This window comes from Rhinolophus ferrumequinum, chromosome 11 (assembly GCF_004115265.2).
Source record: "Rhinolophus ferrumequinum isolate MPI-CBG mRhiFer1 chromosome 11, mRhiFer1_v1.p, whole genome shotgun sequence".
Taxonomy (NCBI): Eukaryota; Metazoa; Chordata; class Mammalia; order Chiroptera; family Rhinolophidae; genus Rhinolophus; species Rhinolophus ferrumequinum.
Window position 1 is genome coordinate 28115981 of NC_046294.1, and position 72089 is coordinate 28188069.

Here is a 72089-nt window from a genome sequence, read left to right on the forward strand (position 1 = left end):
CCTCTTCTGGGCTGTCACAGCACAGATGACATACTTCTGCAAAATACACTATGTTAATGACTTATTTACATGTTTCTATCTCTACTAGGTTGTGACCTGCTTTAAATAGCTGTTTTTGATTCATTTTGTAGCCTTAGCACATAGAGTGGGGCCTGACTCAAAGTTGGTACATCGTTTCAAAGGTACTTCATCTGCCTAAGCTGTTTGCCTTGATGTATACTGTTTAAATGGTTTAGTGAACTATAAAGAGAAATTAGTATTTGGCTTCTTTCACTTAGCATAATAATTGTGAGGTTCATTCCCATTGAAGCATGTGTCAGGACTCCATTTCTTTTTATGGCTGAATGATATTCCATGGTATAAATATATTATATTTTGTTTATCCATTTGTCTGTTGATGGACATTCGGGTTGCTTCTACCTTTTTGGCTATTGTGAATAGAGCTGCTATGAATCTTCGAGTACAAGTTTTTGTTTGCACACCTGATTCCATTTATATGGAGTATCCAGAAGAGGCAATTCCATAAAGCAGATTAGTAGTTTCCAGAGCTTAGGGGGAAGGAGGAATGAGAAGTCACTGCTTAATGAGTTAGAGGCATATCTTACTTTATTGCACTTCACTTTACTGCACTTCACAGATGTTGCATTTTTCCAAATTGATGGTAGGATCTTCCAAAGGAAAAAGATTATGACTTGCTGAAGGCTCAGATGATGGTTAGCATTTTTTAGCAATGAAGTGTTTTTTTTTTTTTAATTAAGGTGTGTACATTATTTCTCAGATATAATGCTATTGCACACTTAATATACTACAGCATATTGTAAACATAACTTTTATATGCACTGGGAAACCAAAAAATTTGTGTGACTCACTTTATTGTGATATTGGCTTTACTGCAGTTGCCTGGAACCAAACCCACAATCTCTCTGAGGTTTGCCTATACAGGGTTTCTGTTTGGGATGATGAAAATGTTCTGGAACTAGATAGGGAGGTTGGTTGTATAACACTGTAAATTACTTAATGGCACTGACTGAATATTTTACAATTGTTGAAATGATTAATTTTATGTTATGTGTATTTTACCACAATTAAAATTAAAATTAAATGGAACCAGGATCAGTTACCAGGAGCAAGAGTCTTTTGTTCATGAAAAACATTTCATCTGCACTTCTGCAGTTCCCCTAAGTTTGTATGCAGAATCAGCAATACTATTTTCAATATTGATGAAAACATTCATCTTATTGCTGCTGGTGGTGTCACGCAACAGTGTTTTGTAAAGTAATTTTATAATATTTATCAGGAACCATAACAGTATTTGTGCTATTAAAATTTGGAATACTTTTAAAAATTTATTTTAAGGAAATATTTCACAACAGTAACATAGTTACTTGCATAAAAATGTTTACTACAAATATGCCTGTAATAACTGAATGCTGAGAAGAAATCTTTGTTTAACAATAGAGAATTGTTATTTAACACATGCAACATTAACATAATAAAATTCGTATGAAAACTAAATATGTTAGTTGAAAAGTTGGAATACTAAGTTTTTAAATCACTGTGAATACAATTTATTTAACACACATCCAAGTGATGAATATTATTAGCAAGTTTCACATTAAAATGGAAAGTGTAACAGAACTTAAAACAACATTTTCTTTTTAAACATTCCTTTACTGTTCTTTCAGTATTTCACGCATTCAAAAGATATTTTTTGAGCACCTACAGCACGCTAGACACAATGCTAAGAGTTGTGAGCACCATGATGAACAAAACAGATATCCCACCCTCAGCAATCTTCCATTCTAACAGAGAAGATAGACAGAAGCAAATAATTACTGTTAGTTATTTAATTGTAATTGTGACAAGTGTTATGAAGGAAATGTACAAGGAGTCTAAGAACATGTACTTGTTCTATTTCAGGTCTCAGTTGGATATTCAATGGCAATATCTAGTAAACAGTTTAATGTAAGTGTCTAGAGTTAAGGAGAGGTCAGAACTATCAATATAATTTAATGGGGGTCTCAGCCTTTTGATGATAATTTAAGCCATGGCAACTGCTGTGACTGCCTAGATAGGAAGCATGGAGTGAGAAGCTAAGAAGGCTTTGGAATAAAATCCTGAGAAATGCCAAAAAGAGAAGCAGTCTAGTGTAATTCTCAAGGACATGGCCTCTGGAGTTATATTTCCTAGGGTCAAATCCCCAGCTCTGAGAGTTACTTAAATTCTCTGTGTCTTAATTTTCTTATCTGTAAAGCTAGGATAACTTTTCATAGAGTGTTTTAAGGGTATACTAAAATAATATATGTAGGGTGCTTAGAAGAGTGCCTGGCACATACTAAATGTTATAGAAGTGTTGACTATCTGAAGATCAGATATATGATGAGAATCTCGCAAAGGATCTTAAGAAAGAATAGCCAAAGAAGTGGGAGGGAAAAGATCCAGGAGAATAAGACAAAAAGGCAGCAGATAAGAGGGCCAAATTTTGCTGAAAATTCATATACGATGAGGACTGGAAGATTTACATTTCATTTATATTACAGAGATGTTGGTGGAATAGAGGCTATGGGAGCAAGACTGGTGTGGGATAAGGAGGGAATTCTGATCTGGTTGCCTCCTTTCCTCAAAAACAACTGTAATAATATTGTTATGAGTTTTACAAAGGAGATAAAGGGGAAGCAAAGAAAAATTCATGGAGTTAAAAGTGACTTATACACCATCATTACAGCATTAGAGCAATATGAATTTGACTATATAATGTATTCACTTTTATAGTGAGTTTTACACTTTCTTATGTTTTTATGTTGTAATTAGGCCCTTCCATTTAAGCTTGAAGAACTCCTTTCAACATTTCTTGTAAGGTAGGTCTAGTGATGATGAACTCCCTCAGCTTTTATTTGTCTTGGAAATTCTTTGCATCTTTGTGAAGAACAGCTTTGCTGAGTATAGTATTCTTGATTGGTAGTTTTTATTTTTTCTTTTGGCATTTTCACTATATCATCCCACTCTCTCCTGGCTTCTAAGGTTTCCTCTGAGAAATCCACTTATAGTTTAATGGGTTCCCTTCTATGTAACTAGTTTATTTTCTCCTGCCGCTTACAAAATTCTCTTTGTCTTTGACTTTTCACAATTTAATTATAATATTCCTCAGTGAAGATCTCTTTATGTTCAGTCTATTTGGGATTCTTTGGTTATCATGGCTCTAGATGGTTATTTCCCCCATCCCACACCCACATTTGGGGAACTTTCTGTCTATTTATCTTTCTCTGTTCCCTCTGTGAAAAAGTTTCAGTTTCATAAGATAAATAAGTGTTGGAGACCTACTGTACTGCATAATGCCTAAAGCTAATGATACAATATTGTATACTTAAAAGCTGCTAAGAAAGTAAAGCTTATGTTAAGTATTCAAATAATAATAATAATTATGATGATGATGCAGGAAGAAACTTTGAGAGGTGATGGGTCAGCTTATGGCCTTGACAGTGGCAATGGTTTCATAGGTGTATACTTATTTCCAAACTCATTGAATGGTATACATTAAATATGTACAGCTTTTTACATGTGAATCGTACTTCAATTAAGTAGTTTAAAAAAAAAAACTAAACCTCAGGAACAGGATCTTACACAAAGCACCAATATGGCCTCAAATCCCAAAGGTCTCTCAGGCACATAAGAAACTACTCTTCAGCACAGTAACAGTGATCATAATCTTTCTTGCTTTGCCACCAGGTCTAAATGTAAAGGCTTAAATATTCCCAACATCTCCTTTAAAGGCCAGCACCTTAATTGCTGTCCTGGCTTTTCCCTGAAGCCCCTATCATTCCCTTTGTTAGTGTCCAACTGATTGAGTTACAGCAGAGCTGGCCAGATTTATCATCACAATTCTCTCACTGTAATCACATTTGAACCCAAATCTGACTGGAGTGAAAGTGTGAGTATTGAAACCTTTTTGCTAATAATGAGGAATGCTTTGGGCATTTCTAGTTTGTAAAAGAAATGCTAACTATTGAATGCCAAGAAATAAAAAGGGTTCCATAATATGAAAGTGGTAAATGGGTGGCTGAGATGCTGATAGCCATGGATGACTCTCAGAACAATGGAGAACCAAGCAGGGCTGTCAAGTACCCTCGGGTGGGCAGCCATATAGGGAGAGGCGGGAAGTAGGAGCAGCCAATCCTGGGTGTCTAGGTAGGATGTATGGGTCCACCATCAATGACATTAATGGGACAGGTCCAGGTATTGAATCAAACATTCACAGATCAGACTAATCACATCCACAGCCAAAATGGAGTCCAAAATAGAACCTGAAGCACAAAGCCTGATCCAAATTCTTCAATGTAAAAATGAAATGGCATTGAAAGGAAAAGGAAGGGAAGGAAAAAGAAAAGAAGAAAAGAGAAAGGAGAGGAAGGTAAGTGAAGGGAGGGAAGAGAAGAGAGAAGAAAGTGAAGGGAAAATTTGAAACTAAGAAGGGCTGGACTGGTTGGTAGCTTGAGCAACAAAGAACTACTTGTTTATTACTTAACCTACTTCCCTTTTGTAAAATGGGAGTAATGTTGATAACTGCTTCAGAGGATTGCTGTAGGAAAACTAAATAACATAGGGAAAGTACGGGGCACATAGGAGTTGCTCATCAGGTGTGGGTTGTCTGACTTCCTCAATGACAAATATTGCTCCAGCAGTTGCCTGGAGATTTTATGTTGCTGTTTATATTGAGGCAACCAGGCATACTTGTAAAATCAAAACTTTAATTTTGGAGACCTTAATGTCTCCAAAGGAATAATGCCTGATTCCTCCAGATAAGGAAAGGTAAGGAATTGGCTCTACTGGCTTCAAAGAACCTAATGATCTGCTTGATATCCTGCCCCTGTAGCACTCTGCTTTTCTCAGCTAAAATCACTTACCCCTCCCCTATTGTACCATAGACTGGTGGGGAAGGGGTGTAATTCTATCCTTACTAGAGCCATATTAAAGATCTCTGGATAGATTGCTTGGAAATTCAACTTTAAGTGATCCTGTTAATGATCATGCTTTAATCTTAAATCCAGTGTCCTTCAAATGTGTCCTAGTTCTACTCCTTCTAGCCTTGGCTTTCCAGGGTCTTAGATGAACCACAAATTGTATTAATTTTCTTGATACCCATATTTTTTTTCCCTTAGAGTACTGCTCAGCCTACAGCCTTGAACTACTGATATTCATATCATGTTATCTCACTCCTTATCCATGGTCGATTGGACCAATGGCAAACACCTGCCCAGTACAAGCAAATCATATTTCCTCTTCCATGTATTCAGAATGTGGACACTGAAAAGTTATTACACTTCATAGCAAGCCAAGTAGAAAGGTCATGCAGAGCAAAGACTGCTGCCTGAGGGACATATAAACCAATTGCAATAAATGAGTGAGTAGATAAGATCAATTTGCTGAGAGAGAAGGATAAAAAAATCTGTCTAGAGAGATGAGAGCCTGTGTGCCTACAGAAACAGAGCAAAGACAGAGAGAGTGGATGGGTGATGATTTTGCAGACACCTTAAGGCTTGGCTCTAGTTCCATCATTTTATTTATGGGCAACTTTCTGATGACCGCACAATGTGCTCCCTCATTCTTAAGTTATATGAATATATCTCCTTTTGTTTGTTTGTTTGTTTGTTTTTCAACTAAATGTGCCCAAGGCACAAGGTCAAGAGCCCCATCTTTGAATCCAAATCTTGGGGTAGAGTGTCCCCCGCCAGGCTGCCTTAACTCTACCCACATCAGCCTGCAACAGTTTCCTCCTGCCTCCAGCTGAGATGCTGCCATCTGTGTCTAGATATGCAGAGGAAATACAGACATTAAACACATCATTCAGGTGTGGGGTCCTCCTCATGGGACCATATGCCAGCTACTTATTTACTCTGTGCCTCCGTTTACTCATCTGTAAAATAAGGACATTACTAGTACTTACCTCACAAGATCGTGTGAGTATTAAGGTTTCATTAAAATGTGAAGTGTGGATTATAATGGTACAGACCTCATATTGTTCTTATGAACATAGGTAGGTGCTATGGGAATGAGATGAACCTAGGATGCATCTTAGGTTATTAGCTTGGGTGGGTGGGTGGTAATGTGAATAACTGAGATCGGGAAGGAAATAATACGACCCTTTTGAGATGATGAGTTAGAGGTGTAGCATAGATACATAGGTTCAGCACAGATGTCTGTGTGCCCCTATCAGTATGTGCATACATGTTCACACGTACTCCTACATGCTCACTAGTGTCACACACTGTGACAGATCTTTTGCATATATCACCTTATTTACAGAAGAGGTAGCAATTACTGAAATAGCAATTACCATAAATAATATATTTTGCAGATGAAGTTAAGACTTGTAGCAAGCAATACAGTATCAACCTCATAAAGCTGTTACAATGATTGAATGAGAGTATATATAAAATATTTGCACAGTGGCCCAGCACATAGGAAGAACTAAGGAAGTGTTCATTATTAACAAAGTTAGTGTGGTTGTGTTGTTGCTAATGTGCTTTGCTTAACATTAGACAACGATTGGGTAGCAGGGCTGAAATTCAAATCCACGAGGGCCCCCTCTGAAAAGCAAACGCTCCTAATCACTGTTAGTGTGTAAATCCGTGGCTCCTCCAATGTCAACGGCTTGGAGCTGGGTAGTAGGAAGGATACATACAGATGAACCATACAAAGACTTTCCAGCCTTATATTTGTAGCTGGACAATCTGATGACAAGAAAGAAGAAAGTAGTCAAGGGGAGATGAAGATGGTCTTGACTAGAACAATGAATCCGTAACTAGGTTTTAAAAGTCAGTTGGGTGAGGAGAGTTGGGAGAGTGCCACAGGCAGGAGAATCTGCAGGAGCAGAGCCCTGGAGGTGTGGACAATAGAAGGAAACAGACACACACAGAGGGCTTGCTAGAAAGTGTCGGATCCCTAAACGCAGCAGGTCTGCAAACCCAGTTGGATGCTAACCTAACTACTTCAACTCTCAAATGCCCTATGATTAAGCCTAAGCATTGCCTCTAGGTGTGATTTGGAATGAGACTTTAGTTGTCCAAAGGAAAGCAGCCAGAGCTGTGTTTGCTTGGTGCTGCTTGCAGGAGTTACACTCGTAAGAAATCGTGGGAGGTGCACGTGGAACTCCCCACCCACTGGGGTTGATAATCCAAGCTAATTGTACACATTTCCAAAGCCTCCTGTGTGAGAAGGAAAAAATAAAAATGTTCTCTCAACATTTTTGAAGTTCATAAATGTGGCAAATGTTCAATAACTATATTTATCTCCCGTTGCATATTCCCTGGCTCTTGGAATATATTATAAACCAACAATTTTGTGCACTTGACAGAAAAGGCATGCTTTCCTGCTCCTTTTCCTTTCACCTTTCTAGGTGACCATCCATGTCCACCATTACCTCAAAGGCTAGCTCAAGATTTACCTTTTCCAAAAGTTGTTCCTGGATAAACATGCCTCTCGTTGGACTCTCCCTTCCTTTGTTTAGCATTGTGCTGTTACATGTGAGCAAGGTCCTGGGGCTGCAAGCAAGGGGGATGGAAGAATTGGAGGAAAAGGTGCAGCGTGTTCAGCATCCATAAGGCAGAAACTCAGCGAACAGTCAGAACCTGCTGCTCCTCTATTTGTTCCCCTTGCACGGTATACATTGCTCTAGGTTCTAGCTCCTCGAAGTAGGGTCCTTGGACCAGAATCATCATGAACACTTGGGTGCTAGTAAGAAATGCAGACTAAAGGCACATCCCCAGACCTACTGAATCAAAACCTTTATTTTCACAAGATGCCCCAGTGAGTCTTATGCACGTTAAAATTCTGTGCTAATACAGAATTATCACAGTTCGTTTCAGTTTGTTTGCTTGCCTATCTCTCCCTAGACTCTCCAGGGAGGAACTGCACGGTGTGGACAGACGCCTAGCCCAGCACCTAGTCCAGTGAGCAGTAAGCAAAAATAAAATAGCTACCATGTATCCTGTGCTTCTTACTTGCCAATTGCTGATATATACTTTCAATCATTTAATCTTTACAAGAATTCTATGCGATGGTCCCATTATTTCCCACTTGCAGATGCAGAATTTGGGGCTCAGAGACCCTAAGGTACTCATCTAAAGTCACAGAGTAGAAAACAACAGAATTGGAATTCAGATGGAGTCCTATGAGATGACACAAAACGTGCTCTTAACCACTATTTTATACTACCTTCCCTAGATATTTAACAGGTATTTACGGAATTAAATAGAATTTCCTTTGCACAATAACGGCTGAGTCTTTGCTTCTTTCTGTCATGAAGCGAAAGGGCTGCGGTTTTAATTTGCCATGCAGTTTCCAAAGTGCAGAGCATCATGTCTGCGTTCACGGAAATGGCCTGTAACATTACTAAGAATTCTGCACCCCCTCTCCTCTTGAAAGATCTGCAAGTGTTAGTAAGCCCTGCAGACAAGCCATTCGTCAGGCAGAAGGCAGCCCAGAGCCCTTAAATAAAACATTCTCACAGTCTTCTGCGGAGAGCATGGAGACAAATACCGCGGATGTGAAAGGTGTCGCTGGGATTACCAATGACGTGCTAATGGCTGCTCAGGCAATCTCTGTGCCTCCTGCGCTCTGAGTCACCCGTTCCCTTTGGAGCCTGCGCTCACGTCATTAAGGGACCGAAAGCTATTCACAGATCACTGACTAAAGGCAAGCTTGAGCTGGACCTGTACCCCCCTGCCCCTCTTCAAAGGACTAAGGTCAGGGACAGAAGGCCCTGGAGCTTTCTATCACAATGAAGAGAAGGACAGACAAAGCGTTCTCCCTCCCTCCCATCCATTTCTTTACCTGTACTTTTGCAAATGGGAACTTTCCTCTTGTCCCAGAATATGTTGGAAACTCTTTGTAAGGATCAAGCAGAATCTTGAAGAGGACAATATACTTTTGACAGTGTTTTATTCTAAAAAATCTTCTGATGTTATTTTAATGCCACAGACATTTCAGTACTAATCAACCCTGGAGATTTCAATTTCTAGAATACATTTCTTTTTTTAGATTCTTTGTGACTGCTCGGTTGAATTTATTGTAATTTCATTTGTTTGTTTGTTCTTGCCAAAATGGGAGCATCTAAAAGACTAGGAAATATAACCGTACTATTTCCAGACACCGCATTTTCCACTACCCTGACCAAATCCTTTGAAGTGAAACATCACTTGGTGTTCCCACCGGGCACTTCTCCCTGAAATAAAGTCACAGGTCTGCTTTGGTCATTCTGTCAATATCTGTGGCACTTAAGATATTTCCAAGTCAACTTTCAGGGAGTCAGAGCTTGGTAAATCCAAAACGTGCTATATTTACCTACAATTTGGGAGTGATTTGGGAATGAAGACTGAATCTGAAAAAGCAGGATGAGGTATTTTTAGGTGAGGGAAACAGGTAACAACTACAGAATTATTTTTTTCCTGAATAAACCAGGATATGCTTGATGGCCCCTTTTATCCTTTCTCAAAAATAATCCAGTGACTTATACAAGTTTGAATTCTTCAACGTTAATCACAGGTTTTAACCAAGAAGATAATGTTCCCGATTGTTCAAAGAATAAAGCTATTCTAAAGCAAACTGGTTGATGACACATTTTAGTTCAATTTGCTTTCTGTGCCACTATCAAAACATGTGACATTAAGCGTTTGGTTAGTGAAGAAAATATCACCTGGAATCATTAAGAATAGTTATCAAAATGATAAGAAAAGGGAACAATTTTTCCAGACTTCTTAAGCTCTGATATATCTAGCTTGAGAGTAGAGTTCTCACTATCAATTGCAACTATTCAAAGTATGAGCACGGAGCCCAAAACAAGCAACGTGCTTCCCATTTCTATTAAAATAAGATTCAGGTGTAAGATAGACACAGTTTTCCCTAGATGTGGTCCACAGGATATCATCTCCTTTGGGAGCTGTCATGAGGAGAAAGTAAGACAACTATTTGAACAAATAAAATTTTAATTTATAAAACAGCATTTACAATGGCATAATGTATCAACTCTGCTTATGATCATGGGAACATGACCAGTTTATTTAAGGAATTTGGGAAATCTTGTGTGTTAAAGAGCCATAGGGCATTTCTTATTGATTATATATATCTCATTTTTTGGTTCTTAGGTTCATTGAAAAAACATAAATACATATATACGCAAATTGCAAGTTTTAATTGTTTTAGAGTTATATATGTTATAGAGATTCACCAGAATTTATGTTCCATTTTGTTTTCCCCAGTGATTGATGCGTCCTGAGAATAAAGTCATGTTAATGTATAACTTCAGAATGTTCTGGAGTCAACTTGAGGATGATGTCCAAGTGGTTGGAGTGGGGATGAGAGAGTAATTTTACACATCTCATAGGTTGACAGTGAACTAATTTGAAGAGGCTCTTTGGAAATCCACTAGGATGATGGGAAAATGGAGTATCAACAAAGTTATCTTGACATGTGACACCAAGACACTGCACTAGAAAGCCAGGGTACTTGTTCTCTCTGAAGATCTGAGAAAGAAATCACCACTGGGCACTTAAAATATGCCAAACACTGTTCTACACTCTTATCCCCATGAACTTATTCAATCCTCCCGATAATCCTATGAGGAAGGAATTATTATTCCCACGCTGCTAATGAGTTTAGAAAAGGTAAGCAATTCATAAATCCTAGGTAGTAGGATTTGAGGGGTGTGCATATGCGTATGCGTAAATGGATAAGGGCAGGCTGTTTATAGAACTTTCTGGAAGCCCCTTACAAATGTTTCTCTTGAAAAGAAACCATATTCATTACAGTAGCTTCCTAGAACATTTTTAAATTGCTTTTAAATCTATTAGTTCAGGAAAGGAATTGTCTTGTTTCTTCACTCAAAAAAGTAATAATAAATAAAAAAAGAAATGAAATTTATCTTCAATGTATGTTACCATTTACCATACTTTCTACGTATTTTATACCCATTCTTTTAAATAGGAAGAGGAACACACCTGTTGCTAGCCATAGACCCAATAAGTTTATTGAAGAAGCCAGAACGAATTGAGACTTGGGAATAAGGCAGATCTAGGTTCTATGTAAACACTGCCCTTTATATCTTAGCGCTTCTGCTGTGGGTTATTAACCTCTCTAAGCATCAGTCTCCTCATCTATAAAATGAGAAAAAAACATAACGCTTATTCATGGAGTGATTGTAAGAATTGAGAAAAAGATATATTTTAAAAACCTGGCATCATATGATTTCACTTTTATGTGGAGTCTAAAAAACAAAATAAATGAACAAACAAAACAGGAACAAACTCACAGATACAGAAAACATTTTGATGGTTGCCAGATGGGAGGGGAGTTGGGGAAGTGGTTGAAAAAGGGGAAGGGATTAAGAAGTACAAATTAGTAGTTACAAAAATAGTCATGAGGATGTAAAGTACAGCACACAGAATATAGTCAGTAATACTGTAAAAACTATACATGGTGTCAGATGTGCCCTAGATTTATTGGGGTCATCACTTTGTAAGTTATATAAATGTCTAATCACTGTTATACACCTGAAACTAATATAATCTTGTATGTCACCTGTAATTAAAAAATAAAATATATTTAAAAGAAAAGCTTTGTAGCTGGTGAGTTTGAGAATTCTGGTTTTGCCAGATTTTGGAAAAGTATGATGCATTTACCATGCTCTGTGTACAGCCTTGTGGGGCCTGGCACACACCCTACAAGCAAACACATTGATATTTCTGCAGTAAGACATATGAATATTTACACTGTGATGGATAAATAAAGATTTTCTACCATGTTCCAGGCTTTGTGTTAGCAATTCTAAGAAAAGCACATTCCTGTCCTCAGTGAGCTAACATTCTAGAAAGACTCCATCTAAATCAGGGTTTCCCAAGAAAGGCACTATTGACATTTTGGGCAAGGTGACTCTTTGTTGTAGGGACTGTCCTGTGCACTGTAAAGGCATCCCTAGCCTCTACCACTAGTGACAGTGGCACCTCCCTTCCCAGTTTTGACAACCCAAAGCATCTCTAGACATTGACAAAAGTTCCCAGTGAGGGCATTGGGGATAAAATTGCATCTGGTTGAGGACCTCTGGTCTAGATCGACAAACCAATAATTAATTGCTGTCACTTGAAGCTCCCTGGACTGCTCTTAGTCCACGCAGGTCACACAAATTTTCTGGTTAAAAAAGAAAAAAATGAATTCTAGGCTATTTTTGATTTCCTGGAAAAGTTTATGACATAACATTTCAGTAGAACTCAGATGAGATGAAGTTTCTCACACACACGTATGAAATTCAAACCTTTCTCAAGCAACTTGTTATTTACAGGGAAAAAAAAAGAGTATTGAATTCAATTGCCTGGGAGACTTTGATACCTATCACATCTAATAATGAACACTTGTTAGGAGGCATTGCTGCATACAATATGGCTTCTGCAGGAGGCATCATAGAAGAGCAAGTATCTTGTGACCACTCTATAATGGATACATACGTACAACTCTATACTGATCTATACATATCCTTCACCTGGGTCCCAGAAGTTTCATACAACTCAAACTAGAAACAAACAAACTAACAAAACACAAGAAAACACCTTTGAAAAATTCCTCCATCATTTATGATGATTTAGATATGAGGTATAACAAACAGGTTTTCTCTCAAGTGTCAACTCAGATCAATTGGTAGTGGCTGTCCAGAGTACTGGGTTGGGATCATACCTATCAGTGAAAAGGGTATTTGGTTATTTATTCAGTTTGGACACTGAATAAAAGAGTAAATTGTGTATAATGGGTATATGGCATCCTTGATTCAGATATCATTTTCAGTGATGGTGTCCATTATTTATATACACTGGTTAATTTCATAGATGAAGTGTATGAATGGACTTGCTTATATCCAATTTCATCTAGCTCTTCAGTTTTATAGATGTTGTCTTATTTGTTTCTACTGAACAATCTGTAGGACCGTGTTTTCCCTTCTAACATGTGATATGAGGAGCAAGTAAAACTAAAGCTCATATCTCAAGAAAATGATTGGGAATAATATAGACTTCTCTTAGGATTTATTGATTTTTCTTCAGTTTTTCATTTTAAAGACAGGTATAACCAGGGGCATGGACATATGCTATCAATATAATTTCTAGGTCCTTCTAGGCTAACAGTGTTTTATTAAAGTCTGTATATCTTTCCCTTCATTTAAATACTTACTATTAATTTATTCATTTAGTAATTATTTATTTGAGGCCATCAATGTGCAACTACGATACCCGATGATTGAATCAGACATGAACTCTGCCCACGGGGACCTTAAAATCTAGCAGAAAAGATAAGAAATGCACACATTGCAAGGTTATAAAAGATAAAATGACAAATGCCATTGCACAAATTTTAAAAAGGAAAAAGAAAGAAAAATTGCAGGAAGACCTGAGAGGTACAGATTTCTATCCAGGTGGTAGATCAGAGAAGAGGTGGTCTTTGAGTGAGTCTTGAAGTCCTGGTAAGATTACACTAGCTGAAAGTGAAATAAGTCAGACAGAGAAAGACAAATACCATATGATGTCACTTATACATGGAATCTAAAGAACTGAATAAATGAGCAAACTAAACAGAAATAGTCTGAGATACAGAGGAAAACCTGATGGTTGCTAGTCGGAAAGGGGTTGGGGATGAGGGAGAAGGTGAGGGGAGTAGAAAGCACAAGTTGGTAGTCACAATATAGCCAGGGGATATGAAAGGCAGTTTGGGGGATATAATCAATAATATTGTAAAGATTTTGTAGGGTGTCAGATGGGCACATGTCTTATTAGGGAGACCACTTCATGGATGGTGTAGATGCCTGATCACTGCACTGTACACCTGAAGCTGAAGCTGAATAATACTGAATGTCAACTATAATTTTATATATATATACATATATATATATGGTCGCGGGATATGGAGTACAGCATAGGGAATAGAGTCGATGGAATTGTAAAAGCTATATACGATGCCAGAGGGGTAAGAGCTTGCGGGAGGGGGCTATCACTTTGTGAGGGGTGTAAACGTCTATTCCATTGTTTTGTGCACCTGAAACTAATTTAAAAAGTATTATACTAGCTGAGATAGACAGAGGGCATTACAGGCAGCAAAGAAGGCATGAGTGAAAGCAGAGAAGGGGAAAGTTTTGGGGTATAGATAAAAAACCCCAAAGCAGCTCTGTTTGAGTGGAACCTAGTATTGAAAAGGAAGTAGCAGGACATAAATTTGGAAAGGGAGTAGAATCACAGCTACTCTAAGCCTAAAATCAGAGTAGGTAGCCAATTTTAACAGATAAAATTCCAATCATACTTAATGGAAGGGAGAATTGGATCACAACCCCCTTCGTTTTTTTATTTATATTTCATGAATATGACTCAATTGTGAGAAGAATGGGTTCCTTGCCCACCTACTAGAGAAAACCAGGCAACCTCTTCTATACTTGTGATAATTGTACTTTTGTAAACTGGGAGTGGCCTTAAGAAACATTCAGCTGAACAAAGTAGCATTCAGTAGTTGGTACTACAGTAGTGAAACTGTAATACCAACGGCCCAATAGAACTACTGAAAAAATTAAATGGCTTAAAATAGTGAAGCAGTAATTGACACATGGTAAGTGTTCAATACATACGCGCTATTAGTAGCAGTAGCAGTAGTATTCTTATTAGTTATTTATAAGATCTGGGTCTTGCTCGCTCCCAACTTGTTCCATCCCTGGAACTATCTCCTCTCCCAGAAATACCTGTCTTTTCTTCTCTACCAATCCATCATTTCTTCATTCAAAGCCCAGTGTAGAACTAACTCAGAAAAATTCCTGCCAGAAAAATATCATATATTTATTCCTTTAACAAATACATGTCTATTCCTGTTCGACATACTGATTACTTCAAAAAAAAAAGTCAGCAAAACAGACAAAGTGGTTACTTTCATCAATTTTACATTCTGGTGGGAAAAGACAATCACCAGGCCAATAAACATATGAATGCATAACATGTCATTTGTCATGTAGTACAAATGCTTTTTAAAATTAAGCCAAGTAAAGGAGCATTTGAGATCTTGCTTCCCAGTAACTGTTGTCAGTTTTGGTTCACATAAACTTATAAAAATTCTCTAAAAATATAAATTAAATAAATTAAAAGGTACAGAGAATTGTAGTTGGATGAGGGGCGACTTTATGATATCTAAGGTTGTCGAGGAAGGCCTCCTAGGTATTTGACGTTTGAGTAGACAACCCAATGAAGCTACTGGGTAAGACAACTGGAGAAAAGGATGATGGAGTGTGCTTGAGCTATTCAAGGATCAGCAAGGTGGTCGATGTGATTGAAGTAATAAGAAACAGAGGAAAATGTTGGAGATAAGGTCAGGGATACAGGCAGAGCCAGATGATGAGCCAAGGGAAGGACACTGAAGTTATTCTGGGTAACATGGAAAGCCATTGGGGTATTTTAAAAGGGGAAGAATATGATCCGATTTAGGTTTTATATTTAAACTACAATCACTCTGGCTGAGGTATGGATAACAGATAGTAGGAGAGTAAGAGTGCAAACAAGAGAGAGTACAATATCCAGGAGAGAGATGGTTTCTGGACTGTCCCAGAGTGGCGGCATTGGGAATAGTGAGAGATTGCCAGATCCTGGATACCTTTCAAAGATCCAAACAACATGATGGGTTCATAGATAGACGTAGATTCGATGTAGGGTGTGAAAGAAAGGAAGAAATCAGGGATCACAACAAGATTTGGGGCCTGAGCAGCAGAAAGAATGGGGTAGACATTTACTGAGATGGAGAAGATTGAAAAAGAAGCAAGTTTTGGAGGCAAAACAAGTTCAGCGTTGGACACATGAAGATGTAGGTGCATATTAGAAAGGGAAGTGAAGATGTTCGGTAGGCAGCTGGAAAGAAATGACAGGAATTCCAGAGAGAAGTCAGGCCTGAAAATACAAATTAGGGAGTCATAATCCTACAGGTAGCATTTATGGCCAAGAACCAAATGAGATCACCTAGACTGAATGTGGAACGAGAAGATGTCAGAGGACCAAGTTCTGGGCATTCCAGGAGTTATGGGAGAAGAGGGGCAAACAAAACTGAAGCATATCCGAAAGAGACTGGCATCTTGGAGAACATGTTTCAAGAAAGAGACAACAATTCATTTTCTCAAAAGCTGGTGATGACAGAAAAAATAAATAGTTCTAGTTCTGAGTACCTCAAAATTTAAGTGTCATTTTTCTACATTATTTTGTCACCGGTTTATAGGGAATCTAATCCAAGGTTCACATCTGGCAGCCATTGGGGCCAGATTTTATCCACAAATATATTTTGTTTGGCTGGCTCAGACTTTGTTTTAAAAAATTGAATTTGAAAGCCTTTGTGTTGGTCGTGTGCCCTGCAGTTAACCAAAGGCCTTGATGTTTTGCTTTAAAAAAGTATATATTCCTGGATCTTGCAGAAATTCATGATAATGATAGCAAATACACACACACACACACACACACACACACACACACACGACAACACAGTAATTATGGTGCTTAAACTTCCCTCCTCAGCCATATAAAAAAATTCAAAGGCACATCCTTTGAAATTTCCCATTCATGCCTAGTTCTGTGTCTGTGGCAGAGAATTGTGGCCTCTGAGTATATTCTATGCCCAGATCCTGTCACCTTCAACAGGTTACCTTCCCTGGCAAAAGGCACTTTGCTGATGCAATTAAGCTTAATTGGTTGACCTTAAAATAAGGAGATTACACCGGGTTATTTCGTGGAACCGGTGCAATCACATGAGTCCTAAAGCAGAAGAGGAAAGCAGAAAGAAAAGTCAGAGAGATTCAAAGTATGAGAAGAATTTACTTTTGCTGGCATTGAAGATGGAGAGTGTTACAAGACCAGGAAAAGGGAACCTCAGACCGACAACCACACTATTCTGCTAACAACTTGAATGAACTTGGCAGCAGATTGTTCCCTCAGAGTCTCCAGAAAGGAAAGCAGCCCTGCTAACACTGATTTCAGCCTCTGAGACCCTGAGCAGAGAATTCAGACAAGGATGCTGGACTTCTGACCTCTAGAACTGTGAGACAATAAGTGAATATTGTTTTAAGCAGCTAAGAGTGTGGTAATCTGTTACACAGCAATGGAAAACTAATATACTATCTTTAATATAGTATTAATAGTGAAGTATGTGTGTGGTCTATCTTCTTCCAGAAAAACTTCTTAAGACTACCTCATTTTCATTTCTAAATGCAGACCTCTTATCTGTAACAAATAACAACATACTTGTTGCTTGTGTTGTTTGGCTATTCAATTCTTAACATTACTTAACTTTTCATGTGTGTTTTTATAACTTCTATTAAATAGACTGTAAGTTTCTTGAAGACAGGGACTGGGTCTTCTACCTTCAAAATCAACTACAGATAATGTGATATGGTCAGGTCACTGCACTACTTAAATTATTGCATGGCTTTCAATTGCCATAGCATGCACACAGTTTTCTGGGCATGACCAAAACAGATGGCAGAGCATGACCCACGTGGGCTTTTCCAGCTCTATCACATAAAACATCATAGAACGCTCCTGCTGGGCCTCCAGCCACAGTGGCCTTATCTCAGTCTCTCTTACTGGCTATGCTCACTCCTGCTCGAGGGCCTTTGCATATGCTGTTCCCTTGGTGTGGACCTCTCTTTCCTCCCTTCTGTAATTGGTCAATTCCAACTGTTCCTTTAGATTTCAACTCCATAGTCATTACTTCCCAAGAAAGGTCTTTCCTGCCTTCTTTTACTAGGTCAATGCACCTTTTTTTTAGGTTCTCATAATATCCCTCCTTCCTTATTACTGTTGCAACTTAATACTTGAATGCTGGATAATTTAATTAATGTCATATGACCTCCCAGTAAATTCCAAACTGTCGGAGACATGCGTGTTCTCTAGTATATCCTCAGTGCCTAAGAGGTTGCCTGCCACATAATAGTTGTTTGACGAACTGTTAAGTAAATGCATAGATGGGTGCTGTAGAAAAATGTCATCCCTCCAAGACATTCACATCCTGTCCCTGGAACCTGTGAATAAGTTAGACTGTATGGTAAAGGGGAATTAAGTTTACAAATGGAATTAAGGTTGCTCATCAGATGACCCTAAAATAAAATTATCCTGGAGTATCCGGGTGGTCCCAGGGAATCACAAGGGTCCTTGAAGGTGGAAGAGGAATACAGAAAAGAAGAACCAGTCAGAGAAAGATGTGACTAGGGAATAGCTAGGAACAGAGATGTAACGTTGCTGGCTTTGAAGATGAAGAAAGGGGAAAATGAGCCAACGAGTGGGGCCACCTCAAGAAGCTGTAAAATACAAGTAAATGGATTCGCCCCTACAGCCCCCAGGAGGAACACAGCCCAGCCAATGCCTTGATTTTTATCCCAGTGAGACCCATAAAGGTTTTTTAACTTACAAAACTGCAAGATAATAAATCTGTGTTGTTTAAGCCTCTGAATTTGTGGCAACTTGTTATAACAACAATAGGAAAGTAATATAATAACCTACACCATTGTTTTGCCCACAGAAATTCAATACATTTCCTGATTGACTTCAGCTCAAAGAATATGTATTGAGTAAGACTGAATTGTTAACAATTTGGTGCACTGTGACAAAATGTATACAATTTAGAACTGGAAAAAAAAATCTTTAAAAACTATTACCTCTAACCTCTTTCCCATAATACACATTAAAAAAAAAAATGAAGCTCAAAGAACTAAAATCACTAGCAAAAATGTTCACATCTAGCTGGTGGGAAAGCCTCAGGGAGACCACCTATGTCGTAAAATAGTGAGAGAAAGAAATAATTAGAAGAGTTATAGAAACAGCTTTTGGATAATCTGTTCTGCATATGGTGATCTCAGGGAGTATCAAGTACGTAGTACATAGAGTAGTACAGTGTTTTTCTGCCTTGTGGGCCAAAAGGCTAAGAGGACTCTACCCAGTATTTTAAAAGAATACTAAATAACAAATACAATAACAAATAACAGATTGGCTACAAGAGGAGAAAAAGTACTCTTTGAGTAGGATTTGCCACATGGGATTAGTAACTGTCTCATTATTTTCTGCTTGTGTTAAAAAAAAATGCTCACATTATATAAATAGATTTCTTCACTCTTTGGAACAACAATTGTGTATTTAGGTTGTAAAATAAAATACTGGCAAGCCAGAGAGCTATTACGCTAATAAATATCTTGTGTGTCATAGTATAGCAGGCCATTGGTTCATGCCAACGGTGTGACTTGTTTTTCAAAAGAGATTATTTGAAATTGTACTGTCTGAGACCTAAATACATGTCTCCTGTTACCTACCAGATTTGGAGAATTTTCAATAGATAATTAACAGGGTCGTGCAAATCACCAATCTATTCTGAGAATAAGGTGGAAGAATAACAAATACATAAATAATTCGCAAATAATTTGTCAGTGCCTTTGAAGACAGCAGTGGACTTCAGCTGCAAACAGTCAGGAGAAGGAAACGTATCGGGACTTTTCAAACAGTGGACCGTTTAAAAGGACAACCAGTCATTGTGGAACATCAATAGTCTAGGGTTGGTTTTTCAGTAATGTTTATTAATCTGACAAACTTTAATGGTAAACACAATCCTGCCATAACACAGGTATTTGAAACCTCATTCATATTAGTAAAACTCTGGTTAATAGAAAGTGCTATGCAAGTGCAAATAATTATTAAAAAGACAATGTACAAATTAGAGAAAAATGACTAATGGTAACATATTGTTCTGGGACATCTTCCCCTAAGCAAGGCAAAAAATATCAGTCCACCAGTCAGCCAGGCTTTATTTAGTACCTAATCTGTTCTCAAAATCTGAACCCAAGCCTAGAGATGCAAGAGAAGCAGGTGGTCATCACATTTAGGAAAACTACTAATTCTTATTGTTAATGGTAATTGAGAACTCACTATATGCCAGAAAAATTTACCTGGATGAGTCATAATCTTCCCACCGACCCCGCAATGTATAAATTCCCATGCCCATTTTACAAATGAAGAACTATGGGAAAGTTGCAAAGAAGTTGAGAATCTCACCAAAGTTTACACGGCTAGCACATACGGAGTCCAGACTGCCTCCAAAGTGAGTGTTCCTTCCACTCTCTCTGTCACCTTTCTGAAATGGTGCAACACATTGCCAAGAGCCACGGGTTTAGGAGAATTATCGCAAAGCAAATTGTCTACAAATATTTGTCCTGTTAGGTTCATCAGCAAATATGCTTACTGTCTTTGGGACTCAATATAGCATGGTGGCTAATGCTAAGGCTTTAGACCCAGATGGCTGGGGTTCAAATCCTACTCCTCCAGTTGGGAAAGTTGCTTGATGTGCCTCAGATTTTTCTTTTTTTCTTTAAATTTTCATTATAACACCAGCTTCATTATAGGGTTGTTTTCAGGTAAGGCATCAGCACTGCCTTCTTCATTGTGTGTGTGTTGTGCGGTAACACCTACATAGCACTCAGGATGATACCTGGGCTGTGACTGACATTCTATGAGTGCTAGTTATGACCAGTGTGAAGCAAATTATGAGGGGGTTAGAATGATAAGGGTGTTTGATAGGCAGCATTAAATGAATAAAGCAGAAAAAAAAATTAAAAATTGATCAAATTTATTCCTTGGCTGAGTTTCTTTGAGCATGAGCCCATGCATGTAATAGTCCCTAGAAATTAATAAGATAAATTATTGGGCTGGTCTTCAAAGAGCTTTCAAATCTATCTGCATTTGCCATTGAGACCAGACTAAGACAAATGAGCTTGTGGTAGATCTCAGAGGCCTTGGTCAAACCTCAAAATCTACCTGACTCAATCCCATATTTATTCTTTGCCTCCAGCCTACACTCTGATTAGCCCCTCTATTTTTCCTGACCTTCCTCCTGGAACACTAGCTCTCTTCATCTATTCATAACTTTCATTCAATCACAACTGCCACCTTGAAAATTCCAAAATACTTTTCAGTCCATATACAGAAAACTTTTTCAGTTCTCACCCAGCCAAAACCTTTACACTTAACAGTTTTAAGGTATGTAGTTTTCCAAAACACATTACTGTTTTATCCCCCATGCCTTCTGATAACAGGGCTCTATCCTTTCACATTGTCTTTTTGCCATAAAATGACTAGTCCTTCCAGACGCAGCTTAAACAGAACTCCTATGCAGAGAGATTTCTAGGACCTGTTCAAGGCAATCCCCCACTCTTCTGTGCTCTCTCTGTAGCCTATACCTACAGTATACTGTCTTTATCAAGTTGTAGAGCAACTGGTCCTGCTTTCTTGTCACTGGCAAATTCCTTAAACATAGACCGTCCCCAGTATCTGGCTCTATAATAGCTATTCAGATTATTTAGTTAATTTCTACTGCACTTGTATTCAATGCCACCGATGCTAGCACTTGGCTTGACACATACTACTTGATAGGATTGCTGCAGGAGCAAGAAGACATCACTTGAACAAAACCATAATCAGCAAATCAACAAATAATTGATGGAATGATTTCTCTTTCTAGCTTAGTTCCCTGATACAAAGGAAGTCTCCAAAGAACATAGTACCTAAATACCTGGGGGGAAGCAAAACTGATCTAGACATAGGTGACTAGATTCTTAATTATAAATCTCTTTCCTGTTTTCTTTTATTTCCTGAACTATGTTGTCCATGGTGACAGTGCTTGGGAGATAATCACTAAGAAATAGATGTATAGTCTCTGTCCTACAGTTGGTTTCAATGGAGACAAAATTTTTCTTTGCTTAGAAACCAGAATTACAGGAAGATATACAACTGCACAGATGGGTGAGCAACTATTAGAAAAGGTAGACTTTGGGGAGCCGTTTTTAAAAAGGATAAATTCTGAATAGAAAAAGGAAATTACTCTCAATGGTAAGTATAAAAGTAGCACCAGTGTTTCTTATATGAAATGAGAACATTCCATAAAAGAATTTAGGGAGCAATAAAAAGCCATCCTTACATTTTATTATTTTATAATCATCCTTTCTCTTTGACGATAATAAGAATATAATCTATAATCATTATTTAGCTTATTCATACAGAATTTTCTGGCAAAGAATAGCAGAAGACTCCTAAGGAAAAGTATATGGGTTTATTCCTTATTCAACCTGGAAGGGAATCTCAAGTATTTTTGGTCAAATGGGAACTTGGAAATCCTTTTCTGATTTCCTCTCTGGTTACCCAAGTACTCAAGGTGACTCCCAAATGACAACTATGCTCTTTTCTTCTCAAGCTATCTGGACTAAGGCAAATTCCAGGGCAGACCTTCTAATAGATGTGCCCTCAACTCTTAAGAAGAAAGCAAAAAAGTATGAATATCAATAGGCATTTCTTTATTCATTTATTTATTTAACAATTATTGAGCATTTTCTAAATGTAAGGCAATGTGCCAGTTACTAAGAATAATAAATGGAAAACTAAAGATAAATAATACCATGTTCCTCCAAGATAAGACCTATCCAGACAATCATCTCTAATGTGTCTTTTGGAGCAAAAGTTAATATGAGACCCAGTATTATATTATATTATATTATATTATATTATATTATATTATATTATATTATATTATATTATATTATATTATATTATATTATAAAGACCCAGTCTTATATTATAGTAAAATAAGACCGGGTCTTATATTAATTTTTGCTCCAAAAGATGCATTAGAGCTGATTATCTGGCTAGGTCTTATTTTCAGGGAAACACAGTAGTTAACAATAAGTGCTAAGATCTTTACATGAATTATTTTAAACCTGTGATATTCCTTGAGGTATTAGCATTTTCCTTATTTTACAGGCAAAGTAACTGAACCTTAAAGAGGTTAGAAGTTAAGTAACTTTTCCAATGTCATATTACTTATAAAGTGGAAACTGTAAGATTCAAATCCAGGGATGTCATAATACAGAGATGAGACTTCATGGAAGAGATGACATTGAATTGGTCTTTGAAGGATGAACACGTGCATTAGTCAGATTATGGTAGGATATGCTGTGGTAACAAATAATCCCAAATTCTCAACTACTACTTCTTTTTTTCCCTTTATTACATGTTCATTGGGGTTCAGCTGCACATTGATTTTATTCTGCAACTAGGTTGACAGAACATGCCCTATCAGGAACCTACCTGTCTGATGGGAGAGATAAAAGAATAATTGACAGAATCATGTGATGGCTCTTAAAGCTGCTACTCAGAAGTGATGTAAGTAACTTTCATTCACATTTTATCAAACAAGGTAATTTATAAGTAAAGTCTGCTGTCAATGGAATACAGAGGTACAATTTTCTTATGGAGAGAGATAGCAGTTCTTGAGAATTTCATTACAGAAGGTTTAGACAAGTGAAATGGAAAGCAATATTCTAAATAGAGGAATATTCTAATCTTGACTTCACCATAAAAAATAACCATTTAAGCACTTATAGAGAGTGGAATTTCGAGTCAATATGAGCATATTAATAGGTACCCATAAGGACAATGGTTTGGGAATATTTATAGGCTGATCTGACACATTAAGTTTAAGAGAGGCATTAAATGAGAGGGGAATAGAAAAGAGAGACTAACATGGGCTTGCAGAAGAATAAGAATGTTTCCCTCCCTGCTGTGCGCCTAAATGTCTGGCAATAATAACTATAAACTTTAGACAGTGACACCAAACACCACCATCTGCTCTGACCTACTCTCATGACTTTGAGCTAAGATGCTCATCCAAAACCACCTGTCAAGCTCACAGCCCTCAGATCTGAGTAAACTGGCCACTCACTGTCCACAGCATTGAAATAAGAAAGGTAATTCGTCTATTAACATCATCTGTTCACTAAAACAACCTGCACAGCTGACGTGATTTTCCCTTGGAGAATAACTGAGCTCCTCAAGAGATGAGATTACCTTAAGGTTACTTTCTGAGTTTGATCCTAGGATCAAGGCTAAAACACGGGCTGTTTCCTTTAATTTTACAGTGAGTTCTCCCCTCCAAGGAGACTTCATCTAAACTATCTATACAATACCAGAATACCCTGTGAATATAGCATAAATACTAGGCAAACTGACCTTTGCTTCTGACATCAGATAAATCTGCACTATCTACCTGGTACCTGATACCCTGGGATGAAGTTCAGCTCATCTCTGTGCATGAACGGCTCCACCATTATTAAAGGGAAGACTATCTCACCTAGAGCTTTTCAAATCTCCTTCGGTAACTTCGTTATATTTTAAGTTTAACATATTAGGAAACGAAATAGAATAACATATGTCATCAGAAAATCGATTGGCTTCTTGGAGTTTCCATGGCCTCAACTGAAGGCAACAGAGCTGAGACTTGAGGCTATGTGACCTGGGTGACATTTTTACCCTTTTTGATTATTTAAGAGAAAAGTCCCCAGCGGGCACGCTGTTTTGAGAAAAGATAGCCAAACATCAACCTTCTGGAATCTCTCAGTGATCAAGCAAAAGTAGAAACTATTTAAGAAAGCAATATTAGAGAAAAAGACAATTGCCTAGGACACTGAAATTCTCGCAAGCATTTCTTTAGTCTGAAAGAATAGCTTTAGATAAATTATGATCCTACAGACCATCGGGGGCAACTTTTCAAATTCTGAGACCAAACTCAAGCTCACCAAACAAACAAAGCATTTGCGAAAATAATAATAACAATAATAACAATAACAACAACAGTAACAGAAATGCCCTTTTCATCTGAATGAGGCCCTCTGAGCCTTACTCCCCGCACATACTCAAATCACAGACGTTTTAGAAGCTCAGTTGAATTAGAAATTCTACAACCTTGACTTGAAGCAAACCTTGGAAATATTTCAAAGCATCTTCAAGGGTTCTCAGCAAGTCCCAAGACAATAGATTTCAAATATTTTTCCCTGTGTCCCTGTGAGCCATGGAGAGAAGGGAATGCCTGGCTTATAAAGATCCGTTCTGTGTCTCTGACTTTGCAGAGGGTGCTGCTTGTTATGTATTACATATTGGACTTCCATGAAATATTTCTCTTGAAGAAAAGATTTTAGTGCTTTGAGGAAAAACAAAACAAACCAATTTGAAAATCACCGCTCCAAGCATGAAAAATTAAAGAGAAAGGCTAAAATGGCAGCAGGTTCTAGCGTCCCTTAGCTTCACTAGGTCTGTCAGCAGCAGGGAGGGGTGGGAGAGTGTTAAAATGATCCTTAGGAGCAAAGGCAGCAGGAAGGAGGAAAGGAAACACACTCAACACTGTGTTACCCTCACTGCACGCAAGTTGCCCCTGGCAGCAGCTCAGAAGAGTCCCATTCGTTGCTAAATGTTGTAGGTAACCAGCTGGGCTTGTCAAGCCCACTTAATAGCACTACTTTAAGAAAGTGTTGTCATTTCCTTGTCAGACTCATTTTTCTACCCTCTATTATCTTTTCTAAATCATATTACAAAATATTATGAGCTTCCTGTATCAGACACTTTGGGTCTTAGTCACTCAATTATTAAAATTGTATGATTTTTTAAATTGCCATTATGTGTGGGCTGTCTTTACCAAAGCGACAAAGCAATTGAGTTAACCCAAATGGTGCTATGATTGCAGGATCAGAACATGGAAAATTATAGCGTTGGAGGAAAAAAAGACAGCTATTTCACATCAGTGCCAATAAAATCCTGGGAAACTCACCATGACACCATTATGCTAGAGAGAGCAGAGCAAATGCTCCCAACGTATTCCCATGCTGGGTACTAGGAATAAAACACCATTTAGGGCTGTTAGTTCTATACCAGGTTACTGGTCTATAGTAAACAAAGTCCTGTGGCAAAGTGAGGCGCTTCATAGCAACAGCAGTTCTGACCCACTGTCAGCCATTTCTCATTGCACCTGTGCCCATCACCCGATGGTCTCCACGCACCTGCCATTGCAATCGCTGGCATCCAGGTTTAGGTGCTCTGCCCCTCTCCATGGACGGCTGTGGGAAGAACTCCACAGAGACTGGTTTGTGCAGGATTCTTCCACAAGCCGAGCTGGCTATTGACGTCAGCCCACTGGGCTTGATGAGCTACTGAGATGGCCAACCTGAAAAGGAGGGGGAACCTAGAGGTGCCGACCCAACATGATTTCTTCGAAGAAGCCAAACACTATCCTCGTGGCCTGTCATCCTACAAATAATGTACTATCTTTTAGGGTTCCATCTCCCTTGTTTCTTCAATATAGACAGCTCGACTTATCTAACACCAACTTGTAAATTCAGCCTCGCACCAACTCTGGAGCCAATCTTGCTGCTTGTCAAAGAGAATGATCTGCGATGGCCCCAGGAAGGACCTTAATCTTGAATGTCCAAAGGGATACATGAGATATAATGACGAAGAGAGATGTCACAATAACGATGATGGTAGGAGGTGGTGGAAACTAGGGTAAGCCTGAGAGCCCAAGTTTCTCCAAAGGACACAGCACAATGCAGCTCCGATGGACTCATTTCAAGACAAATACAAGACCAGGGAGAATTTCCAGTTTGTTTTTTAAGACATCAGAAATACAGATTTTTTTATATATAAAATAGGATATTTTAAGTAGACGAGGTTTTCTGTTTTCTAAAGTAAAATATGTTTGCCAACTGTATTCGTTTCCTATTGCTACTGAAAAAATTACCACAAATGGCAGTAGTTTAAAACAACAGACATATTATATTACAGTTCTACAGGTCAGAAGTCCCAAGTATTTCTCACTGGGCTAAAATCAAATTGTCAGCAGGGCTGCATTCCTTCTGGAGGCTGTGGGAGACAACAGGCTTTCTTGCCTTTTTCAGTTTCGGAGGCTGCCTATATTCCTTGGCTAATGGACCTTTCCTTCATCTTCAAAGCCAGCAGCATAGCATCTTCAACTCTGACACTCCTGTTTCCCTGTTATAAGGACCCATGTGATTACATTGGATCCAACTGGGTAATCTAAGATAATCTCCCCATCTCAAGATCCTTAACTTAATCACATCTGCAAAGTTCCTTCTGCTATGTAAAGTAACATACTCAACAGGTTTTGGGGTTAGGGCATGGACATCTTGGGGAGCCATTATTCTGCTTACCATACCTCCACTGGTCTAGGCAACTGCAAAGAGCTCAGAAGCTTAGCCCCTCATCAGCCTTGAGCTGGTTCTTGTGCCCTAGACTCAATAACTGGATTCTAGGGCCATAAGCACGTATCCATTCTCTGCTCCAAATCTTGTTAACAGCATACCTTCCTGCCCTTACAACATCAATTGGCTTTAAAGGTCATACAATGATTTTCTTGATCCAGAGTATGGGATTGAGCTTCTGATGGGAAGCTCTTGTTCCCAGACTTCAAATTTTTACCGCGGTGACTTTTCCACACCGCTTGGATCACCTCCAGGAATACCTGCTGCTCTCTCTGCTAAACAAACCCCGTCTCGGAAATTGTAGCTTTATTCTTTTGGGTTCTGAAGCCAGTTAATCTCATCTTCAAACCTTTGAAATTATAAGCAACCTGGGAAGGATTACACCTTTTTACTTGGCACACTTTTATCAACCATCATTTGAGAGTTGGAATAAAACCTAAGATGGATTCCTGGGCCTGAGCAGGTGGTATGAAGATGGAGAAATGGGATACTCAGAGGGCTTCTCCATGGATATTATTTTAGTGTCCTCACCACATTGACTAGGCAGGCTCAGATTCTGACTCCAGTTATCAAACAAAGTATTCCAACAATGTATTCAAATGTGGGGATACATCTCTTCTAACTACTGCAAGATCTTCCTGGACCTCCCTGCTTATAGAAAAGGCCCCTGTCTTCTCCTCTCAGGGAACATGGGGGACTGAAGTAGCCAAGCAAGGGCCACATTCCCTGCAGGGGCAAAGAAAAGGGAACAAATATTGCTGACCCTGGTTCGTAATTTCCCTTCATAGTGGTGATGAGTTTACCAAACATCGAAGCCCAAGGCCACAGTATTTTATTTAAAGGACTTTCAGATTTCCCAGCTGATCAAGGCCATAGCAGAATCTAACTTTGCTTAGTAATAGACAAGTGGGTCACCCTCCCTCATAGAACAAGAGACTGAAACCCAGTCAGGGGCTGCTCCACCACATCTGTTTTCTTACTTTTTCTCCTCTACTCCTGACACTTCTTCCTCCTTCCTCTTTCCCAATTCTCTTCTCTGAGAACTTCTTCCCGTCCTCTTGTGGGATAGGAGTGACTATGGAAAAGGAGTATTTGTATTTCCTCCATTGGAGAGTTGGTTTTATTAGAGGACCTTTAACCTGCAGCCTCCCACCCAGAACAGAGCTGCACTTTCCCTGAAGAGCCCATGTGACCCCAGGAATAACCTTTATTGCATCCAGCCTCTGCCCACAGATTGCAGAGACGGTACACAGAAGTCATAGGCAGCTGGACCCAGTGCACATCTGTCCTAGAGATATGTTTGACCTGATTGTTTTACTTCACTATCAACATTTTTTAAAAATCAAGACACGTCACTATAAAATTCAGATAAGCAGACTCTCCTAAAGCAATCAGGTGGTCTGTCTTCACTAGGTCTACAAGCCCGCAGGCAGTGAGTGCACTCCTAGAGCTAAGTAGTAGCTGACTTTTAAACAGGCACCCTCTCTCCAGTCTGGCCCAGTATCTGACTAGCCCAGTAGGCTTTTGAGCTCGTAACCTATGCAGTCTAATGTAGTGGATAAATGTATGCAGTTAGGCAAACCTCGGTCTGATTCCTGACTCTGTGTGTAACATCTTAGGCCTCTGAGGGCATGTCTAAAGCTGCTGGGAAAAGATCAAATCCTATTTCCACACAGTAGGAGACTCTCTATATTCTTGTATTGTCTCTGAGTATTCTTGTACTAAGTATTTCTAAAAAACGAGCTGACCATCGATTGGTTTTTTGAGATGGCCTTGTCATCGACACATTAGTGATTTGCAGTGACTTCTTGCAATTATAGTTATTACATCTGGCCCACTTCCAATGTTCCATGATGTAGCAGTGTGAGTAGGCTGTTGCTTTTTCTGTTTAATACTTGCAAACTCAGAGCATGGCCACGATGATCATTTCATGGTGAAGGATACAATCACAAGACCAGGTCACCTCACCGGCACCACTCCTGGTGTCAGCTTCCTGGGGTATGGATTCCATTTCAGATACCAGCATGGTATCAGGATAGCTCAGGATAGCTTTCAACACGGTCCTCGGGTTTGGGAGGAAGCCTTTGAGGGCCAGATACATATTTAAAATGAAAGAGTAATATGTTCTCAAGAGACTGTTCATTGGGCCATTTCATTGTCGGGATGCACAGGAAGTGTTCGTCTTCCCAATGTGAAATAAATGTAATTGACCTTTTAAACACAGAACCTGAGTGATTTAAAGAGAGAGAAACAGTTCAGCTTAATCCTATTAGAATAAATAACAATGGTGATTCTCCTATAAGACCTTCAACTAATAAAAGCAGAATGTCCTTTCTAATTGTGATTAAAAGAGAGGGTAGGTAGAGATATGAAGATGGAGGAAGCAGTAGCTGGAGTCCAGTTACCGAATCCCAGAGTGAGACCTTGTGAGGAGCGTGACATTGCTAGGCAACGCTGTGTAGTTAAAACCAGTTTTCACTGGCTCAGTGTGGTATAGTAGGTGGGAAGCGTGATTCAAGAAAAGCAAAGGGAAAAAGGATACAATTATTTATTTTAATAGGGTGGGGATAGAGGGGGAAAAAAAGGCCAATATGCAAGTTAGCCACAGCCAAAGTTTCAGGATATAAAATGCGAATTCTAGAAATACTGACAATTCTAGAAAACCTTTAATATTTCTTTCACCAAGTTAAAGATGATTTTTTTTTTTAATAAGACTGAAGGTATTAGTGAGGAATGACGCTTGTTATACATTAGATCATGGTAAGAGTAACGACACTATTTTACAGATGAGGAATGAGGTTCAGGGAGGTGATTCGCATGCCCAGGATTATGAAGCTAGAAACACAAGAAGACAGGATTTGAATATACTCCTGTGGGATTTCAAAGCTCACGCTTTTCCCACTATTTCATGCTGGCTTCCTTTATTTCAGAATACCTCTTATATGTGATCCCTTAGCTTTCCTAAGTCTTCAAGATTTCCAGTATAGCTACACAGTTTGTTCAGGAAAAAACAGTATTATTTATTCACTCGTTCATTCAACAAATACTACCTTCTCTCTCCCAAGAACTGTTCTAAGTACAGGAGATACAATGGTGAAAAAATGAGTTTCCTGCTCTCTTGGACCTAACATTTAAGGTGTTTGAGGGACTAGCAATCAATGAATGAAAAATAAGTTATATTATCTTAGGTGCAGATGTATGTTCTAAGGAAAAACAAAGCAGGACAAGTAGGATGGGGTAGGATGGGTTAGACAGGGTGATCAGAGTCAGCTTTTCTGAGACGTTATTAATTTATATTCTAGACCAGGAAAGACATGTAGCTTATTGGGTTTTTCTCCTACTATTACTCTGTTTTCATTATGTATATATTCATTTATTAATTCAATTGTCTGTTTGCTTTTGTATGTCTACTTTGAGGAAAATGTACCTTTTCTAACTAACTTTTAGCCTTGACCTGCAAATGCATTACTCTCCCCAAATGAATATACTGAAACTGGGGTTTCAAATGCTTTGAAGGGACCTGCTCCACTTCAGGCATCATCTCCTAACTGATTCCCTGCTCCTACTCTTACGCACCCACTGTCCATTCTCTATACAGCAGCCATGTCTTTTAAACACACACATCAAATTATGAGATTCTTCTGTATGACACCCTCTGATGATGACCCATGGAACTTAGAACAAACCCTAATCTTTTCTTTTTTTTTGGCATAACTTTCTTTTTTATTTTTTTTATTTAAGTATAGTTGCTATACAATCTTATATTGGTTATATTAATTTCAGGTGTACAATATAGTGATTCAACATTTTTATACCTTACCATGTGATCATCCCATAATCATCTTTCACCATGTAAACGTATCACGGTATTATTGACCATATTCCCCTTCTCCTTTTCACCCATACCCTCACCCTCTCCCTTCTGGTAACCATCCCTTTCCATTCTGAATGTAGCGCTGTGGTCTACCGTGTATCACTTTTCCATGTTGTACAAGCTTTTCCCTATGGTTGTTATCAGGCATTGCTATGATTAGGGATTTAATTGCAACAAAGGACTATTGAGCTCAAGATCTGAATGACTTATCTTTAAAATCCTTTCAAACTAATTTTTCTTAGTCTTCTATTCTAAGAAAAAAAAAAGAAAGAAAAACAACCCCCCCCAAAAAAAGCAAAAGAAATAAAAAAATCGTAGAAAATACAATTCTAAAACTCTTTTTGACTGAATTCACAATTCTACCTTTCCAATCTTACTTCTCACCCCCCCTCCCATCATATACCTTTCTTGCTACCCAAACTAAAATGTGATATGTGACCTATTCCTACCTCCCAATTCCCCCCTCTATTCTTTTATTTCTACCTCTGAGATAATTACCCACTCTCTGCCTCTCTCATTTCCAATTATCTACATCTAATCTAAATGTTTACTACCTGGTTCAGCTATCATCTCCTTCAGTAAAATCTTTGAAAGGTACAAAAACTCTTCCTTATCTCTCATATGCTACATCTTACTTTCCCATTTGTACGGTAATTTTCTGTATTTGTCTTATTTTTTTCTACCAATCCATAAACTCCTTATACTTGGCAGGGAAATGATAGTTGCTGTGTTAAACAATTCCATCACCTCAGTGGCTGAACAAAATCAAGATGTATTTGTGGCTTATATCACAATCCATTGTGACTCAGTGGGGATAGGACAGATGGGGGAAGGTGAGGAAGGAGATGGCCTTTTCTCAGCCATTTAGTGTTCCAGGCTACTCCTTCCATATGGCGGCTATGCCATCTCCTGGGTCCCTGAATCTTCCCCTGGATCCTCAAATCTAACTGGGAGCAAGGAAAGAGAACAAACGTAGAGAAACTCTACTCACTCTTGACAACCTTGGTGTAGGCATGACACACATCCTTTCTCATTGTCCATTCATGATAAGTGGTTGCATGGCCTCACCCTAGTATAAGTAAGCTAGGAAGGTAAGTTGGAAGTGTGAACAGAAAGAAGAGAAATGTGTTTACTAACCATCTAATGAGTCTCTGCCACAGTCCCCATTTACAGGTTTAATCAGAAACCCTCAAAGACCTATTGTAGTGCCTTGAACATTAAATATACTCAATATTTACATGTCCCCCCACCCAGGGAAACAAAGATTAATATAGTGAGAGGACTCTGTGATGAAGCTTTCCTCCCATATCCTTTAGCCTTGCTTCTCTTGTCAGCTTCAGGTTCCCTATCCTTCCACGTAGGAAAGTTTGAATTATACCTTTCTGGTTAATTACACCTTCTTATTATAGGCAACAAAATCAGTGCCATATACAAATATTCCCTGACCCAGATCTTTTTCCCTTGTGTATACCCATGGTACCTAAGATGCATATACTGGATTCAGTCACTTGTGTTATGATATCTAGAGCAAACACCACATAGATATATTTCTTTGAATTACCAAAATACAATAAAATTAAAAATTAATACAACATAAACTTTAAAAATGCATATAACAGTTAAATGCTAACTTATTCTTTGGTAAGGAAAAATCATGAAGGAAATTTCAAAGCAATTTGATCGGAATGGCACTATATGTACTACATGCCAATATTTGTGAAATACAGCTAAAGCAGTGCCTAAAGGAAAACGTATAACTCTGAATACATTTATCGAGAAACAAGAACTATGACAGGAAGGAAAGAACCAGTGTGTGAAAAGGGATAGTCCATCATATTGAAAGGAGACCGCAGTGGACAAGGCTCTATGGTCAACACATATGAGTGCCCCATATGCCAAGTGGACACTACTGGAAGTAGCTGGGTATGAACTGTCTTGCTCAAAAGGGCTACCTGTCAAGGTAAAGTGTCCTCCAGCAAGAGGCACGTAGGGTGAGCACAGCTGGGAAGGGTCAGACTACGTAATAGCAGAGCAAGTGTCCCGACCAGGAGGCAGAGCAGTGGTAAAGGCCCTGAACAGCTTCTGAAAAACACACAGAGGTTCCCCTTGAGAGAGCCAACATTTAGGACCTTGTTTCCTAGAAGGACCTCCCAGCCAAAAGATTACATCAACATCGTATAACTGAAAAGCATTTGTTTTGGTGTCTAACCTTTTTTCTCATCTCTCCTTTCCTATGCCAAAACTAGAGAAGCCAGAATTAAAATAGTGAGGGAGGAAAAAATGAAAAACAACTGACATTCTTCCCCACTCAGGCTGTGGCTTGACCAAAATCAAGGTTATCAAGAGGTAAACACCAGACTGATGGGAGAAAGGATTTTTGAACTACACCAAACAAGACTGTTATTTTTAATACTTGAAAGTAACCAGAAACCAGTGAGAACTGCCTGAGACATTACTAAGGCAAGGGACAGGGAGACTCAGCAGAACATGTTTGAAGGAAGCAATTGAAAAAATAACCATAAAACTGTTTCATGCCGTATCTTGCAGAAATCAGACTGTTCAGTAAACTAGTTTTTATTAAAGAAAAATGATCTAAGCATTCAACTCAGGAACCAGAAAAAAATTGCAAAGGAGTAAAACCCAAAGAAATAAAAAGAAAGGAAGTAATAAAAATGTTAGAAATCGATGAAATAAAGAACAGGAAAGAAAAGAAATTAGCTGGTTCTTTGAAAAAAATAATAAAATAGAAAAAAAAAAAACTGCCAGATTTGTGGGAGCAAAGATGCAAATAAACAACCAAAAAAGAGGAAATGACTACCAATAACAGATTTTTAAGTGATGTGAAAATTATGAACAACTAATTACATACTGAATTACATTTAAAAAACTAGATGAAATTACTAAATGTCCCAAAAAAGATACAAAATGTCAAAATAGGCATATGATGAAATAGAACTCGTGAATAATATACCAAAATCATTAAAGAAATTATGATAATAACTTTTAAAACTTCCCTCTTCCACAATCCGCCCCACCACAAATATTTCAGACCCAGATAGTTGTATAGGTGAGTTAAGCAAACTCTAAACAAACAGATATCCACCAAATACTCCAGTTGTTTCAGAAAATGTAAAAGCAGTAAAAGTTGTCCAACTTATTTTAAAAGGCTAGTATAACTCTCTATTTAAACCAGATAAAGTCATAATAAGAAAAAAATTGGGGGCCAATTTTCTTTATAAACATGGATGCAAAAATTCTAGATTAGCTAACTAATTCAACAGCATATTTTCAAAAAATTAAGACAAGCCAGGGTTTATTTCAGAAATTCTTGGATGCCTAAATATCAATCAAAAATGTAATTTAATTTAATATATAATGCATTAAAGAAGACAGTTCATATGGTCATTTTAATAGGTAACAGAAAATCATTTGGTAAAATTAATATATTCTGTTTTGATGTCTTAAAAACACTTAGAAAACAAGAACTAGAAAGAAACTGTTAGCTTGATAAAAATAATGATGATGAGGATGATGATGATGAAAGCCTGCCAATAAGATCCAAGAGAGAGGGAAAGAGGTATTAGAAAGGACAATAAACTATTGTTACCATTTTTAAAAGACATAAATGATATATTTACATGAAGAAACAGGAAAATCAGGAGGCAAAACATTAGAACTAATAAGATTTGAACGAAGTAGCCAGAGACAAGATAAACTCCCCCAAATCAGTAATATCCATCTTTTATCAATAATAACAAGCAAATAACATGGCAATGAAAAACCCAACATGTCTAGGAATTAAAATACTAAAAGTGCTCCATACCTTTTGGAGAAAAATTTAAAACTTTTTTTATATGAATTCTCCCACCTCTTCCCAAATAATTTAAATACATAGAGAAATATGCTTAATTCATGGGAAAGACAACATTGCAAACTCCATCAAATGTCAACTCCATCAAATGACACATAAATGTAATGTAGTTCATGGGGTGGCCAGTTAGCTCAGTTGGTTAGAGCATGATGCTAATAACACCAAGGTTGCTGGTTTGATGAGCTGCTCCCTCCTTTAAAAGAAAAAGAAAGAAAAGTAACGTAGTTCCTATCTCAATAACACTGAGAAATTTTAAAAATGTGTTCTAAAATTTTTAGTGAAGAATTAACATCCATGAATAGGCCAATAGTCAATACATCATGGTAATCAACAGTATGGTCTTGGCAGAGTTAACACACAGAACAATGGAATATGGTAGAAAATCTAGAAACAGATTCATTAATATGAGACTCTGTCATATAATAGAAGTGGATAAAATATAAATTATTTAGAAAATGCTGTCAAGAAAAAATAAGTAACATTTCCCACTTCACACATTACATAAAAATTAAACTCCAGAAGAATTAAAGACCTAAATGAGAACAATTATAAAATGATAAAAGTTGAGGTAGGAGATTATTTTTATTACTCTGTGACTAGGGAAGGATTTCTTAATCATAGTAATAAAAAACAACAACAACAAAAGAAACACCTCCAAAGTCAAAGTCAATGGGCAGAAAAAATAATGAAATTACATGAAAATTAATGATTTTTATTTAATAAATATCATTGTCAAAATTAAGAGATTGGTGGCAAATGGAGAAAAGCTATTTACAATATCAAAATCTAACAAGAGTTTAATATCTAAAACACAGGTACAAAGAACCCTACAAAATCATCAAGAAAACTACAAGAAACATAATGCTTAAGTGGTCAAAAATTTAAACCTAAACTGTTCATAATAAATTATTCAAAATGATTAAGGTTAAGTGAAGAGGCATTCAATCTCACTAGCACTAAGAGGAATCCTGAAAGCAATGCTTTACCAATTTTTACCCAAAAGATTGATAAAAATTAGAGAGATGGATATGTAAAGTGTTTCTGATGATATTACAAATGGGAAAGATTCTCACTTTGCTAAACGAAGGGTAAACTGGTATATCCACTATGAAAGCTATGCAGATTATTAAAAAAAAAAAGAGCAATTTAGCTCCTGAGTACGTAGGCCAGAGAATTTTTTACACCAAGTCTGCAAGAAGACATATCCAAATTGGCTTACAATATAATCCCACCTTATTTCTAGAGTAAGAAAACTAACGTTTTGTACAGTCCCAATGACCGTCACAATTCACCTCTGTAGGCACAAATTTGGGTTCATTCTCCGTTCTAAAAACAAAATGCCTTCAACCCTCCTTCAAGGGAAACAATTTTATAGTCTCATCTCATCATGACATCAGTTTCTGTATCATTCAGAATACGATAGGTTTTGCTGCAGTAGCAAACGTTTCCCAAATTGGATTAACCCATAATAAAAAAGTTTATTTTTCATTTGTGCTATTTGTACCTTTGTGGTAGAAGGGCTCTGATGATAGTATTCACTGACTTCAGAACCCAGGCTGACAGAGCAGGAATGATCGAGAATATTGTTAGTCACAGAGGCAGAGGCAAAGCACATGTTACACATGCCTCTACCTGGAACTGACATATGTCACTTCTGCTCACATTTCATCAACCACAGTAACTCACATGACTAAGTCTAAGCTCAACAGAGTGGAGAAAAGTAATCTTCCACAAAGTCAGTTAATACTGAGGAGCCGTCACAGTCTACCACGGTGGGTGCTCCTTGTAGCATTGTTTACAGTAGTCAAAAGTTTGAGTTAGTTTGTGTCTACCAATGGGAATGAATGCATAATATGTGACATACACACCTACTGCCCTCAGAACTGATAACCCATTTCAATATTTCAGCAAAGATAGATATATCTTAGCAATAAGTTCATATTTTAAAAAGATAGAATCAGAAATTAAATTCATAATACAATACAATGGGGTTGTATTTTTAAAAAAGCTCATTAATGAAACAACGAAATATATTTTTTAAGGGAAACATATCACCAAATAAATGTACAGAAGGTCGAGTGAAAGAAAAAGCAATACATAGATTAGATTGAGGTGACTGTCTATGAGAGATAAGGGAAGCAAATGGATACTGAGTGATTCATATAAAAATAACAAAATAAAAAAAAGGCCTAACAATGACTGATGATAGTATGCTATGTACTGAATATAATCAACTCAGTTCTGTTCAATAAATGTTCATTAATTAGGACTTCCAGGTCACCTTTCAAATATATGACTTGAGAGAGATAATGTATTAATAAATGAACTCACATATATACATTCTCCACAATAAATTATCAGATGTTTCCCTTTCTCCATCAGACTTAAGGAAATGAGACATGGATAACATAGGGGTTTTTTGTTTTTGTTTTTTGTTTTTGTTTTTGTTTTTTTTTGTTTTTTTTTTTTTACAGGGGATAGAAGTGACATGAAAATTCCTGGCAGAGGGAAGGTATTTAATAAATGGTATCAATTTTTATACAGTACTTTGTTATAGATGTTATCTTATTTAATCATAACAAAGTAAAAGATTTTAACTGTATTTCATATATGAAAAAATAATAAAGAAAAGAGGTAAATTTACACTGACAGAAGCCCAGTTATAATAAAAATTTCCAACTTGTGAATTTTTTGTCAGTTAAAAAAATTTATGTCTTCTTCAATTTCTTTTAAAAATGTCTTATATTTTTCAGTGTATAGGCCCTTCACGTTGTTTGTTAAGTTTATTCCTAGGTGTTCTACTCTTTTTGTTGAAATTAAAAAAGTAATTGTTTTTATTCTTTTATTTCTTTTTCTGAAATTTCATTGTTAGTATATAGGAATGCAATGGACTTTTGTATATTGATTTTGTAGTCAGCGACTTTACTGTATTCATTTATTGTTTCTAGTAGCTTTTTGGTGGAGTCTTTAGGGTTTTCTATATAAACAATCATGTCATCTGTAAAAGATAACAATTTAACTCCTTCATTCCCAATTCTTAAAAGAAATTGAAGAAGACACAAAGAAAATGGAAAGACATTCTGTATTCATGGATTGGAAGAATCAACATAGTTAAAATGGCCATATCACCCAAATGGGAATATACATCCAAAACAATATACAGAGCTAATGCAATCTCCATCAAAATCCCAATGGCATTTATTAAAGAAATAGAACAACAACAAAAAAAACTTATCAGATATGTATGGAATCACGAAAGACCCAGAATAGCAAAAACAACTTTGAGAAAGAAGAACAAAGCCAGACACATCACATTATCTGATTTCAAACTATATTACAAAGCTATAGTAATCAAAACAGTATGGTGTCATAAAAAACATACACACATAGATCGATGGAAGGGAAGTGAGAGTCCAGCAGTAAGCCAAAACATATATGGTCAATTAATTGATGACAAAGGAGTCATCAGTATACAATATAGTCAATACAATATAGATATACAATAAGCAAAAACAGTCTCTTCAGTAAATGGTATTGAGAAAAGTGTAGAACCACATGCAAAAGAACGAAACTGGATGCCTGTCTCACACCATACACAAAATTCATCTCAAAATTAGTTAAAGACTTAAATTTAAGACCTCAAACTCTACAGGGGGTAAGCTCTTTGACATCCGTTGTGGCAATTATTATTTTAGATTTAATACCAAAAGCAAAGGCAACAAAGCAAAAACAAAGAGGTGGGACAGCATAAAACCAACCTGTGATTTCTTGTCTAGCCTTCATTTGACCCTTAACCTCAGTCTGACACAAGAAAAGAGAATTATTTGCAGCAACAAGGAAATTGTGGTTTGAGTCCAATATTATAAGTGACTCTAAAATAGTCCTCAACTCACTCTCTGATCAGCTCTTCACATACTTACCTCAAGGACAGTACAACTAGAGCCTGTGAAAAGGACTGGATGGACATAGAAACAGCGCTGAAAACTTTTTTTTTTTTTTTTTTTCCCCTATTCTCTGTTAAACATTGCTGGGAAATACAATTTGTTCTGGTGCAACTTCCCACAGACCATGGTTAAGTAGTTCACAGAGCTCAAATACTGCCACACCTTAATAGAGGGGAAAAGTGTATATTGCAAACCTGTCAAGGGCATGCTGCCAAACTTTTTCAATAGGTAAGAAAACGTTTTGCTTCGACAGAGAATAAACATCGTTAAGGCAACAACCACAATAATATGTTAAAGTAAGTGGGCCAGACAAAGCACTATGGAATGCCATAAAATTTACAAGGAATAATACATAAAAATATTATGTAATGTCAAGCTGGGACCAAAGAAAGATTAGGTGTTTATTGGAGCATGAGAAAACAATTCTGCTCAAATAGCCACACCACATTAAGGAACAACCAAAAAATCACAAATGCAATTTAATCCCTTTAAATGTGCCAACAAAAACCTCTAATATATAAAACAAAAAGTTTTGAAACCACTCTAATAGATGAGGAGTAGGAAAACTACAATCCATGATCTGTTTTGTAAGGCCTGGAAGCTGGGAAGGATTTTTATATTTTAAAAGGGTTGTTAAGAAGAAAAAGAAGAAAGAGAAGGAAGAGGAGAAAAAAGTGACCGAGACACTATAAGGCACACAGATTATAAATTATTTGGTACCTAACCTTTTACTGAAAAATGTTGCTGACCTCTGTTCAAGGTCAATGAAAGAATTTGCATGCTTCTACATCGGCAAGGTATAGCAGGAAAACCCCAGAAGGCTAACACCATTGCATAATATCATTCAGCAAAAATGCAGGGCTAAACAACCTATAGCAAGCCAACTTGTTTATTTGTTTGCTGTCATCCTTGGCTCCTTTCGAGCTACAACAGCAGACTATGAGTAGTTGTAACAAAGAAAGCATGGCCTTCAAAGTCTACAGTATGTACTCTTTGGCTATTTAATAGTTTCCCGACTCTGCAATAAAGGACAGTAGCAAGACTCTTCCATTCACCATGGAATGTCCTTGTCTATGTTGGTAGACACTGATTCCTCAGAACCAAGGGACACATAAGCTTTTTCTAAAGTTTCTAACTATGGTGGCTGTATTTCCTGTAATGGGTGTGTGCTGCTAGCGACTCACGTTCTGTGTTCCATCGTGCTGCTCTATTCTTTGCTACTGCACATACATGTCGTTGTGAAAACACAAGCCTTGTTGACACAGATACCAGGCCTATTGACGACATGATTGTTAAAATTCAACCAAGCTTAGATATTTCTACCTCAAACAATAACTGATAAAGACTTTTTAGTTGAAGCAATATATGAATAAGACTTAAGTTGAATAATTCCACTGTGGACTAATTGATATGAACATATTGAGAAAGATACCATAAGAAATACGAACACGTATATAGATTATATTTAGTATGTATTATATATACATTATATATTATATACAGTTTAATATATACTTTAATATATATATTTATATATTTAATATATATTTAATGTACATTACCTATATATTACATATATAGAATACAATTATCTTTTCTGTATGGGTTTTATTGAGGACATCATCATTTACACCATATTATTATGTTTTGAAGGTCTCCTTTGAGAGGTTTTCATGAAGACACTGGAGAAAATGTCTCAGAATTTGCTACCTGGCATGCTCTTGTTGTGTTGAATGTGAATATAATAAGTAATTGTTCCATTACGAATCTATTGCCTTTCTGCTCTAAATTCACCCTTCATTGCCAGTTATGCAAACTTATATCAGGGCCCTTTAAACATGTTTCCTTTACGAAGTAGCACATTGTTAAGCTTTGTCAGTAAAAAGTGTTGGAGGACATTGCAACAGGTAGGGTTTTGCCTTCTGGTTCTCACGTGCTGTCCCAACAGGCTCCTGAAGGGGACGAGGCTCCTTCAGTGGCCAGTTCCTATAGGGCAGGCAGCCACTTCAGCATCAGACCCCTTTAGTGTGTGTAGCTTTTTCAAGGCATGGCCGTCAGGACCCACCGGCCAGCAGCTTTTCCCTGCATCTTTCTCAAGCTGTATCTGGAAACATAAGCTCTCATGTACAGCTTTCCTGGCCCCCTAGAGGATAGATTTCTGGCAGCTTCCAAAGGGCATATTGCCAGCACCCCAGTGACTTCTCTATAATCTAGAGAGCCACATACATGCTCTCTCTACAAGGTTCGGATCTCAGCCCTGGGAGGGAAGAAGAGGTTTCCTCCTTGAGTAGTCTGTCTCAGCTCTAATAGTGGCTGCCACTTAGCTATTCCTATATTCTTTAGGAGTTTCTCTTTGTTTCTTACTACCCAATGCCTCGTTACTTTAACCTCTAAGTAGAGTTAATAATTCATTATATTAAACTTTCCCTGTGAAAATTACTGTGTGATTTTTCTCACTCTTCCTTGGACCCAGACTTTGATTGTTCCTCTCATTTTATTAACTTAGAATTAAATTTTGTGTGTATTCACTTACCTACATTCACACACATACTCATATAATGTGTAATTTAATAATTGAAATATTTTTATACATGGTTATATATTTTCGAATCTTTAGAGAAATGAATTATTTTGAAAATACTATTTATTAAGTGCTTCCGGTGACACATTGAATGATACAAATATTACATTATTAAACACATACCCTCTCAGAAGTTGTGCTAAGTATAAATGTCTAATTAGAAACATATCATGTTAGTATCTGCTTAGTATTGACCGCCAGTCCTTACAGAATTGGTAATCCAGGAATGACTATTTCAGGATTTTAGTCCTGCCCCCAGGGCTGCCACATTGCACAGTTGGCTCCTGTGCCTTGAAGTCTGAATTCATTAACGTCTCCTGACTCACTGCCATTCCTCTTTCTAACACTGAGCTCACATATGCTCTCACCACCCGCTTTGCAATACTTGCACCTGCTATGGCAGCCTTGACTACATCCTTCTCATTGGAGGGAACAGTTTTGTTTCCTGCAGGAAACCCCATCACTTAGGCAGGAAAGGGAATGGATTTCTCCGAGGATGGTGAGAGAAAAACCACCACCAAGGAATAAAGCAAACTTTCTTCTATGCTGTTTTTTTATTTCTCCTTGTAATATATCCCCTGGCTACAAAAAAAAGGGGCCAGCTCTCAAAGCCACACTTTTTGCTTTATCTTGTTTGCTGTTGACTCTTTAGGAAAGGAAATGCTAACCAATCTTTTAAGATCACCAAAGTCAGCGGTAGCCTAGTTGGAAGGTCTAAATCTTGTGCCGGAGAGAAGACATCAGGTGAGTGGGGTAGTCCTGAATATGTCTACTTCTAAGTCATTAGTGTAAAACCAAGGACCAGCTCCTAATCAAAAATAAGGATATAAATCTCAGCTTTTTTAGATAGCAGAAACTGAAAACACTCTAAATGTCCTACATTAGTCAATTATTCAAATAAATCATCGTTTTTCCCTACAATACACTGGCATACCACCATTAAGAATGAGGTCCCAAAAAGCCGCTCAACATCACTAATCATCAGAGAAAGTCAAATTAAAACCACAATCAGTTATCACCTCATACTTGTCAGAATGGCTATCATCAATAAATCACCAAACAATATGTATTGGTGAGGATGGGAGAAAAGGGAAGCATCACACACTATTGGTGAGAATGTAAATTGATGCAGCCACTATGGAAAAGAATAGCGACATTCCCCAAAAAATTAATAATAGAATTACCTTATGACCCAGCAACTCCACTTCTGGGTATTTATCTGAAGAAACCCAAAACACTAATTTGAAAAGACATATGCATCCCTATGTTTATTGCATCATTATTTACAACATCCAAGATATAGAAGCAACCTAACTGTTCATTGATAGACAAATGGATAAAGAAGTGGTACGTATATACAGTGGAATATTACTCAGCCATAAAAAGGAATGAAATCTTGATATTTGTGACAACATGAATACACCTAGCGGGTATTATATACCAAGTGAAATAAGTCAGACTGAGAAAAACAAATACCATATGATTTCACTTATATGTGATAAAAATAAATGTGAACAAAAGCAAAATAAATGAGCAAACAAAACGGAAACAAACTCATACATACGGAGAACAAACTGATGGTTGCCAGATGGGAGGAGGGTTGGGGGCTGGGTGTAAAGATGAAGTGATTAAGAAGTACAAATTTGTAGTTACAAAATAGTCATGGTGATGTAAAGTACAGCATGGAGAATATTGTCAATAATACTGTAATAACTCTGTGTGATGTGAAGTGGGTACTAGACTTATCGGGGGGATCACGTCATAAGTTATACAAATGTCTAACCACTATTCTGTACATCTGAAACGAACATAATATTAAATGTCAACCATGATTGAAAAATTAAAAAAGAAATAAAATAGAAGTGTAAAACCAAGAAAAAAAAGAATGAGGTTACGGAAGAATATTGAATAATATGAAGAAGTGATCTTCATGTATTATTAGGTTAACAATAAAAGGAATATAAATTTTATTTTTTAAACACATGCATATCTGCAGACACACACGTGTACTCAGACACCTCCCGCCCCCCCATACAGGGGAATCAAAAAAAAAAATGTAGATGGTTGTTTTCTCTGGGTAATAGAACTATGAGTGATTTGTGTTACCTTTCTTGTGCTTTTCTGACGACATCAAGCTCTCTATAATAAATTTGAATTCTTCCCATAATTAGACAAGTTTTACATTTTTAGAAAAGGCCCCAAAATGACAGAATTCAGCCAAAATTTCCAAGTTTAGGGAAAATCATAATCCCTGATATGGTAAAAATGCATCCTTGCTTTGTTTTCCTGGTTTTCATTAAAAACAAATGAACAAACAAACAAACAAAAACCTCCTGATCAAGGTTGGCTGCTGATCTCACCCAAATAGGGAGTGAAAAAACAATCCTCTGGAATCAAGGGTTTTAATCAATTTGTCTCAGTGAATCAGTTAATCAGCAATGTAAGTCCCTGAGCATACTGGGATAGGCGTCAGCATGGAGATGTTTTTAGTCAACAAATGCATAGATTAGATAGATGATAGACGACAGATAGATAGATGATAGATCTATAGATCAATGTATGTTCAGCAGTGTACTTGTCGTGGAATTAAAGAACAGGAACTTAATGAACTCAGTTTTTGCAAGCCTCATCTCCTCCCCGGAGGCAGTGCTGCGTTCAGCTAACCTGAGATTTTCCCTATTTGTAAAAGGAAGACAAAAATAACCATGTAACTGAGTAAATGAATGCTCGTATACATAGACAAAAATACAAAAGCAGTTAAATTGCTCCTGATAGGAATTCATGTTTGGGGTTTAAGGAGATGTGCATTATACTCTCTTTTGCTATTTGCTATTTGTTCATCTGCTTGCATAGAAACTAATACTAATTAAGCACTTATTAGGCACTTCCAGATATTCAGCTAAGTATTTTATTATTATTATCACTACGACTGCGACTGCTACCATTTTTAAATGTTTACAGTATGTCAGGCATTTTAATAAGCACTTAATACCATCTGATTTGGTGTTTTCAACTTTCCCATGTGGTAGGCACTGTTATTTTCAGAAGAGTTAATAGGATGGGAAAGACTGAGTGACTTACTAAAAGTCACTCAAGAAGTATCCAAAGCAGTAGTCAAATAAAGATATTCTTGATTCCAAGATCTGTTCTCCTTCCAGTGTCCTAAGATACTGATGTTTACATGGCTCAGTGTTTGAGTTGCTCTTAGACATACTCATACGAGGCACTTGAGTTTCTTAAGCCCAAGGATGTGAGGATTATTGGTAGAAATGAGTCATCTATCCACATTGGTTGAACAAACAAAAAGATGGAGGCAAAGGGAAAGGTGGGTGGGAAATATAATCAGACTCTACTCTTATTTTTCCAGTCCATGGAAGCTCGAGAGGGGTGGTACTTTTTGTAATCACTGTGGAGCCTCGCACTGGTAGCACAGCATTATCTAGGTGTAAATTGCTTTGTGAAGTCAGAATTCTCTTGAAGAGATAGTTGTAGATATCCTTTCTGTTCAAAGCAGTGAAAAGAGTAAACATTGTGAAATGAAAACTGTGAATGTAATTAGAATTCACCAATTTCAACTGTAAATTGTCTTTTTAAAATCTGTGGAAAACAGGGAAGTTACTGGATTAACAGCTAGAAAACTAAAATTCTGTTCCATATAGTGCTACAACCTCTCTGGTCTTCATATTCTTCTTCTGTCCAGTGCTAGGATGTAGCTCTATTCTATTTACAGAGTTTTTATAAGAGTCCAGTGACATAGTTGTTTGGGATCATTTTAGAGAGTATTAAATTGTGGAATTGGTGTCAAATGGAACATTATGTGCCAATAATGATGATACTTTTTCTTATAAACAATTTCTTCAGTAGAGGACAACTTTTGAATTTTTTCCTGAATACAAAAATAATATATCTTCATGGTCCAAAAGGTTTAAGTTACAGGAAAAATAATTTAAAATCCCCTATGTAGTGGCAGGCTGGAGCTGCCTTGTACCAGCTTGTTACAGGCAATTGTGTGCATCTTTTCCCATTTTAGGTGTTCAGTGATAGTGGGCTGCTTGCTTAAAATCAACCATGGTGAGATTATTTACACCATGGAAATTGGCAACTGTTACAAAGCAGGGCTTTTGTATCTAGAGAAGCAGTTGTTAAACCTTTATCAAGCATACCACGGCCCATAATCCTAGGGTTTTGTCAATTTAGTGAATCTTAAATCAGATTGCTATCCTTCTAGTAAGTCAAAAATTGAGAGAGATTCCAAAGCAGAACCAGAGAATTTGTCTTCAGCTTTTAACATGTCGTCCTCCAACAGTGTTAAGTGTCTGAATAAACAAAGAGAAGACATGCATTATGATCCCTAAAGGCCTGCATCAGTTTAGTCCTTGGCATTAGTTGGATGTGTGAATGTTACACAACCCATGTGGTTTTCTTTTCCTTTCTCTCTCTCTCTCTCTCTCTCTATCTCTCTCTCTTTCTCTCCATCAACAATGTTAACCTCTAAACACAATAGTTACAGATTTTTAAAGGCTTTGCCCATGCCCAAGTTGTTTCATTAGTGTCTCTTTCTTAATGAGAGCACTTTTGTATTGATGGTCAGGAAGTGGGGTTATTAGTCTTCCCCTACACATGTGAGTTCCCTTCTCAGGATCCAAATTATGTACAGTTCCAGGACACTATTTTGGTGGCAAAGTGGACCTGGAGTGCCACCCCAGCTTGCCTTTCATCCTCTTATTTTATGTAGCTATTTTCATGGCTGTCACCACCTTAGAACACCAGGAACTAATTTTGCAGGGATTGCAGAAGCTCAATGAAGACTTTAGAAACATAAGACTTATTTTCTCCATACTTAGCCATGTTCAGTCCATATACATACAACTTATAAATGACATTTTGTCCACCAGAGGGCACTCATATTGTTCCAAGTATAAAGCTAAGAATTATGGCGAGTCCACGAGAAATCTTAAGAGTCACAGACATGCAAGAACCCTCCAGGATGACTCAAGTCTTCACTATGTGCCAACCATAAAAACAAAAGAAAGTTTTCTCTGTTCCCTTTTACTGCCTTTTCTCTCACCCCCCCCCCCAACCCCCACCACACACACACAATCTTCTGAAGGATATTCGTCAATTCACAAAAGAGGAAAGAAAGGATCAGGATGAAATTCTGTGTTCCACATTTTCAAAGCACCAGCTTTACAAGAGGGTATATTTTTTTCTTGAAAATGTGGGCGTGTTGGAAGTATGGAAACATATCAAGAAATTGGTTTTCATAAAGCTACATCCTTGGTGCTTTAGAGGATACATCTCAAGTTGTTTTCCATCATGAAGCTGAAGAACTGCATGTGTCAGATGACAGGACCTCTGCCCCTGCTTTGGAACTTCTCAGGCACTAGAGAAACCAAAGGCTGCCACAAGACTGCGGTCTAGCGTGTTGACAGCCTCAGCCACAAGTTACTCTAACTTCTCACAAAAGCAAAATAAACTTGTGATTTCTGAGACATGCTGTGTAGCTCATTAGTGGTTTCAATTAAGTGCTGTTTATTGATCTTAAAGTCTCTCTTTCTCCTCAACGCAAGTAGACTTTCACCTATGTCTCCATCTTGTCCAAACATTCCAGCATTTGAACCCTCAGTTAGATGTTAGTCATTGCTAAATTTAAGCCACTAGATCCGAGGTAAGAATTTTACCTCAGTATAGCTATTTTACCCTGTCAAACACTGGCTTCATGCATTCTGTTTCTCGATAGGGGTATTTTTATTCACACTTTTCAAATTAGATAGATCAAAAGACCCATTAAAGCATCTCTGCTTCAGAACTGCTCACCAATGAAGTCTCAATTTCTTCTCTATTTCAAAAAGTGTTCCGTTAAGCCGGCCCAGAATGATCTTAAACCTAGCTATTGACTATTGATGTAGTACAAACACACATACCAGAAGTACTTTACAAAAGGAAGAAAAAAATTAAATGATTTAAGCTTTTTTTCCATTGGAAAGTTGACGGCAAAATAATTATTAGAGAATTGCTAATGAACATTCATAAACTGGCCCAAAGTTACTAGGTACTGTGAAGCTTTGAAGAACGTTGACCCTGTGGCACTGCAAAGACCAAAAGCAAAATCGGCCCCCCTTCCCCAATTCACATCTGGATTCAGTTTGTTCTCAGTTAGAGGAGCTTAACCCATCGTGCTGACTTGGTCTCAGTTCAGATGGGAGAGCAGCAACTTCATATAAAAGGAGCAAAAATAGGTGAGTATTCCCTTAAGTCCTCCCTTGAGGGGTAAGTGGTGTTATTATGTTTGGATAGTTGTTACATGATTCCTGGTATTAGGAAATTCACTGGTTTGTTGTTAAATGGTGCCCACCGGGCTTAGAGGGTGCCTTTTGGAAGTGTGTAGTTTACTGGTCAGAAGCTTTCAAAAATAAAGTACATTATTACAAGGGCTTTAAACTGGGTGGGATTAAGCTAAAGAGAAATGAGCTCTCTTTCTAATGCATGAGATGAGGTACAAAAAGAATTTAATAATTCAGGTTTAACATGTGAAATACAATAGATGTAAGAGTTATTATTCAATGTAGGTAGAGAATGGGAAATAGTAACAAGATTAAGGGAAATGTAACGGAGCCACATTTACACTGAGTAATTTTTTACTAGTTCTTCTCAGGAATGTGACAGTTGGCAATTACTTTGAAAGTTTGAATTTTTGTGGGTATATTAACTTCACGTGTGGAAAGATTTATTCCAGACTAGGAATTATCATAAGATACATTGTAACTTCACTAATTAGATAAAGAAAAGGAGAGTAGGTGTCCATTTATTAAATAATAGTAGTGATGGAAAAGAATACCATACCTCATGTCTATTGTCTTATTTTATCCTTCTGATGATTTCGTTAGCACCTACCTACTCCTTTTGTCAGATCTCAGTTCAATTATCACTTCCTCAGGGGGACACCTTCAAACACCTTGACTTGGTCAATTCCCCCCCCCATCCTGCTCCCATCTCCATCATAATAAGTTTTCACAGCACCATGTCTCCTTTCTTGTAAGAGTTAGCAAAACTGAAATTCTGCATGTATTTGTGTATTTCTTTGATAAATGTCTATCTTCCCACAAAACAGTAAGCTGCCCAAGGACACCGGCTGTGGCTGGCTTTGCTCTCCATTGAGTCATCAGCCCCCAGTACAGTGCCTGGCATGTAGGAGAAACTCAGTGTGTACTTATTTATTGAATTATGAATGAATGACCAGGTGCGGCAACTGGGTGCCATTATTACAAAGTAGTTAACAGACTCAGGAAATCCAGTTAGCTAACTCAAGATAACGTAGCCATTTAGGAACAGAGCTAGGTGGGACTTAACTTCATATTCTACTTTCTTTTTCCAATGTAGCTTATCACAAAAACTATAAACCAAAGCATAATGACTCATATCAATATAACAAAAAGTGTTAAGTAACGAATCAAATTTGTTTTCTAACCAGGGTAGTAAAATAAAGGAAGTGTTCTTTGCTGGATGAGTGTTTATTTGCAAAACAAAGTGAAACACCATTGAACCAAATGAAAATAATTCCTCAGAAAATCAATACTTATTTTTTAAAAGAGAGAAGAAATGACTATTTTTTATAAGGCAAGTTTGCATCTGTTTAAACTAAATGTAAAAAGCAGATACTTCCAAAAAATAGGTAGGTCATTTAAATAAGAACAAGGATTTTGATTTTTTTCTGTTCTTTGAACAATAATACACATTTAGTTATGATCACTGATAGAGCATCTAACAGAAGAGAAAATCATCACCCAGAAAGGAAAATTAAATTGCATGAAGTCTGTGCAATACTAGTTTGCTTATATTAGTTGGCTTATATTAGTTTGCTAATTTTCTTGGGCTGCCACAACAAATATCATTGATGGATGGCTTAAACAGAAATTTATTTTCTCACAGTTCTGGAGGCTGGAAGTTCAAGATCAAAGTGTCAGTGGGGTTTGTTTCTTCTGAACCTCTCTCCTTGGTTTGCAAACGACCATCTTCTTCCTGTGTCTTTATATGGTCCTCCCTCTGTGTCTGTGTCAAAGACAGAGAGAAACTTGAAAATAGCAAAATTGACTCATCATGTACCAGGAAGTCTCAATAAGATTAACAGCTGACTCCTTGAAACTATGAGAGCCAGAAAGCAGTGGGATGACATATTCAAACAGCTAAAAGAAAAAGAATTAAAAGAAAATACTATGAGCAATTGTATCCAAAAAAATTAGATAACCTAGATGAAGTGGACATATTCCTAAAAGGACACAAGCTACCAAAATCCTTACTACAACTTTTAAGGCCCTTTATGTACTTGTCCTTACAAAGCAGCCTCACCTATCATCGTGGCCCCTTTAATTGACCATGTCTCAATTACCCTGGCTCTCATTCACTTCTAGCATCAGGAAGTACAGAGTGTCCTACTCCTTTAACTTGTTAATTGTTCCCTTCTCTCTTTGAGGACTCAGTTTCAATGTTATTTCCCCATAGACACTTTCTTGAACCTCTTATGATAAGTAACGACTCATTGCTAACTGCTTTACCAAAGAAAATTTCTTTCACAGTACCTTTCCCTCCAATACTTAGTAGGTTAGTTGGTAGGCTTTTAATCTAGTTTCCAATCAGTTCCATGTTCCTGTAACCTTGTCCAAAGTTCTTTCCTAGATGAAATGCTCAAGGCTGATTTAGTTTTTTGCTCCTGAGTTCCCAGGGCAATCTCTCTCAAATTAATAGCAGATATCTTGAGGCCAGTTGAAATCAGAGACTTGGGTGGGAAAGCAACAAGCCCTTAATCTGATCTTTACTCCAGAGCTGGGTCTAAATTAGCCACTGTCACTCAAAACGTCTTTAAATCTCATCTATTATGGTTTGGGGTCTTGAAGCAGGATTTTTTTAAAGGATCAACGATTTGAGAGTATCAGTATTTCCTGACTGTTGGACAACTGTCCAGTTATTTATTTATCTTTATTGTTCTAGTACCATCTTGGTGAAAGGTAGAAGTGAAAACCAATTTACGTGATCATTCTGAATCTTTCCAACTATGTCCCCTAGAACGGAGTTTCTCAGCTCATCATCACTGACATTTTAGGACAAATAATTATTTATTGCAAAGGTTCATCCTAAGTATAATTAGATGTTTAGCAGTATCCACCAGTAGCAACACACTCATACCCAGTTGTGACAAATCAAGGTATCTCTAGACATTGTCAAATGTCCCCTGGGGTGCAAAATCACCCCTGTCTGAGAACTGAAACTACAAGCTCAATAGGTCTATCTTCTGCTTTCAAGTTATGACAAGCAATACCTTACCAAATATTTGCTCAAATTTATAGCATGGACCTCCATTTTTCCCACCTCCTGGAGGGTCCCTGGCTGCCAAACACATTACTGAAAGGTCAATGTCACCTATTTTAAATATTTGTTATATAGATAGCACCACATTGCAAATTTATGTAGAATTATAATGGCAGAATTAGGTTCTGTATCAGTTACCGTAATTCTAACGTCAGAATAAACAAATATCAACATTACTACGGTTAAACTCAATATAAATTCATTTCTCACATGTAACAGTCCAGTTCTGGTATTTGGTGGGTGACCTTTTTTTACTCATCCTTGTTATATCCTCTCGTTGTACCAGTACTTTTTCTTCATGCCATTTGTCACAATTATAGTAAATAATTATTTGAGCAATAATTGGTTTATTATCCATTATGCCTCAGGGTACACCCCATGAAAACTGCAACTACATCTCTCTTGCTCAATGCCATATCATCAGAACCTGGCAACATTCTTGGAATTTAGTACTTTCTCAATGAATATTTATTAAATAAATGAACAAAAGAATAAATAAATGATAGAAATGACCCTTGATTTGGATATAGCCTAGTATGTCTTTACAATAACAAATTATTCTTTGCCAAGCACAGATCCAAGCAGTGGTCAACCAGAGATCATGACTGGCTGTCCTAGCAGAACAGCAGAATATCCTAATGAGGAAAAGTGAGGATGGAAATGCAAGAGAGCAAACATTAGAATTCGGTGCAATAGCCTAGAGCTTTCTCTCCTGACTTTATCATCTCATGCTCACCCTGCCTAATTAGAGCACTTCTGCTGGTTCTGCTCTCCTCCCTTGGAGGTGGAGGGAAGGAGTTATGTAGTCGCTGGAGCCCAACTTTTACTTATCGTTTTGGTTCCTGAGACTCCTTCTGTCTGCTTGTGATGGTTAATTTTATGTATCAACTTGGCTGAGCCACAGTGCCCAGATATGGAATCCAACTTTATTCTAGATGTTTCTGCAATAGTGTTTTTGGATGAGATGAACATTTAAATTGATGGACATATGGTGGGCAGATTGCTCTCCATAATGTGGGTGGGCCTCACCAAATCAGTTGAAGACCGAAATAAAACAAAAGACTGACCACTTCTGAGTGAGTGGATAGCCTTCAGACTTGAATTGCAGCATTGGCTCTTCTTTGGATCTCCAGCCTGCCATCCTGGCCTGCATATTTTGGACTGACCACCTTCCATAATCATTTGAGCCAATTTCTTAAAATCAGTCTCTTTCTCTCTCTCTCTCTCTCTCACCGTAATACTCTCTTCATGTACATGTGTTTATTCCAGACTTCACTCTAAATAACAGCATTCCCCTTATACTTTACATCATTATATACTTTCAAGAATTTTGCATTAAGTTGCATTCATGTCTGAAATGAAAAGAAGTCTTTAAACCTGTAGGAATTAGATGTCATTTATTTATTTATTTATTTTACTTGGTTTTAAGCCAATGGAGGGAAAATACTGTATTATATCCATCTCTGCATCCGTGGCACCCAGTCTATAATAGAAGTTGTTTTTAAGTGTACTGAATTAAATAAATGAATGAATGGCTCAATAGTTACCTGCTAAAATATAGGGCTTCATCGTAAACCAAGATAAACCTTGGTGTGACCCCAAATCCATCACCTTTATCCACTCTCTCACATTGTAGATTACTTGCAGTATGTTGTACTCAGAGGTTATAGAGAAGTCTGTGAATACATTCCCTTAGGAACAAACTCAGCCAGTCAACCATATAGGTTCTGAGCTTTTTTATTTTTCCCCTGCAGTAACACTGAGGAGAGCCAAATGGTAAATAGCACATAGAGTCTACCAGCATGGGCTAACCTGAGTTCAAGTTCTAGCCCTGCCACTTACTTATTAGTCATGTGACCTTTCAAGCCTCAGCTTCCTCATCTGTAAAATAGGGACAATAATAATAAGACCTACATCATAATGTTGTCGTGTGGATTAAATGAGATCAAACATAGAAGGCATTCATCAAAATGCCTGACCATAGCAAGAGTGCAACAAACATTAAATATTAATAGCTGTTATGGTATCCCAGAAAGGTGCCAAGGTCTACATCAGGACATTGGCCCCAACAGTCTTTCATCAAAAGAGAAGCTAAGAATAAAAATTGCATTGTAATGGTGAGTCAGAAGAAGAAGTTGAGGAAGCTGAGGGACCTGAGTGAAGCAGGCAAGTGGAAGGTAGTCAAAAAAGTTCTGAAAATAGAGTGTTGTTGTCTGAGGGACCTGACATTTATTTAAAGGTGCCTTAGTTTGAGCAAACCATTTTATCTACAGACCACAGCAGATGGACAGCGACAGTGCCCTAACTACTTGTAAAGCGTAACTGGGATGGCTGGGCCCAGAGATACCGTGTACTAATGTCAATGCCAGAGCCTACACATCTCCAGAAAAATGCGTCCTCCTGTCCATGTTCAGGCTCAGTGTCTGATAAAACTGTTCATGATACAAACTTCATTTCAAGGACTCATTATTACACACCTGTATCCATCAGGGTCACAGCAGAAAAGACATGACCTACTCACACTAGGAAAATTAAGTGAGTTTAATAAAAGGATTCTTGCCAGAGTTGTGGAGAGCCTATAATGACACCACATGGGACATGCACTACCCAAGGCAAGTGACAGAGTATCACCATCACCACCCCCTGACCTGAAGGAGCAAGGTAAGGGAGCCATGAGGCGACCTGGAGAGACGAGAGAGCAGGATGGAGAGGGACAACTGTCAGAGCTATGGCCTTTGCTTTGAGGGAACACCCAGCCAAAGGATGTAAAGGGAACCAGAGTGATGCAAACTTGATCTCACTCTGCTTCCTGCTATTTGTCTCCTGCTGATGCTCCAACCAAACCCAACCAGAAGCCAGGGGACAAGGGAGCCCAAGGTCAGCTCTAGGGTTCAGAGCAGGGTAGGAAAGCATACAGCGTCAATTTGGAGGGGCCATCACCAGGTATTCAGCACACCGCCCCACCTCTTAAACCCCTGGCATTGCCCCCAAAGGGACTAACTTCCTGTGGCTGCTCCAGGGTAAAGCCAACGTAGTCTGTCTTCTTTAATAGTCTCATTCACCTTACAGACCTGTACAGCCAACTCCCCACAACCAGGGTGAAATCCTTCAGCATCTGGTATGATGCTGTTCAGGCTTTTCTTTCCAAGTACTTTCTTGTGTACTCATAAGAATAGAGTACCAGTGAGCCCATCCCTCCAGGCCTTAGGACAAACTCTGACATGTCAGAATTGGCTGGACATGTGCATGCTAAGACCTCCACGCTGCGACCTCCACGACACAGTAAAATACGGTAACATGTACTTGGCACTAAACAACGACTGATTACAATGGAATCCTTCTTTGATGCGTTAGACACATCAGGATTCTGCAGGGCCTCAAGTCAGGATTCTGAACGTCAATAGTCATTGCACAAAGCTGAACAAAATATAATTCTGTTTTTTTACAGGGTTGATTATTTACATCCTGGATAAATAGCACTCCACTACATGTTTCATGTTAACAGCTCCTGAAGTTATTATAAAAACAGTTATTTGATAGTTTTGTAAACCAACCTTGAAATTCCTAGTTCTCAATGCTGGCCAGAACCCAAAATGGAAACTGAGAACAAAGAAAAGAAACTTTTCATAAGTCAGAATGTGGCGGCATCAGAAATCATGAGAGAGGTTAAAAAACATTTTCAGACTGGTTTTACGACTCCTGTTAGCCCGGTTAATTTATGTCACCACCCAGATGTACCTTCACTGAGCTTTGAAGTTCACCTTCCTAAATGAATATAATTCTAAACTTCATGAAGAATGCTAAGTGTGCCCCCTCCCCACTATAAACTGAATTAAAATTTTACACCCTGTTGGAAATCTTAAAGTCAAGTCTGAAGAATTGCCTAGAAGCCATTAATTACCAGATAATACTCAAACCTAAGAAAAGATGTGTATTTCTAGATGAATAGAAAAACTCACAGGGTGGTCTAATGCTAAACTATTTTCTTGGGACCATCGTGGAGTTGATGTCTCTTGGGTGGCAAGTCTGGCACTGGGCAAAATGCTGAAGCTGTTTTCAGTCACATGTATTCCAATTGCTTTTGTAACTTCTGTCAAGCTTCCAGGGCCACCTCATCCAGGCCTCCTGATAACCAAATTCTCTTCTGATTTAAACATCACAAGGCAAGAAGTGTTCCTTATTTGGCAGGATATGAAAGCTTAAATACTTCCTATCTTCCTTCTTAGATAATATGCTAAAAAGTATTTGGTGTTTTTATTCCAACATGTGGCATTAAGGAGAATCCGCCATGATGAAAAAGGCTGGACACAGAGTTGGGAGATTTAAGTTCTTGTTTTGATCTTGCCACTAACAGCTATCATGACCTTGGCATAATTACTTTATCTCTCTGGGTCTCAGTTTCCTCTTTTGTAACATGAAGGTGCTGAATGACGTCACTGACTTCCATGCTTTTTTTTTTTTTTTTTTGGTCTTTGTTCAAACGAAATCTTACATGGAAGCTCAATATGTGAAGGAGAAAAAGGCAGAGCTGCTCTGGTTTGAAGGGAAGGTGATTTCTACCATCCTCTGAATTTGACCATCACACTTCCCCATCCTTAAATTCACCTGGAATTCAACGTATGATCTTTGGTCTGTGCATGTGGCTCATGATCTTATTACAAAGCAGAACTCAAGGCCCCACCCATAAGATCTACCAAATCACCTTGCCTAGAGATGGGGTTCAGGAATCTTCATTTAAACAAGCAACTTAGGTGAATCTCAATTCAAACACAGAAATTTGATTTGAAAAGCAGTGGGCCAGATATTTCTGAAGTCTTTTTCTACTCCAACACTCGAATACTGGTTATTAACATTTAGGACTTACAAATCCCTTTTGAAATCTGATGAAAGCAATGAATCTTCTCTTTGAGGAAAGTACAAACACACTCATGTGCACACGTACATGCATGGACACATACAGGAAATGTCCTTAGAATTTCAGCAAATTTAAATACCCAGTTATGTAACCCCTATTGTTCATCCATGGACACTCTTTGGGTCCATAGTTAAAACCCCTATGATATCTACGATCTAATAGTGATATTATTATATTTCAGGGTGAATGTGGTGATTCATTAGAGAAGGAGCCCGTCTGGGATGAAATCAAACTCTGTTGGCTGCTGATACTGCACTAAACCAAAGGTTGCCTCAACTTATGATCTCTAACCCAGTTTCCAATGTGTTCAAAGTATTTGCCACATCCTCTTGCTTTTTGTTTTTGTTTTTGTTTTTTTTAATTGCCAGTTTAGTTTCATCCTGAATTTTCCTCAAATACTTACTTTACTATAGGAATGAGGATGAAATGACTGAACTCCAGCAAACCAGCTAACACATTCCCAAGATTCTTGCTACAAGGACTGTTCAGTTCCCAACTGGTTCATGTCTCAATTGTATGCAGACATTCCTGCCTGTGGAATAAGAGGGTCGTGTCTTCCAAAAGGAATGACATGGCCACCTCACTGCTGGAAGCCCAGGCATTCTTTTCAGAGGACCAAGGAATAAGCTTGGAACTAATTTTCAATCTGCCCAACAATAAAACTGTGTGGTGGCGCCAAGCACCTTTTTAAGGGCTGCTCTATAAATATTCATGGACCCTGAAAAGGGACAGGATGGTCCTGTCCCCAAAGCCTGCCTTCATTTTTCACAATGCCACTTAAATGTGCCGTGTGCAGTAGGAACTCCCATACAACCCAGGCAAGGTTCTGTACCACCTCTGTGATTGCTTTATGCCTTTTTGTTTTTAAAACTTTCTCTTGCAAGTTGAGTGATTTGGGCTTTCATTCTGCTATGGGCCTGGCAGCAAAAGCCCCTCTCCAAGTCAGCTTCCCCACCTACATCCTCCCCGTCAAGAGGGAATCACTTAAGGACATGAACGTTAACTAATTTGAAGTTTGCTTTTCATCCCAGCGCTAATAGGAGAGGAGGAATGTGTTTGTGTTTGCAAGTTTTCCATGTGGGTTAAGTAAAGATTGTTTGCTCAAGTTTGATGTTTGGAAGAGAAAGGAAAAACAAGGCCTGTGTCTCATCTTGTCTTTTGGAGGTAGGCAGGAAAGCCATTGTTCCCAGTGCCGCTGAAACTTGTGGGCTGAGAAACCACTGGAGTCTCTTTTCTGAGGTTTCTGAAAAATTTCCCCACAGACTTATCATTGTCAGCAACCGTGGCGGGATGTTTTGTTTTGCCTTTCAGTCCTTATTTATTACCAAAGCAAAAGGCCGTGACAGTTGAGAATGGAAAGAGTGGCAAGACGGAGTGAAACGTAAGAATAAAACATTGATATAAATGAGAAGCTGCTAAAAAGGGAAAGGAGTCCCTTCTCCTCTAAAAGCTCAAAGGACCTTTCATCATCCCGCAAGGCTGGACCAAAAGCAAACTGATTTTTAAAGGTAAACGGATAAGAAGTGACTCATCCAGAACTCCAGGGTGGATTCCCACCTCCTTCCACAAATCCTTAAATCCTTTGAAGGTAAAACAAGGCCCAGAACCATAGGGAGAAATAGGTTTGAAGATAAAAATTAGGGTATATAATATTGAAGAAGTTAGAAGGATGCACAAAATATAATTTCATCTTTCATAATCTCAAAAACAAAACTACCAGCAGAGTGGTATCCTGCCCCCCCCCCCCCAACTCCTTGGCTGAGCCATGGCCAAAGTAAGGATGCTGCTATCAATCAGGGACTTATTGGGGATTCTGAGTTTTTGATCTTGGCTTATATGCTTAGTGGAATATACAGCATCTTTCATGTTTCTTTCTCCTGACACTACACGTTTCACGACAAGTCAGCAGCCTTTCTTCTGAATGTCCTAATTGTGTCTCATTAATAAAAAATGGCAATACAGAGATGCAACATCTCAACGTCTCCTCATCAACCAAACGATAAGACTCCTAAGTCTTCAGTGAGATCTACAAGTACATGCACTTCAGTAATCTGACCCTTGCTTTAAGTCTGGATATTTTGCCCCTTGAATTTTTTGTTCCAACAATTTGAGAAACTTCCATTTCCTACAAATCAATGTGTTACTTTAGGCCTCTTTGGGTTTTCCTACGATATTCTATCTCAATGGGCAACCCTCTCTCCTTACTCGTTCTTTTCCCGCTCCCTAATCCTACTTATGGATCAACACCTAACTCAGGTGTCATCCAGACTAAGAAGTAATTCTTAACACTCCAAACCACTCCCCCATGTGTGGGATCAGGCACCTGGGAATGACATCCTCAGCAAAATGACCGTTATTTTGTTGAAACGATCTATTTTTGTGTTTATCTCCTCTACTAAATCATGTGTTCCTCAAGGGCAAAGAAGATGTCTTATTTATGGTAGTATCCTCATTGCCAAGCAAGAAGTAGACAATTAATTGAATGTAATCGAAGAAAAGAAGAGTAGTATGGAATGGAGGGAAAAGCATTACATGTAAATTACAAAGTCACGCTAGGCAAGCCTATCTTATCTCCTCAAATCACCAGCTGAAGCTAACTTTATTGCTGGCATCTCTAGTCTTCCCTTGTTGCCAGCATAGTTCCTTGGTTAGTCTCATGGCACTGTCCATGTAGCCTGGCTCTTCACGCTCAACGTCAGCTGAACTCCAATTCTCATAGTCTCTGCTCTCAATCTGTTAATCTGAACAAACTCATTCTCCAATCTCCCCACCCACCTAGTAATAGCCATCAGCTGACATCTAGGATGGTATTGACCCAGGATCAGATGCACCCCCACGCCCCGCCCCTACCAGGCCATTATTCCTGCCACAATTATTCTAGATGATGGTCTTAAATTTGAATTTCCTATAACAAGAATGAAAGAAATCTGTATATGGTGGTTTCATTATTTGACTGAGTCTTATTCATCTCTCTCTTTTAAGAACCCAACATATTGTCTAAAGCATAGGCCACACTTGATGGCTAGAAATTAATCAATGAAGTATAAATTCTATGGTCCCTTTCAAGCCTATGATTAGATGTTTTGTAGCAGAGAGAGATAACTATCTACCAAATGTGGCTTCACCCTTCATAATGTCAAGTTGTTGCTGGGAAGAGGCTTCTTGGCTGGAAACTACATTTCCCAGCCCCCTTTTCATCCATTGTGGCCATGTAGCCAGTTTTTTACCAATGAAATGAAAGTAGAAGAAATGTATGTCTTCTCTGATGAAAGGCTTTAAAGAAGTGTTTATAATTTCTCCATGCTCTTTATTCCTGCTGGTTCAATGCAGATGACAAATGGGCTCTAGGAAAAAAAAAAAAAAGGCTGGTAAACTCTTTCTGTAAAAGGATAGATAGCAAATATTTTGTGCTACATTGCCATATGCTCTCTTTTACAAATACTCCACTCTGCCTTTATAGTGTAAAAGCAGCCATGGACAACACATAAATATACATCTGAAGCTATGTTCCAATAAAACTTTACTTACAAAAACAAGTAAAGGTCCATATATAGCCTACAGGACATAATTTGCCAACCACTGTCTTAGAGGATCCAGAGCATGAGATGGAAGAAGGCTGAATCCCTGCATCTCACCTAGAGAAAAACCAACAACACAGACCAGGATCACCAGTCTCAGCTTATTACCTGAGTATAATAGTTAACGCCTATTTTGTTAGGTCACTGAAATTTTAGGGCTTATTTATTAAATCAATTAGTATTGCCTTTACTAACATATGATCCTAGTACAGAATAAAAGACTTGTGAATTAAAAATGTAAAATTAAAAGATCCACCAAGATGAGCATAAGGCAGAGCCAAAAGATTTTCTTCTCCTGCTCACCAGTTTCCTGATCCACTCTGGCTCCTGGAATCATTTATTCTTTCTCATGCTTTTCTTCCTACTCTCCTGGCTCCCATCTCATAGCTGAATAGATGGTCAAATCGAAAAAAGGTAAAATCCGATAGTTTTTTTTAACTCCATAGGCCTGTTTCAATACAGCACTGGGTTACACTTAACTCAGAACATACCTATTATTTCTTTAATCTTAGTAGCAAGATGCCATAGATAACCTGCTAAAGAAAAAGAGCCACTATGTGCCACACACAAATGCATTGCTGCATTCTCTGTGTCCAAAGCTGTTTGGGGATCTATGGGGAAAGTGAAAGGTCTAACCTCTTCTTTTGTGTTACTGTACATTAGAGAGTCGCAAGGCAACACAGCTTGAACCTAGCATGTCCGAGCGTACTAACATGTTACTACATGTTAAATAAAATTCTTATTTAACTTCTAATTACAAAGTTATCTCAGCCTCAGCACCAAACATGTGTCCAAAGTTTGGAGGGGTGGTTGGGGGAGGGGGATGAAGTGGTTGACACTTTTGCTAGGAACAAGTTCAAGACTCAAGCTCACTGTAAATTCATAATCACTCTCGCCCTCTGACAACTAAAGAATTGTAAGTGGGTATATCTTAGCATGCTTTCAGTTGTAAGTAGTAGCAAATTCAGAATCCAAATCACCCAGATGTAAACAACAAAGGGGGTTTACTGTACCATTTAAGTGAGATAAGTTAAGATGGGGTTTAGGAATGGTTTGATCGGGGCTCTGGTTCTATTTCCTTACAATTCACTGGTCTCTGTTCCCCTACATATTATAGCTGTATCCAAATGTCTTCCCTTGTGATGATAGCAGCTCTAGACATTATAACTGCACATCTCACCATGCAAAGTCAGAGAGGGGTCTTATCCTTTCTCCAATCTTAGATAAAATAATCCCATGTTCTGACTAACCTGGTCAGGGAGATGGCTTGTGTTCATTGGCATAGACCTGTGGTTATTGCCAGGCCTTGACACCATTGCTGTGTGAAAGGGGAATGAGAGAACACTGATTGCTTTTTGTTAATTAGGGCCCACCCACTCTGCACACTGAGCATGTAATAGCAGAAGGGTGGAGTGGCTCTGCCGAGGCAATCACAACATCCAGCACACTCGGGGGTCAACACCTGTCCCTGTCCCCTCTCCTTGAGGGGACATGCATGTCCAAGGGCATGCTTCAAGTCTTTATGTAGGTGTATATCATGCGACTATACCCCACTACCCGTCAGATCCTGCTTTGCTGCCTTGTGAGTAAGAAACCATCCCTGTTTCGTGGCTGAAGGAATTGAAAATCAGAGTTGAATCGTCCTCCTGATGTGCTGCAGCTAATACGTGGTACTGACACAACTCCACCTGACTCGATCCCATTTGTTATGTCCCACCATGGTGTCTCCCACCCTGATACAAAGATAGATGTTATCGCCCCAGCCTGGCTGACCATGTTAGGAGAGATCCCCTCCGAGCACTGCGTGTGGCTCTGCTCTCTGACATTTACCATTTGCTATAAATAGAGCATCTAGAGTTTGAGTCTGGAAAAAATGCGTTCTGGGTCCTTGTAATCATCTCAGCGTCTAAGCAACATCCTTGTATTGAATAGAAAGTATGTGTATGTGAGAGTACACTTGCGTGTATGTTCTATTTCCAAGGGTTCTTAAAATCTTAACAGTAGGTGGCCTGCATGGTTCTCTTTAATTGTGAAAAAAAACTCCATGATGTGGCACATGGCTAGCTAGAAATATTCCAGTGTGTCCCATAAAATCATCCTGGGGTTGAGACACAGCACTGACACCTGCCTATCTAACGTGTCATTTCCAAATTAGTGCCCAGACATACACACACTTAACACACAGCCCTTGGAGAAGGCACTTCAAACCTTCTCCAGTTTTTCACTTCATCATCATTAATGGTCTGGGCAGTTACAGGTATATTCAGAATATCAAGTACTGCACTGGGCTAAGAGCAAGAGGTGAAGCTAGCTAATCCCAAATTTACTACTCAGTTTGCCTACTTGACAGCCATCTTTAGGCAGATGATTTACCTCCCAAAACCTCCATTTCTCTTATCTGTAAAATTGGAATAATAATAACACATATTCCATATGGTTGTCACGAACACAATGTCTGGCATATTGAAAACATTCAAACACATTTGCTTCTACAGCTATAATAATAAATGTTAATGTTTACTTGTGTTATTATTATTATTATTATTATTATTAGAATTAGCATTTTACTCAAATGACTTAATTTATTTTATTTCCTTACTGTTGGACAGTAATTGCATATAATTTCTATCTGTTTAACATACTGCCTTTGGGAATCTAAGCTTTAATTTAGATAAAGGTCTATTTTCCTCTTTTCATATAAAAGGAAAATAAACAGATACAAAACATATTTTTTAATATCTTGCCTATTTACTTTATGATTTATGCTATCCAGCACTGTACATAAAGATTTTTTTTCTTTTTTTCCATTTCTATTTTTGTTAGCTAAAGTAGCAGATCTTCTTACAATTTCCTTTAGTAATTACGTTTGGTGCTTACCAAGTCTAAGCAACTAAGACACAGGCCCTGTAAAGAAAATATCATTTCTACACAGTCAATAGACTCAGGTTTCAATGGGCTTAACCTGAAGCTCTGATCTGCCCAGCACTTCAGTGTTACATCCCAAGGGCCTCGGAGCTAATGAAACATGTTGCAATCCTAATATCTACTTAAGCAAATTGAATATGGCCATCCAGAAAAATTACCCCGTTGTCATAGTAACTCTTTTACTGCTTAGGTCAAGAAGAATAGAATAGAATAAAATAAAATAAAATAAAATAAAATAAAATAAAATAAAATAAAATAAAATAAAATAAAATAAAATAAAATAAAATAAAATAAAATATAAAATAAAATAACAAAACAAAATACTGGCAGCAAATTCTACAACCTAAAATAAAGTTGTGGGAGGTATGAGGCAGAAGCAAAGACAAATGAGGGATTTACTTCAATATGGAAGAAAACACCTGAAATGCAATGAGCTCCCCACAATATACTTTCACTTAGCGTGTTGAGACATAAGGTTGGGGGTGTCTCAGAAATAGATTCACAGCATGCAAAACATGGAAGAGCTCTTCAGAAATCTAATTTGAGCCCCTCATTTCACAAATAAAGAAACTTAAGCCCAGAGAGGTAAAACAACTTATGCTAGTTATTTAGCATACCCAGTTATTGGCCCATGCTGAAGATGAAACAAGGTCTTCTACTTTCTTGCCCAAGTTTCTTCTTATCATTCTCTTCCCAGAATCTAAGGGCATGAAGAAACCATCTAAAAGATCTTTTGGAGTCTTTCCTATTAATTTTTTTTTTTAATTATAAGGGATTGATTCAGTATAGAGGAGGAAGATAGGTTAGTCTTAAATGGGTTCCAGGACTGGCCAGTTATTGAAAGGTTGGAAAGATCTCATTCATCACACATCAGTTACACACTATGTATAAGGCACTGGGCTGGCTCCCTGAAATCAGAGATGATGTGGTCAACTCACTTAGGCCACTCACAGTTCTTATAATATTAGAACACCTTTCTGTTTACACTGAGAGCCAAGACTCTAAAAATCTCCATCTCCGAGGGATTTAGTCCTCACTTTACAAACCTGAGAACATACGGCAAAGTTATGGTACTAACAAGCAACAGATGCAGCCTGATTTTAACTCTATGATGCTTTCCATACTGAGAAAGAGTAGAGATTGCAAAACAAGTGCAAGAGAGGCATTTTAATATTATCGTCAATGAAAAGGTGACTACTAGCTGGTCAATATTAGGGGGACCCGCTAGTACATAGCATGAACCAGTAACATGGGAAATAACTTTTCTACATGTACGACGTTGATAATATGTGTAGGCAGGTTAACATCACTGTACCATGTCCATCTTGGCCTAATGCCCACCCAACTGATTTGTCAGACCAGAACCAGGTGCTTCAGTCTTATCCCTTAATGGTGTCCCTTGCCTTTCTGATTGAAATTTTCCTTGGCTAGAAAGAATCCTTGGATTCCAATTGATTGCAGAAGAAATAAATTTTGGTACCCCATTCTCAGGCCAGCTTTCCCCAAGACCAGGAGCAAGCTGATGATTATCCAGACTTGCCCCCGTAAGACTTAAAATCTTGCAGGACTTCCAAGAGTTGAGAGAGAGAGCCTATTTATTGATGGTCATGAAGGGAAGTGACCCCATAGAGACATGGAAACATCAGTCTGCATCAAGTGAAAATATGGTCCTGCTATGGTACTTCGTAATAGATTCCTTTTCTCTCATCAGACTGTCAGGGCAAAAATCGTCCCTGATAAATATTCCTTGGATAGACAGGTAGCTAGAAAAGAACAGAGCCATGGTTACAAGTGATAGTGTTGATAAATTCCCAATCTAACTGGTGGGTAAAAGTCAGTCAGTCACTTCCTGAATCAATGTTTGTTGGGGAGCTACTATATACTGGATTTGTTCTAGGTGGTAAAGTTACAGCAGTAAAAATGACAAGGTCTTGTTCCTCATGGACCTTATATTCTACTGACAGGAGACATAAAATAAACACTGAATAAAAGAAAAAGTCATGTGGGAATAAATACTATGCAGAAAACAAAGGCAGAGTGAGGAGGTCTAAGACGATCCAGCTAGAGGCAGTAACATAAATAATCAAAGATGGCCTCTATGTGACAACTGAGTCGCCACTAAGCAGAGATGGCCAGGCAGGGGAAGAGCCCTAAGGATGGAATAAGCTTGGAGTGTTTGCAAAACAGAAAGACGATCATTGTATGAATGAGCAAAGAAGGCCAGGAAAAGAGTAGTTGGGGATGAGGTTAGGGATTAGGCAGAGACCAACTACGTATCCTTTTAGGGAACATGGTAAGAAATTTGAATCTTTTATAATGAGCTGGGAAGCTTTGGGAGGGTTTTGAAGAGGTGAGTTAGGTGATCTGATTTACATTTGAAAACATCACTCTGACTGCTTCATGAAGAATAGACTGAGGACAACTAGAGTTGGGCAAGGGAGAAATACAGAGAAGAGTTTATGATAATCCAGGAAGGACATGATATTGTCAGGGAATGGGAAGTGACATTTAAGGGATAAGCAGTGGTCAGAGGAGGAATGAACAGGACTTGTTGATATGTTGGATATGAAGCAAAGAGATCATTCAAAGGCCTTTCTTGTTTTTCTACAGTGGGGTACTAAACAAATGATGGTCCCATTTCTGAGATGGGAAAGAATGGTGAATGTTTTTTGAAGATGGAAATCAAGACTTCTTTATTGGAAGCATTAAGTTTAAGAAATGTGTTGAACCTAAGAGGAGAGGTCATGTAGGTGGATGGATATATGTCTGGAGCTCAGGGGAATAGCAGGATGTAAAGGCAGAGATCTGGAAGTCAGAAATATACATGTTGATTGATTGGTCATGGCTGCTGGAGCATTGTGCTAAGGATTCTAAAGTAAAGTCTGAACTCGGTGGGAAAGAACACTGAGTTTGGATAGTAAGTCAGGTACCAGTAAACCCTTTGATTCTGGCAGTCTGAGCATAGCAGAAGAGATTACAGGTCGTAGTTGCTGCTAGGAAGTCATATAGCAATACAGTAATCCCAGAAAAGATGTTTTATCCAACAAGATATAAACGAGGACCTCAGTTCAGGCTGTGCTTCAGTATTGAAAGGGGATGGGGTACAGGACAGAGTATTAATGATAATAGCTACCGTTCACTGAGTGTTTATTTGTACCATTTATGTCATTATTTCATTGACTAGTTATGACAAACTTAAAAAATAGGTATTATTTATTAAATGAGGACTTCAGCAGCCAAGTTTATGGAACAAGTAAGTGATGACATTGAAATTCAAAATCAAGTTTGTTTAACATCAAAGTTCATGGTCATTTCATTATATCAAAGGAAAAATCAGAATAAGGACCAAGTGAGAATAAAGACTGACTGAGCCAATATGGTGAGTAGAAACTACAAAATAGAAGCTATGGGGTCTCTCACTCAGGGAGACCCTATGTTACTTGCATGACAGAGGCAAGAGGAGAGCACATGCTGATAATTTATTTTCATTATTTTATTCCACTAATATTATTAAACTCAGAGTGTTGGCGTAGGGGAGGCTAGAGCAAGACTGAGTCTGTGAGTTAGAAGGGCTCAGGTGTGAGGAAGTACGGTGAGGGCTTCCACAAACTTACAGGCAAGATGGTTCTACCAGCGGGAAAGATTACTATTTCTTTTACCATCTGGTGTCTTTACCGCCAGGAATTTGCAAAGGATTATGCATAGGGGTGTGCACTCTTCTTCCCAGGGGTGCTTCAAGGAAACCCTAGGAGCACACAAACACCCAATCCACTCAGTCATTCTCCTTTTAATAGGCGAAGGACCTAGACCAAGTGACTTAGGGATTCAACCAGACTGCAAAATTCAGTTCAAGTTGGAAAATACTGCATTGAGTACCTAACCTGTACTATCAACCACCTGTGATTTCCAGATGAAGAAGTCATCCTTGCTACCTTCATGGAGTTTACTATTTTATAAAGAAATGATATAATATGCATGTGCAAGCACACACACACCAAAAAAACAATTATAAGATGCAGAATAGTAATGCCATAGAGAGCTATAAAGAAAACGTTCTCAGAGCTCAGGGGAATTAAAAACATCCTGTGATGGGATTGGGAAATGCTTTATGGATTAGTTTTGTTTCTTTTTTGTTTTCGATTTTTTTTTTTTTTTTTTTTAGGAGGGTAATTGTCAGGAAGAGCATTCTAGGTGAAGAAAAGCAACAGGAAACTATGACTTATGTTTAGGGATCAGTTAACCTTCCTGCCTTGAATGCTTTTTTCAGGAAGGTAAGTCTGGGATAGCGGGAGGTATTTCCATAGCCCTCTTGATGATTTTCCAGTGTGAAAGCTTTGATGGTGAGTATTTTGGAGGTGGCAAGATTTATTTGAGAACTGGATGAAAGCGATAGATCTTCCTCCAAGAAAAATATACCTGAATCCCCAGGTAGGAAATCCCAGGTTAGATTCTTTCTAATTCCTTCAAAAATAGTCCAGTTATCCCCTTTTCAGGAAGAGCCATAGGCAGCCAACTTTCCACCAGGCCCAGCTCTGACTTTTTGTACCAGAAGCCACGTGACTAGCTTTAGCAGCCACTGGGAATGGCCCTTCCAGTTGTTCTGCTGTAATTAATGCAGGTCAAATCCCAAGTCTGACGGAGCAGCACAAACTGAATTGCAGAGCCCAGAACCACCCCGTCTTTAGGAAAGCTCCCCAGTGACTGATGACCGCTCCACACTGGCCGGAGGAAAAAGGAATTAGTGTGTGTCACACGACAGCAGCTTGCAAATGGAAATTGCTCCATGGCTATTGAAACATTTGAATTGGCTCAGAATCAAATGTGCGTACAGAATCCTGTCCCCAACAGATACACACACTTGTACATCTTGATGATAGTCATTTGAGTTCAGTATTCAGCCTTTGCCACGCTGCACTGGCTCTGCTGCTTAACAGAGATCACACAGACTCGGCCTGAGTAGATTCTTCTCAGTTTAGTGCTTCCCCAACAACAGGTGAGACTCCACTAGAAGACCCGGTGAAGAGGCTGTAAACTATTGGCCTGTGGGGCATGTTTGGCCCACAGATTTATTTTATTTAGCCCATAATTTTTTAAAAAAAATCTTGCATTGTCTTTAACATGTTGAAATCACGAAATATTAAAAATCCAGATTTCTAAAGACATTTTTAAGAATCTGGAGATATGACAATAATGGGCATATTTTTACACAGCAAAAATCAGTTTAAGACTAATTATACTGCCCACTTCAGACATAACGTAGATTTTCTACTTTGCCACAGCCCCAACCAAAATCGTATTCTATCCAAACTATTTCACAAATTTGTATTAACTGAATGGCCCCTGAACACACTTGAGTTTGCGATCCCTAATCTAGATACCATAAATGATCAAGGCAGTATAATGTAGTACTTCGGAGTATAAGCTATGGACTCAGACCAACCGGGGTTTAAATCGTTACCATCTACTGGCTGGATGAGATAAGTTACTTAATTCTCAAGATCCTCAATTTCCCTGTCAGTAAAATGTTGATAATATCTATCTTTTAGGGTTTCTGAGCGAGGATAAAATTAGGTTTTGCTTAGCACAATGCTCAGCATGTCATCACTTGGTAATAGTAGAGGTGTAGTAAATTACTTTTCATTAATAACAACTTTTCCTCCCTGTAGCAGCCCACCCCACCCCACCACCTGCCACTGAAGTCAGGCTTAGTCACATAATTGGTTTTGGCCAATAAAGTGTGAGCAGCAGTGATGTGTGTCACTTTCAGTGGCCAATTAGCTACTTTTGGTGCTCCGCTGCAAATCATGATACCCCAAATAGCAGCCCATCCAATGCCTGAGTCCTGGAGTGAATTCAAGGACAATGTGGAGGAGAGCCCCTAGCTGACTCTTGACAGACCTGGAGAGTGAGTGAGAAGTAAACCATTTTTGCTTTAAGCCCGTTGAGATTTCAGAGGTGTTTGTTACCACAGTGTAACCTAGATCATCCTGACTGATACGGTAGTGGTAGTTATTCTTTTGATCAATTTCATCATCAAATTATAACTGTTGTTAAAAATGATTGCCTTTGCAAGGTCTCCCTTTCCTTTATCTCCAGGGCTCCTGGCAAAGAGACCAGGAAATGTAGAATTTCTGCTCTGTTCTTTGTGGTCAGCTGCTCTTCCCCCTCCCTATTCCATCACCCACTCTGAGCTTACCTCGCTGGCTTCTCACAGATCCCAACACTCCCAGGGATCACGGGGCTTTGCGAAAGGGAAAAACAAATCATTCCTCTTTATACTAGAGCTGTCTCTCCCCTTTCTACATGACAGGAACCACAATTTTATTCATATTTCACAAAGATATGTAAAGAAAAATGCCAGTTATTTTTATATTTAATTTCATCTTTCTCCAAAGTGCCTACCCTTTTTGGGTAGTAGGAGAAAATTATCTTTAGTTGAATTCAAGAAACTTAGTCTAATTCAATGATATAAAGTAGAAGTTGGCAAACCAGGCCCTATAAACCCACCAACTATTTGTGTAAATAAAGTTTTATTGGAACACAGTCATGCTCATTCATTTACATATTGGCTATGGCTGCTTTTGTGCTACAGGAGTAGAGGTGATTAGTTGCAACAGAGAGCGTATAGCTCACAAAGTCTAAAACATTTGCTATCTAGATCTTTGTAGAAAAAGCTTGTTGATTCCTAATAAAAACTTCCCCTTTAAATAAATGATCAGTCCCGTTGGGATGAAATTCTTAGTCTTTCAGATTCTTCCTCCCCATTCAACTCCTCTCCAAAACAGTATCTGGGTTTTAAAGGGTATGTTGTCTCTGTAATTTCACAGTAAAAGGAGAAGGGGAGAGACTAGGACCTCAAATGCATGTGGTAACTTCTGGATTTTTGCCCATATCTACTGTACAGTGGATGATATGGATTGTTCCCCGAACTAAGGGCCACTGACTGATCTCATTCTTGAGTGTCCTGTTGACATTTGATGCCAAAGTTTAAAAGTGGTGAAACTCACAATCTATTCTCCTTTAAATGGTTAAGGTGTGGTATCTTTCCCTCTGACTTGACTACAAATGCTGCTGCAGACTCCATCGAGGGCCAGCTGTAATTCCCAGGAAGTCCTCAACTACAAAACCACGTTTTGTTTTATTTTTGTTTGTTTGTTTGTTTGTTTGTTTGTTTGTTTTTGTTTGTTTTTTTAAAGCCAGGAACCCCCTCTGGAAAATTCCCAGACAAAATCTCAAGTAACCTCCATTTCCTGTCTCAGGTACATGTGGGAAATTCTGGGTCCTAATGAAGCTTCATGGGAAATAAGGATGGTCTGAGAAAGCTACACTCAGGACTTCCCTCTGCTCAACCATACTGATACCAAGCTTCGAGTGGGGTAGACAACCTAGAAGGAAATCACCTTCCGGCGCCCTAAGAAGAAAATGGAGCAGCAATCTGTCAGGCTTCAGCATTCCCTCCTAGCCATCGAACATTCTTCCTTTCCTTGATATTTTACTCTAAAGGTGGGAGAATAGGACATATGGCTGACCATCTGCTGCTTTTACTTCTTTCTCCCTTCATTCTCCCCATATCCCTCTAGCTGATGTGAGTATTTCTACCTTATTCTTCCTATATATTCAAGATATCTATAAAACACTACCATCAAGCCTAACAGTCCGGGCTGTTAATACAGCAAAAAGCAAGATGGGAGAAATGTGAGGATAAAAGACATTTAATGTATTAGTTTCTCTCAACAAACTCCAGCATGAGACTATTCTATTGTTGAAGTTTGAAAACCCCTAATTGGAATGTCAGAAGCTGAATATTTTCTTTCTTTTCATTACTGATGAAATATGTAATAGATATAGCTCTTGTGCGTATTGGGGAGAAAGTCATATACACTGAAAAGCAAAATGGAAGAGCATATTAAAAGCACTAAAAAAAAAATAATGCTCATGTTACATATGCACAGGATCAGATCCACTTGAAGGGATGAGGCATCCATTAAAAATACATAAGAAATTAAATATGGAATCACTTCTACCAATGCAAAGGGGTCACCTGCAAGCCTCCTCTTACTTCACGTTGTAGGATCCACAGCCTTCCCCCACCTCCCCAGATGTGAAGGAGGGATTTTACAAGGTAAGATCTTTTTTATTCAAGTAAATGGGTATTTCTTAGCCCACACTGTGCCCTCTCTTTAAAATGAAATGGTTGGATTCGAAGCTGATTGAGGTCACTCTTGACACTGAAATCAATTGCAGAATGAGGCCAGGTAGCATAGTAAGTAAGAGGACAGTGTCCGTGGTCTTACAGCCCTGTATTCAAATCCTGTCTCTGCCAGTTAGTCATGGTGGGTCACCATTCACAGCTACTACCTGAGTTTCGGGATCACGGGCCTCTGCTCCTAAGGGATTAGGACCTCATCGTGGTATTTGATTATTTCCTCCCAACCAGACCACAATGGTTTTCATTATGGGCTTGCCACTGGCAAAAAATAGCAATCCCAACCACCTGCCCTGTAAACAAAAATATATTTATTACTTTTAACTAAAAGGACAATTGCTCTACCCAGAATACCACATGCATCTGCAAAGCTGGAGTGCACTTAAGCAGACTGTCAGAATCTCATCGAACACCGCTCTCTTCTTACCTTTCCCATGTGATTGTGAAGGTCTAGCCCCAGTTCCTGGACTTGAGCCACGTAAGGAACTCAGAGACTGAAGCTTTTGAGGGTCCCCTCTATTTATGGTTCTTGATCCCTAAACTCCCCAACATGTCTTTCTTTGTGATCATTTCATAATTTCTCCAAAATGTGAAGTCACACCTTAAAATAGTATGTGGTTACTTATTTAGTGGTCTAAGAATTAAATTTGTCAAGTGCTATCAAGTTGGGAAGAGATAGTGATGTTAACTACCACCAGAATTCACGCAACGGGGAGAATCTGAGATTGGCCACAATTTCGACTGACCTCAGATCTTGGCATGGACATTGAAAGACCAGTATCATCTAAAATATAAAGAGAACTAAAGGTAAAATATGCCTAGTTTTTCAGCTATTGCTGAAACATTCCTAATATTTCTTTAGGTTGGAAATCACACAACTTCTATAGTTAGTTACAAAGACCTTTGTTTATCATTAGGGAAAAGAAAGGATGGAAGTGCCATATAGAAGTTATAATAACAATGTGTGTGTGTGTGTGTGTGTGTGTGTGTGTGTGTGTGTTCACTAGATGTCTGAAACACTCCTCAAGGACTATTACCATTTGTGACCTTGGGTACAGACTTTCCCACTTTACCTGGCAGGAGAGGAAAAGAATAGGCTGAGGGGAACATCAGTTATGCTAGGGAAGGGCCAAAGGGCAGGGCAGGATTAAATGGGGGTGCTTGAAACCAGCAGACAACAGAACAGGTATGAATCTGAAGCAAGGGAGAAAGCCAGAGGTCATATGAGGGGTGGAATCACATATACCAGATTTCATTTACTACTCATACCAACCCTGCGAGTTAGGAATAGACAAGTTAAATAACTCGGCCATGGTCACATGGCAGAGTCAAGATGCAAAACCAATCAGACTCCAGAAACTGTGCTCTCCACCACTCTGAATTTTCCCTCCACTTCCTAGAATATAGAATAAGTAAAAAAAAAAAAAAAAAAAAAAAAAAAAAAAAAAAAAAAAAGGATAAGAATAAGAAGTAGCTAAAATCAGAAAAAGTTAAGGAACGGAGTAAGAAAATTGTTAAGATAAGACAGTGCACAATGGAGACCGTGCACAATATCTGGCATCTATGAGTGTTCTTTGCTTATGGGGACCTTGCTGTCTCATGAAGAATTTGAAATGCATCAATAATGGGATATTAGGTATTTCATGGATCGTTAGTCCAAGAACTATTGCTTTTAATGAAAGGGCTTTGGGAAGTAGGTGATGCTTACATAAAT